Source organism: Protopterus annectens, chromosome 1.part2 (genome assembly GCF_019279795.1).
Source record: "Protopterus annectens isolate FY-2018-M chromosome 1.part2, PAN1.0, whole genome shotgun sequence".
Classification (NCBI taxonomy): Eukaryota; Metazoa; Chordata; order Ceratodontiformes; family Protopteridae; genus Protopterus; species Protopterus annectens.
In genome coordinates, this window is record NC_056727.1 from 1,226,806,763 (window position 1) to 1,226,878,851 (window position 72,089).

Below are 72,089 nucleotides of genomic sequence, written 5' to 3' on the forward strand. Positions count from 1 at the left end.
ATCGCCATAAGCGCAACCCTTTAGGGATAATATTAAGTCTGATGCACTCTTTCAGATATGCACTTTCAAGTTGAAATTTCCTACATTTCATTAATTTAATATCAAAGTCATTTAATTTATGATCAATATCATTATTAGCATTATTACCTCCTTTAGATTGTCCAGAAAAGCCAAATGATGATTCCAACCACTCATTTAGCATTGGAACAGATTTTCTCTGTCCATCTCTGTGCATAAGTCCAAAGTTACTCGACTGCATTCCTTGATTAACAGAAACATCTTTCTCTTTTTCACCATTGTCCAAACCTGTGGCTTCCTTCCTGCCCATCTGGTTATTAAAACAAACTGGAGTGATGTTAAAATCAAAACTAGTCTGTGAAGGTTGCATTGGTGCTTCTTTTCCACGCCTATTCATACGACCATCGTCATTTGTTTAGTTTCTCATACAAAATATCCACACGCTGCGTTAATTTCAAAATCAAAGCTGTTAAATTCCCAATCGACCCTTCGGTACCTTCGATGGAGTCATCTCTAGCTGTACGGCTGCTTCGTCTAAGCAAACTGTAGACATGATAAGCAATGACCAAACTAATAAACAAATATAGACGAAAAGCCACCAGCTAGACGATAAATATTGTTTAATAACAAACAAAACTTGTACAGCTAAAACGTACTTCGAACAAACTTGCGACAAACTTAAAACGTCAAATAGAAACACCTAAAAAACAAGAATAGAATTCAATGTGAGCACTTTCGTTTAAATATTTTAAACTTCCTCAGACAAAAGACATCTATTACATCACTTCCTTTTATAACCTTAACAGAAAATTGCGCCAAAATCAAATTCAAATTGGAGCATGCTCAGTAGCTATAAAATGGGAAATAGAATTTCTAAATACAATTCAAGGAATGCTTAAACAACAGCAATTGAATACTAAAAAGGCAATAATAATACATTATATTATATAAAAATTTAAAAACTACTAATTTAGATCATTCTTTTTATATAAATCATGAAATCACAACTTCTCCAACCCTTAACATTTATAAATAATTAAATATTTTGAATATTAAATAATAAAATGTCACAACTAATATATTCCATATAATAAATTATCATATAACATATATTATTATTAAGAATCCAAAAAATACGAAGCCAAACTCAGAACCACAAGAACAAGCCGTGAACGACTCCAGGCAGTCAAAAAAAGGTTTATTTAAGCGCTTTTCGTCAGTTTAATAAGCTGACTTCTTCAGAACATAAAACCTTATTATTACATAGCTTCCTCCATATACACTCAAAATTATAAAAATGCTTAAAATCAAATATTAAATTAATCTTGAATTGTATTACGAGTCAATGCTTTTAATTTTAAAATTGGCCCTATAGAACTTCTTTCATTTAAGCCTGGCATACAATCAGCTTGTAATTTAATTTGCCAGGTAAGTTCTCTTTCTTCTAAAATTAAGTTCCACGGGGTTCTTTCTTCTATTTCCACTTGATCTATTACCATATAATTAAAATTATGAGTATTACATTCATTTATATGTTTTGCTAGCGCGTTGTTTAATTTTTTATGGCATATTCATGCTCATAAATTCTCTGAGTGAATGTTCTCTCAGTTTTTCCTACGTAAAAGGAGAAACAAGAATTACAACTTGCAAGGTAAACAACTGCTTTAGATTTACAGTTAAACTTCTTTTTAATATAATACTTCTTATCACGTATAGTGAAACTATCTCCTTCTTGAATTTTAAAGCACCATTTACATGCTCCACATCTATAGTTTCCACTCTTCACTTTTTTACACATTCCTATATTATTATTAGATTTTAATAAATCTTTAAAACATTTCCCTTTCCTATAAACTATTTTTGGAGATTGACCTATATGGTTTTTATATTGGGCATCTCCAAATCTGTTTCAGTTATTATGAAAGACTTCTTTTAATATTTGATAATCTTGTGAAAAAGTGATAACTAAGGCTTTTGAAAATTCTTCTACTATATATATATATATATATATATATATATATATATATATATATTTTTTTTTTTAAAACATTTTAGATTAATCTCCATAACTGAGATTAGCCACAAAATTTCTGGACATCCACTACTGTCAGGTATGGCCATGCCTGTTACTTTGACTGAAACACTTTTATTTCATGAATACTGTAAAATGCTTCAGGTGTTTTATGGTTAGATACATTTTAATTATGCATGGGGATTTAACTGCAGTTCATTTTTGTACTTTATCTGAATTTGTAGCTCATTCTCAATCCCACATCTAATGGATGAGCTTAAACTGACAATATTTTGGTTTCCAACTAGCCTGTGGAGAGGGCTTGGAACGCATATGTCTTTTAGTCCAAGTAAATGTAAAACAGTGTTCTGGATTTTTACTTTGTCTGGATTTACAGTCCACTTTGTAGTTTTCCGTTTGTATATTCACGTACAGTCTAGTGCTCAGTTGTATAAACACAGTCCGTAGACTATGTTTAGTACTCCCCTTCTCAGCACCTGGATCACAGACATAGAACACACTACTATCGTGCAGAGTACAAAAGAATCCCCCTCCCCCATTAATGACACTCACAGCACATGTGGTTTAGTCCAGTGCTAAAGACATTTCATTGTGTTGTAAATGAAGTTCAACCCAGTGCACCAGGGAACAGCTAGCCGGTAATCCTGTTCCTCCCCAAAAAAGAACTCTTGTTTATTTTATTTTTTTTTTCTTAATAAACAGCAACTGCAAATGAAGATAATGCAGGTGATATCAGGATAGGGTTACACAAACAGCTCTCCATCTTATTAGGGAATATTACATAAAGAAAATCAAGGTGAGTACAAATGTATGAACTAAGGTAAGTGTTGCTGCACCTACTGAGACAACTGCAAAGGTACCTGGTCATACCTATGCTCTTCTTACACAAAGTAAATCCAAGCAACTATACTTCAAAATCTTTGTGGCCTATCAAAATGAGCCACAAACCTAACAGTTCACTTCAGTAATCCTAGAATCATGCCTGTAGTGGGTACATGACAAAACACCAAGACCCATGTAAACAAGCTGCACTATAGTGAATGCAGAACACTAAAAACCAAATAATTACAAAACTGAATAAGCCAAAATCACTGCAGTCCAAGTCTGTAAACCAAACAAAAGTAATGACTTGAACTAACATGTCCAACTTACCTCTTAGATTCAGCTGATTCATCACTCCCTACAGAGTATTTCAATGAACTCAGTAAACTAACCCTGCAACTCTAAACTTTGTACCAACAAACCCTATTACTCTCAATATATATATATATATATATATATATATATATATATATATATATATATTTAATACATTTCATGTCACACAGAGAGAGAGAGAGAGTAAATAAAATAAGAAGACTAACTAGTCAATCAAGGACCACTCAAAATTAACAGACTTTGTCTTTGGTTCATCAGACTATATAAGGAGTGTATCAGGAACACCCTTCTTTGTCTTATTTATAACTTATGCATTATACAAAGTTGCAGTCCTAACATATAGAAAAGCAGAAGTAATCCACTCTCTCAAAACAGGAAAAAAAACCTTTACCAAGTACAACCCAGTTGTTACTGAAAGTTGAAATATTCCTGAATACAGACAAAGAACATCTAACAAGAGCTGTTGTTAATGACCTGCTCAACCATTTACAGCTTAAAACAGCACTAAATAAATGAAAAACAGTAGCATGCATCCAGGTTAAAATTCAGGGTTACATACTATAACTGATAAAGAAGATTAACACAATATAAACACAACATTACAAGGATAGTTGTCTGATGATGATATGCCAAAAATAAGTATTTACTAGATAAGTTGAGGGGGTTGCAGAATGTGACTTGGCTCACATAGTCTGGTTTAATACATGAAGGCATACAGAGTGTGTTAACTTTCTGTTGGTAGGGAAACAACAGAATAAGTATCATTACCACTTGGGCATCTGAGTTATAGACAGAGACATGAGAAAACAGGGAACGGTAGACAAAATGTTTGGGGGAAGGAAAGCTATGGTTTGGAGATGGCAGAAAGTAGGTTATTGAGAAGTCAGTGAGATGAATGGAAAAAATAAGTATTTAGTGGAAATTTTGATTCATGGCATGAGTTAGTAAATAGTGTTTACACTGCAATAGCTGTTGGCTAACATAATTTTTTTCAAGTGCTTAAGTGATCCCAGAGTTTTAAGACACTGACAGGTAAAAAGAAGCTGTAGGAATCCTTCAATGGAAAGAATGAATACACATACTAGTCAAGGCTACAAATCTTGGGACTCATCCCCCAGTCCATAACAGCTCTCAAGGATTTTACACAATATTTTTGCTTACACTAGAACTTTGATTGCTCTACTACTGATAAAAAAATTGGTTCACCCATTCTGGAAATACAACAGCTGGGCACTCAAGGGCTGGGCAAGACCCTATATTTTATGTCTGTCCATCAGAAAGTCCTAAGCAGTTCTCTGTTCCCTGGAAAAAGTTGGATGGTAGGGAGTTGACCAGCTTGCTCTTCCTGGGAGTTGGCCTACCTAATCTTCACTGGAACAACCTTCCCCCAGTGGTTCTGCTAAGGCTCCTACAGCAATACCCAAGGAGAAGCAAGTCTCCCATTCCAGATTCTCCTTAGCTTATTGGTGCTAAACAGCATGACTGAGCAGGCCTGTCTGTCTTGATTGGTACTGGGTAACACCTAATAGAAGCACTACATGTCATCTTATGTGGTAAGGCAAGACAACACCCTCCCGAAGGATGGGCAGATTGGCAATGGTTGCCCACTCCTATCCTCTGTAGCCAGCTTCAACAACTGCCTTCCCACAAATCAAAGCTGGGTTGCCTGCTCTTAGCCAAAGTTTTATCAGTCTGTGCCACACAGCTAGCTGACGTTACAGCCTCAAAGATCAAGACAAACGCTGTTTCTTCCATTCTATTCACACCTTGTTTAGTCATTCTTTTCTTAGGATCTATTATCCCATTCCAAATCTTCTACTGTTACACTGATAATACCTTCTCATTCACCCAGTTTAACAGCACACACATTTCTTTCTGAATAAATCTGCTCAGTTAATCTCTCCTCTGACACAGCAGCCCACTTTTTTTCTGTGTCACGTACATAAGTTAGGAACAGTTAGCACCTTAAAATCTAGTATAAATAATATTCTACATTCATTCAGTTTGCAATTTCTAGATAACCTTTTTGACAGCAACAGTAATTCTGTATGTAGTCAAGTAATATGTAACTTCTCTAGATATTTTACTGTATGTGTTTTTCTATGTAGCAACAGAGTATGAAACATGTACAGTCAGTCATCTTGCTACTTTACCATATATCCATTTGGGCCATGCACCTGTGCTGTGAATGAAACGTGTTCACAATGAAAAAGTGCACAACCCCTGCCAAAGTACAACCAAAAACAAAACAAGAAAGTTATTGGTATTCTGCCAATCATAATTCATCTACCCATCTTGCATTGCATTCAGCCTGTTGGTAGAAAAACAATTCATCCACGAGCTCCACTTTATGGATCTTAACAAGGCAATCAAAATAGTCATCAAGTAAGTGACAGTAGAAGGGACTGCGGTTCATGAAAATAGAAGTTATGTCCTTACCATAAAGTTCCATGTGGAGTGTTCATCTCGCCTTTGTTCTTACACATGGGTTCGGAGCCGATCCTCGGCTCCGTGCCGGCCTCTTGCAAGCTCTGCATCGAGAAGAAGCTCGAGACAATCTAATACCCACAATCCCCCTCTGCCTTTACCTCAGATCTAGTTTGCAAGCAAACCAATCTATATAAAAGCACATTCATGCTTACACACATAACATATCTAAACAGACACATATAAACATATATGTGCATACCAACTATGTACACAGAATAACAGCAGTAGCAAAAAATGCTTCTGGCCAGGCATCAAGAACGTTCTTCCTAAGGGTGGGAGGGTGGGACTGTAAGAACAAAGGCGAGATGAACACTCCACATGGAACGTTATGGTAAGGACATAACTTCTATATGTGATAGTGTTCAATCTCGCCGTTTGTTCTTACACATGGGTAGCGTCCCTAGCTCCTTGATCCTGAGGAACTCACGGGAGGACGTTCTTGAGCACAGTGGAACCAAAGGTTGCCCTGTCCCTAGAAACCTTGTCTACTTTATAATGAGAAATAAATGTATGTGGCTTAGACCAGGTAGCAGCCGCAAATAGCATCCAGAGGTAGGCGAGCTGCATGAGCCAAAGGCGTAGATATCGATCTTGTGGAATGTCCTTTGGGTTTGTGTAAAGGGGTTGATCTGCAGAATCGTAGACATAGATTATACAATCCGTTAACCATTTAGAAAGAGTTCTTTTGGTAACTGCAAGTCCTTTCCTGCTATCAGCAAAAGCCACAAAGAGTTGATCTGTTTTCCTGTGATCTTTTGTTCTATCCAAATAAAACCTTAGCTGTCTGTGAACATCTAATTTGTGTAACATATACTCCATTTTGTTGGAGTGGTTTTTGAAGAAAGTGGGTAATTCAATGGACTGATTAATATTGTTAATGGAACATACTTTAGGGAGGAAGGATGAATTGGTTCGAAGAGAAACTCTGTCAGAGTGAAAGATCAAATAAGGGTGCTTGATGGAGAGAGCCTGAAGTTCAGACACTCGTCTAGCAGAAGTAATGGCTACCAGAAAGAGAGTTTTCCAGGACAAAATTTTAATGGGCAAGAAGAGGCAGGTTCAAAAGGGGGCAACATTTATTTTGATAGCCACAAGGTTAGACCCCCAGGTGGCGTTGGGGATCCGACCGGGGGGCTAATATGAAAAACCCCCTTTTAAAAGGCTTTACAAAGTCTGTGAGCCATAACAGGAGCTCCACATTCTTCCACATGGAAATTCAAATGGCAGCCAATTGAACTTTTAGAGTAGCAGGAGAAGCACCCTGATGAAATAAGTCTGTTAAGAACTCTAATATCTTATTCAAAGGAGCTATAAAGGGATCCACATGGTGTTTGCCCAAAATACAAACCGTTCCATTTACTAGTATATGTTTTCGTAGTGGAAGCTTTATGAAGCCACTAATATATCCTGGACTGCTGGTGACAAAAGATCAGACCTGGCTAAGTTGGGAATTGGGCAGCCAAGCTGCTAGATGGAGTGACAGGAGCGGGGTGGGGAACCCCTGACGAGTGAGTCAATAGATCTGGCTCTGGGTCCAGAATCCAGGGTCCCCGAATGCAGTGTATTTTCAGGAAGGAAACCAAATTTGACGAGGCCAGAATGGAGCAATGAGGATTATCGTCCTGTGTAGGTTCCTGGCTTTCTGGAGAAACTTGATATCAGAGGAAATGGAAATCGTAAAAGGAGTCCCGGGGCCAATCGTAAACCAGTGCGTCCCTGGGGACTTCCCTGGAGGGTAATAGGGCAAAGTAGCTCCTGCATTTGGCATTCATTGGAGGCATAAACAGATCGCAGGAAGGCCCCATAAAATTTTTTGCCCTTACTTTTTAAACCATGCTAAAAATTTTTTCCCTTTAGTTTTCGGTATGGTTATACCCGGATGTTTTCTATTAGAAAGGGGGGATCCCCCATTGGGAAACCAAAAGGTCTTCATATTTATAATTTTTCCCCCTTTTTTTTATGTTTCCGAATAAATGTTTTTTAACTTTAATATCCTAGAGAAAAAAAATTTTTAACGCTGAAAATTTCCCAAAATCTGACATTTTCAGATTTTCTCCTTTTGGCCATTCCCCGGATTCGTCCCCAAAAATTCCCCCCTATCAGGGAAGCGTCCTGTTACGAACTGTCTTTTCACAATGGCCCTTTAAAGGTTTTTTCGTTGAAGCCCCGGGTTTAATGGCAAATCGATGAATCTGTGGTTTAAAATAGAAAAACCCCCGTCAAACAATAACTTGTAGGACTTCATTCCCCCCAATGCAATTGGAACTCCCCCCTTTCCCCAAACCTTCGTACATTTTGCAATTTCCTTCCCAAATAACTAATCTGGTGATAAAATTTCCCCCCCAAAATAAATTAATTACCCCTTTTTAAATCTGCCCCTATCAACAACCTACTTTTAGCAAGCTTGGCTACTCATGTTCCCAGCTACCTACCACATTGTACTAACTTATTGTAGCAACAACGCTAATGGCTATTATGTACCTCAAAAACAGATTGTATCAATTGCTCACTGATGAATCTCAACTACATTTGTAACCATGTTTAGTATATGTCACCATATTTTAAAATTGTACTATGTTCTACAGCTGTTTTACATCTATGTTTTATTCTTGTCTTACGTCCTCAGCTGGACTAATGTCTATATTTTAAATGCTATATTTTTTAACTGTATAATGTAAGTAATACTTAATGTGGAGCTTTTCTCTCCTGGCCTCTGCTGAAAACGGACCTGTGTCCAGTCGGACTCTCCCGGTCAACAAATGCAAATAAATAAATAAAATAAATAAAATCTTTGACTCTGGTAGCTAACTTTTAATGTAATGTCTTTAGCACGAGCAAGACAGTATGTACAGCTAACCTATATTACACTGTTAAGGCTGTACCATTCACAGTCACTTTTAAATAGGTGGGTTAGGCCTTATTGGTCCCAGCCTTTTACTCATAACGTTGTGTTTTTCTCAAAAACAGCCTGCTCTTATGGTTTGCAAACAGACAGACACACACACACACACACACACACATATATATATATATATATATATATATATATATATTTTTTTTTTAAAACATTTTAGATTAATCTCCATAACTGAGATTAGCCACAAAATTTCTGGACATCCACTACTGTCAGGTATGGCCATGCCTGTTACTTTGACTGAAACACTTTTATTTCATGAATACTGTACAATGATTCTGGTGTTTTATGGTTAGATACATTTTAATTATGCATGGGGATTTAACTGCAGTTCATTTTTGTATTTTATCTGAATTTGTAGCTCATTCTCAATCCCACATCTAATGGATGAGCTTAAACTGACAATATTTTGGTTTCCAACTAGCCTGTGGAGAGGGCTTGGAACGCATATGTCTTTTAGTCCAAGTAAATGTAAAACAGTGTTCTGGATTTTTACTTTGTCTGGATTTACAGTCCACTTTGTAGTTTTCCGTTTGTATATTCACGTACAGTCTAGTGCTCTGTTGTATAAACACAGTCCGTAGACTATGTTTAGTACTCCCCTTCTCAGCACCTGGATCACAGACATGGAACACACTACTATCGTGCAGAGTACAAAAGAACCCCCCCCCCCCCCATTAATGACAGTCACAGCACATGTGGTTTAGTCCAGTGCTAAAGACATTTCATTGTGTTGTAAATGAAGTTCAACCCAGTGCACCAGGGAACAGCTAGCCGGTAATCCTGTTCCTCCCCAAAAAAGAACTCTTGTTTATTTTATTTTTTTTTCTTAATAAACAGCAACTGCAAATGAAGATAATGCAGGTGATATCAGGATAGGGTTACACAAACAGCTCTCCATCTTATTAGGGAATACTACATAAAGAAAATCAAGGTGAGTACAAATGTATGAACTAAGGTAAGTGTTGCTGCACCTACTGAGACAACTGCAAAGGTACCTGGTCATACCTATGCTCTTCTTACACAAATAAATCCAAGCAATTATACTTCAAAATCTTTGTGGCCTATCAAAATGAGCCACAAACCTAACAGTTCCCTTCAGTAATCCTAGATCATGCCTGTAGTGGGTACATGACAAAACACCAAGACCCATGTAAACAAGCTGCACTATACTGAATACAGAACACTAAAAACCAAATAATTACAAAACTGAATAAGCCAAAATCACTACAGTCCAAGTCTGTAAACCAAACAAAAGTAATGACTTGAACTAACATGTCCAACTTACCTCTTAGATTCAGCTGATTCATCACTCCCTACAGAGTATTTCAATGAACTCAGTAAACTAACCCTGCAACTCTAAACTTTGTACCAACAAACCCTATTACTCTCTCTCTCTAATATATATATATATATATATATATATATATAAAATATATATATATATATATATATATATATATTTAATACATTTCATGTCACACAGAGAGAGAGTAAATAAAATAAGAAGACTAACTAGTCAATCAAGGACCACACAAAATTAACAGACTTTGTCTTTGGTTCATCAGACTATATAAGGAGTGTATCAGAACACCCTTCTTTGTCTTATTTATAACTTATGCATTATACAAAGTTGCAGTCCTGACATATAGAAAAGCAGAAGTAATCCACTCTCTCAAAACAGGAAAAAAAACCTTTACCAAGTACAACCCAGTTGTTACTGAAAGTTGAAATATTCCTGAACACAGACAAAGAACATCTAACAAGAGCTGTTGTTAATGACCTGCTCAACCATTTACAGCTTAAAACAGCACTAAATAAATGAAAAACAGTAGCATGCATCCAGGTTAAAATTCAGGGTTACATACTATAACTGATAAAGAAGATTAACACAATATAAACACAACATTACAAGGATAGTTGTCTGATGATGATATGCCAAAAATAAGTATTTACTAGATATGTTGAGGGGTTGCAGAATGTGACTTGGCTCAATATAGTCTGGTTTAATACATGAAGGCATACAGAGTGTGTTAACTTTCTGTTGGTAGGGAAACAACAGAATAAGTATCATTACCACTTGGGCATCTGAGTTATAGACAGAGACATGAGAAAACAGGGAACGGTAGACAAAATGTTTTGGGGGAAGGAAAGCTATGGTTTGGAGATGGCAGAAAGTAGGTTATTGAGAAGTCAGTGAGATGAATGGAAAAAATAAGTATTTAGTGGAAATTTTGATTCATGGCATGAGTTAGTAAATAGTGTTTACACTGCAATAGCTGTTGGCTAACATAATTTTTTTCAAGTGCTTAAGTGATCCCAGAGTTTTAAGACACTGACAGGTAAAAAGAAGCTGTAGGAATCCTTCAGTGGAAAGAATGAATACACATACTAGTCAAGGCTACAAATCTTGGGACTCATCCCCCAATCCAAAACAGCTCTCACGGATTTTACACAATTTTTTTGCTTACACTAGAACTTTGATTGCTCTACTACTGATAAAAAAATTGGTTCACCCATTCTGGAAATACAACAGCTGGGCACTCAAGGGCTGGGCAAGACCCTATATTTTATGTCTGTCCATCAGAAAGTCCTGAGCAGTTCTCTGTTCCCTGGAAAAAGTTGGATGGTAGGGAGTTGACCAGCTTGCTCTTCCTGGGAGTTGGTCTACCTAATCTTCACTGGAACAACCTTCCCCCAGTGGTTCTGCTAAGGCTCCTACAGCAATACCCAAGGAGAAGCAAGTCTCCCATTCCAGATTCTCCTTAGCTTATTGGTGCTAAACAGCATGACTGAGCAGGCCTGTCTGTCTTGATTGGTACTGGGTAACACCTAATAGAAGCAATACGTGTCATCTTATGGGGTAAGGCAAGACAACACCCTCCTGAAGGATGGGCAGATTGGCAATGGTTGCCCACTCCTATCCTCTGTAGCCAGCTTCAACAACTGCCTTCCCACAAATCAAAGCTGGGTTGCCTGCTCTTAGCCAAAGTTTTATCAGTCTGTGCCACACAGCTAGCTGACCTTACAGCCTCAAAGATCAAGACAAACGCTGTTTCTTCCATTCTATTCACACCTTGTTTAGTCATTCTTTTCTTAGGATCTATTATCCCATTCCAAATCTTCTACTGTTACACTGATAATACCTTCTCATTCACCCAGTTTAACAGCACACACATTTCTTTCTGAATAAATCTGCTCAGTTAATCTCTCCTCTGACACAGCAGCCCACTTTTTTTCTGTGTCACGTACATAAGTTAGGAACAGTTAGCACCTTAAAATCTAGTATAAATAATATTCTACATTCATTCAGTTTGCAATTTCTAGATAACCTTTTTGACAGCAACAGTAATTCTGTATGTAGTCAAGTAATATGTAACTTCTCTAGATATTTTACTGTATGTGTTTTTCTATGTAGCAACAGAGTATGAAACATGTACAGTCATCTTGCTACTTTACCATATATCCATTTGGGCCATGCACCTGTGCTGTTAATGAAACGTGTTCACAATGAAAAAGTGCACAACCCCTGCCAAAGTACAACCAAAAACAAAACAAGAAAGTTATTGGTATTCTGCCAATCATAATTCATCTACCCATCTTGCATTGCATTCAGCCTGTTGGTAGAAAAACAATTCATCCACAAGCTCCACTTTATGGATCTTAACAAGGCAATCAAAATAGTCAGCAAGTAAGTGACAGTAGAAGGGACTGCGGTTCATGAAAATACCATCCACAGTTTCCACATGAGCGAATCAATCTTGTGAGCTTACTAGTAGCTTTTCCGCGACTAAGCCTAAGTATATGTAGATGTATATATGTGTGTATATACATATATGTGTGTGTACATTATAAATGCAGACAAGTATTACTGTACATGCCAGCCTTGCAGTACTGTTACTGTACAAGAAGATGTTGTTTGCTACATGAAAAACATTCTCAGATAAATAGACCAGTGTACATGCTTCTGCTTAGGTACAAACATGTCATAAGAATTACAAACTGGTCTGCAGTGTTATCCAAGGTCTTACTGCCTTTTAAACTTGAACTCCATTTATTTATCCATGCCAGTGTTCTGTATTACAAAAGCATCATGTCTGACTATGCTCACATGCTGTTTCATTGTACTGAGTAAGTGGCCCTGTACAGCAGACACACAATAATCTCAGGACTGGAGGCTGTCATTCTATTTCTTTGCCACACAATGTAACAAGTAACTCTGTCTTTCACTGCACATGAATAATTCATGTTGTATATACATGCATTTATTTTTGGTCTGGTAACATTTTTTTCTGCCAGCTGTGTTACACTGCTTATGAATTTACACATTGATGCTGCTTCTTCACCATGACAAACCAAAGCAGGGCTTAGTCGTCACTTTACAAGTTTAGCAATGTTTTTTGTTCACTCCACCTTCTCTGCAAAGTTTGAATAATCTCTGTCTGTGTGAGATGGGGGTAGGGTTCTTCCGACTTTGCTAAGATAAGCAGGTAGGTGAAATGGTGATGTTTTAAACCACTCCTAGGCTCAGTGTGTGTGTCTGTCTTTATACATGAATTACGTAAGGTATTGTTGAGACCACGTTTCATCACACGCATATAATCACAAAAATACATCAAGATTCCATTCCATCAAAACTATAAAAAGAAATGTATTTTTGAGAGAGCAAGCCCTCTGCACCCCCCACTCCTGCAACTTAATAAAAAAACTACCTCAATGATTGTACAACAGTGGATAAAAAGGAGAAACTTCTTTAATACCAATGTCTGCCAATCGCAAGCTGTACCACCCCAGTAGTATTACTTTACGAAACACAGATTGATGTAAAATACAATGACTATTTCAGTGATGCAACCACTCACCAGTACCACCTGAATCCATATAGAATGTTCACACACACACACACACACACACACACACACACACACACACACACACACACACACACACACACACACACACACACACACAGACAATCCCTAATAGACTGGCACACCATCTAAGACTGGATCCTGCCCTGCGTCTGTTGCTTTGCCATGACAGGCTCTGACTACCTGTAATCCTGAAATGGATAATGTAAGTGTTGAATATGGTTGTATTGATTTTGTTTCTTAAAACTTAAATGTATGTTACCTAGAAGGCTGTTTTTAAATTTGGAGGCGCAGACCATTAAACATACCAGGAAAATTTTTGAAAAAAGACATGTACTTCAAATGTCGTGTTCTGGTATATTTCATGTGGATGTTTTGTACTACCACTGCTATTATACATTTAGACTTCAATGTTTCAGTCATGTGGGTCTCTGTACATTATTGTGTACCTGCTGATAATATTCAGCTAACTGATTTTAACTTACCTAAACTAGTTACTATTTAAGTCTGGACCCCAATACAAATTTTCAGAAGGACTTCTAGTAATGTCTCTCAAAAGATGCATCTATCTTCTAATTGTGGGTGTCAGATTCTCCAAAGGGTTGCAACAGTGGAGAAAACTACATACAAGGCTTGCCATATGTACAGTGATGTACATGTGTACTAATATGTTCCTGCAAGAGGTAAGTAAAGGATCCATGAACTCTATGACTCAGGCCATTTATTATTATTTACAGTCTAACTTATGTTGTACAAATGCACAACAAACTGGCAACAAGGCCATTGTTGTACACATGCATAATAAATTTGGATCAAGGCCAGTGCATTTGTCTGAGAGCCATCTCTATCTGGTGAAATCAGTAGAATATTGTCACGAAAGTGGAAAAAGTCAATAATAGTCCATCAGGTCAGGAGAAAATAGTGTTCTTACTGAAATGGTAGGCTAGATAAAGGCAAATATCTATCTATATCTACTTATATCTATATCCATGCACATGTATGTATGTATATATATATATATATATATATATATATATATATATATATATATATACACATTTAACATGTTAACTTGACAAGCTGAGTGGACACAAGCTCTTTTACAGGGGTGACCTTTGAACAGAGTCTACCTGAATTATTTTCTCAGGGTCAAACAGTAGGGATATGGAGGATAATGGAGTCAAACTATGGACTATGTGAAAACTCATTAACAGCTCATAGCCTTAGTCCTCAAGACAAAAAGAGTGGTACAATTGACTGTACCTAACGGAACAACTTTCAAAATCATTTATGTGCACAAAAATGAGTAATGCAGAGTGAAATACTTTGGAGAACAAGCAAATAGTCTTAAAGGACAATGCAGTACAATTTTCTGGTAACTGTTATGTACAAGCTTTTTGAAAGGAACATTTAAAAATCTACGTATCAGGTAAGCTCAAAGGTCAAATAATGCAATGTTCATCATACATTAAAGTGTAAAAAGCAGGTGAATATACCAACGGAGGCAAACACGGCTGCAAATCAATAAGTCCAGAAATAAAGCCAGTCGATGCAGTAGCAATAAAAATCCACAGTTTATTACGAGAACACAGACAGGTAAGCGCTTTCGCATAGGAGCTTCATCAGACCAGTAATGACCATACACCTAACTGACATTTATATAAAACGAACCTGCTGAAAATCAATTAAATAATCAGTCAATCAACTATTAAAGCCACAGTATACAACACTAAAATAAAATAAAATAAAACAAAATACCATGTGGCAAAAAAACAAACACTCTTGAAAAACTCAAATAAAATAACAACATCACATAACACACAAGCCAGGGCATATACACAAACATCCATACCAAAATACATTAGAGGAAGAAGCGCAAATAAATGGGCTTTATTTACACAATCTCCTTTTCTTTAAAATAGGTTTAATGGAGGCCCTCTCATTCAGGCCCCTCCCTCGGTCCTCCCTCCCCCTTATTAACTTTGTACTACGGAGGATTCACCTTGTGGGTGCTGGCAGCCTTTATCATTATACATTAAAGTGTGTTAAGTATTCAAAAATATGCACACTGATTGGACAGTATAATCACTGTCCCATTTTAAATCGAGAATATCCCAAAATAAAGAAGTCCAGCCACTAAAGTCTTGTTAAGTGGCCAGGCTTTTTATTGGAATATGCTTCATCAGTACAGCAACAAAATCGCAGTGGTCCAGTGGTGAGCATTGTCGCCTCACAGTAAGAGGTTCTCCTATTCAATTCTCGGCTAGAGTGCCTTCTGTGTGGAGTCTGCATGCCCTCCCCATGGTCGACAGGGACAGGGATGAACTTTGTTTTATGTGGATGTATTCCACAGCAGTGGTATCATCTGCAAGATATGCCTTTCCCGCCAAACCATTCTGTTGATATTGCAAAAGAGGTTTACATCCCTAGACCAAGTATTCTTGGTGCCAACTGACTTGCTGATGTGCAGCAAATCCATCAGTAATGGGTCAGAGGATGCCTTGCATACCAGACACAGGTCACCTCTTAGCAGTCTGTAAGAAACTGACTACCACCACTGTTCATCACTAAAAAGCCTAAATTAGTTAGAACTGCCTCATCAACTAACATAAACACAGCTTCTTATCACCTATAAAATTATCCAGCATCCATCTGCCTGTCCAGCATTAAAGCCATTCTACACAACTATGTTTTCAGTCGGTCATTGCGATCTAGTGAGCAAAAACACTTGTCTATTACAATCTAGTGACCAAAAACTCCTATCTACAAACTTAGCAAATTTGCTGGGCATTATCTGTACTCATACAAGGTTGCTAAGGCCTAGAACTCCTGACCTATATCCATCAGGTCAACACCTTCTCTCAAATCTTTTAAAACCAGTCTGAAAGACTTCCTACCTAAAATCTAGTTCTGTTCTTGCTCAAAACCAGGATAAACTATATCCCTAAATGTGAACAAATACCTTTTCATTCCTTATACCTCCTTACTCTCCCTTCTTCACTTACTTCCTTACTTCTATAAAATTATCTTCCCTCACTTTCTCCCTAAATACACCATAAACCTGTTTTACCTCACTTCATATTGCAATTCCTGTTTGGATTAGACAAACTTACCTTTAATTTCGCTACAAACTGTCTACAATTTCTCTAAATATTAAATGACTGACATATAACTTGTATCGATTCTTAACCAATGTTTTTACATTATGTCTAAATTGATATAATTAAACTGCAGACTTTTTGCTTTTATTTTTGAATACTGTAAAATTATTTTTCTTAAAATGTTTTGTAATAATTTGGAGCTTTTCTCCCCGGGCCTCCACTGAAAATGGGCTTCTACCCAGTCGGACTTTCATAGAAATTAAATATTAATAAATAAAAATAGTCAGAGGGCTTTGAGTCAATCCATGTAGGACATGTTATTTAGGTCTTGTATCCTTTTAACAAGGTATCTCTTTGGCTGTTATTCTTTGTATAATCCAGTGTGTTACCCTACATGTGGTTAAATGCAAACCAGATGAGGTTTAAACTCTTTGAATTAAATTTCTCAATGATGAACTCACAATCACATTTCCTATAAGTGTTGTTTCTATTGGTGTACCAGCAGTAATTCAACGCGTGTCCTTTTCTGCGCAGCTGTGCAATCATGTCGTTATAAGTAAGGAGGGATGCAGTGTTCAGTGTCCCACACATGGTACAGGGGAGAATGCATTCTGTTAATTATTTTTTTTTTCTTTTGAGGTTACATCAGCTTGAAACCATCACTGTTTCATTATACCCAGGTGACGTTTCAAGGACTTTTGACTTGCCAATATGGAAGGATAGCATATCGAGTAAGTGTGTGTGTGTGTGTGTGTGTGTGTGTGTGTGTGTTATCAAAACATCTTACAGACTTTAAGGTTTTCTCCCTAGGCTTCCATTGTTAATTGGTTCAATAAACAATAATCAAATGCATAAATTGCAGCAAAAAGAAAAAGACTGAAAGGTTTGGAAACATAAACCACAAAGATTTACTACCAAAGAAGTCATTATAACAAGGGATCACCCAATATCAGCAGTTAAGACAGAAGCAAGGAAGCAGGATACTGTAGTTGAACAGACAAAAAACAAAAGCAGCACTGATTAGAGTGTGCTACATCCCATGACTATAGCATCTTATGAGCTGAAAGACAAAATTACAACACATCAAGACACGGAAACAAAAACTAGAACAATATGAAATAAGGATTGCCAAGACAGCCCCAGTGGCAGCAGGGACAAGTGGTCTAATAAGGAATAATTTCCCATCATACTTTAAGATGCTGCCAATATGTTTAACCCCATACTAACTAAAAGAAAAGAGGCAATTCAGGGTACATTGTGGATGCTATGAACAACACTCTTGGCAAACATAAAAGATTGAAGCAAAACTGATTTCATGAGCTTTAATTATGCCCTGGCTTAAGAAGGGGGGTCCATTCCTGTCACAGTATTCTTCTTCTTCTTTTGGCTTTTCCCAGTTAGGGGTCACCACAGTGGATCACCTGTCCACTCATGATTGGCAGTGGGGTTTTACAGTGTCGAGTTGCCATCCCGGCGCCCAACATTCCACAGAAGGCACACATATGCACACACTCACACCTAGGGCCAATTTAGAGTGCCCAATCCACCTACAGCATGTCTTTGGGATGTGGGAGGAAACCGGAGCACCCGGAGGAAACCCACATGACCACAGAGAGGACACGCAGACTCCGCACAGAAGGCACCCCAGCCAAGGATCGAACCAGAGAACCTCTTGCTGTGAGGTGGCAACACTAACCGCTGCACCACCGTGGCTGCCCCCTGTCACAGTATTAAAAAAAATTAAACATATGGATAAATTAAAGCCTCTGCACATGTAAATGACAAACAAAATATATGCAAAATGGTGGATGCTGGAAGTCAAACAAAACAGAATAAAATTTGGAAGTCATTAAAATTGTATAATCTGACACAGAGACTTTATGTATCACTCCAGAACTGTCAAGAATAAAATGTAAGAATAAGCTGATTGTGGAACTGTTTTTTTTTTTTAATTCGCTCCCTGCAGGACCTTGTCTGATGGCAACTGTACCTGCAACCAATCCACCCATTAATTCTGGGGGAACAGGAGTGGGCATTCCCAAGCTAGGCGAGAGTCTAAATGAGGCCATTTGCTTCTGCTTGGGAATCTGCATCAGTCCTCTGTTCCACGGCAACAGTCAGGTTAGTAAGGAGTAGGCTAGCATGCTGGCCATTTGGGGTGGTCTAGGGGAGTAACTCTTCCCTCTGAGCAGCTCTTTTGAGCTTTAATACTGATATCTTCTGAAGAGAAAAATGCCATTGTGCAAGTTGCCTTCAGACTAAAGTACAATACAGTCAGAGAGAGTGCAAGCTTAGTAGGCTAGGTGTCCACAGAATTTAACAACTAGTTCTATATGTGTCACTTGAGCGGTGGCTAGAACTGCCTCCCTCCCCCATAGGATGTGCTGGCTCACAGCGGCTGTTCACACTCATCCTTCCCAGCGGCACAGTCAGGATTTTATCCCCCCAGATCACAAAGATGGTGCAATATAGGAGCTGTTTTTTTAGATTTATTTGCAGTAGTATAATCACTTTTTTCACACACATCATAGACAAAAAAGAACCGTTAACAAAGGCCTAAAGTCAAGGCAGAATGCATCTACAATAAGTCTATGCCTACACACATAGTGGCACATAGTGATAAGAATCTGAACTAACTCTTGTGAATGCTCTGTTGTCCTGCGGTTCTAATCCAGCGATTGCTGTGTTTGAATACAATAATGTTTAACAAATATATGTTTGTGTTGAAATGGCACCAATCTGAGTAAATATTAGAGCAATACATAGCCTTTCAGGTGGGAGGTTGGCATAATGGTTAAGGTGTTTACCTTATAGACACAAGGTGCAGGGTTTGATATTCACATGGGGTAATTGGCTAGGCTTAAAATATCCCACAAGGGCAGTTAGCCTAGTACTAACCTGTTAACATATAAAGACAACACAAAAATTATGTTTGTGTGTGTGATAAAGAAGACCAGCTATACCTGGTAGAGAGAGAAAAAGAAACATTAAACTGAGATAGTACTCTGCCAAGAAGCTGCAGTTGTAACCAGGGAGAGTAACAAATCTGCCATGGATAAGAAGTTGTGACAATTACTACCATATGCAAAATAAGTCCTTTCTAAGGAAATAAGAGCACTGAAGGGTGTGCACACAAAGAAGGGATCAAATCCTAGTCCAGCATTTATGGCTAGGAGGTAAGTACCTTCTGCTTTTACAACTAAGATAAAAATGGAAATAAACAAGTTGGAAAATACTGGGATCTTGTGCAGAGAGATGCCAAGTGAATGGGTTCAACCCACAGTACTGGTGTTTAAGAAAGGTGAAGCAAGTGATGTCTATATCAGTAGGCAGGCATCATTAAATCTGTGTTAAGGCATCCTGGAATGAAAGAAAGATATTTTTGCATCCCTCACATTTTCGGGAGGGGGATTTGTGACTTTAAAAACTGATACTGTCAAGGCATACTAATGAATTAAAATGGAAACAAGAATGGTGGCGACATGTGCTCTTGCTATTTAGCAACTAGCAGCAGATTCAGCATTTCAAGGAATTCTTAACATACGTTACCAAGAAGATATACCATTGACAAGGAAAATAACAAAGAACACTTTGAGAAACTCTGGAAAAAACTAAACAGAGAGACAGACCACTGGTCTTCAGAGATGAATGTGAATTTTTCAAGAATGAAATTTTCTACTATGGGCATGTTTGCCAAGAATGAACTTCACAAGTCACAAGACATGATGAAGACTGCAGCTACAGGCATCCAAGCCTCAGAATATGGAGCAAATTAAGTCATACTTTGCGTGTTACAAAAAAAAAAAAAAAAAAAAAAGACAAAAGCTTCTGCCAAACCTCTAGGTGGTATTACATTCACTGATACAGACTGGAGAATATTGCAATTATTTAAGTCTCAGCCACAAATATTTCTCAAGTACCACCAGTGTTTCCTGTGGTTTAATGCTTTTCATTATGGGTGGGAAATGTCTTACCCCTTAAGGCTAGAAACCTATTGCACCTCAATACAAGAATCTATTTTTATGCACCTTATCTGATACTAATATGTGTGACTCATTAGGCCAGAAGAAAACAGCTTTGATTACATCTACACTGGCAACATCTGTTATCTTCACAAGTTATGGACAACCTAAATAAAGTCAGCACAGATTACATAAAAGTCTTATTGATAATGAAACAAATCTTTCCTAATCTTACTTCATGGTGTATCCAAAAATGAATAACATACAACAGCTTCTCTTAGATTATTACCCCACAGCAGACTTATTTGTACATGTATATCTAATATATTTTTTGTAGGTATTTAGAGGACATAGGTAGGGTTAATTGGCAAGATTTCAGTTTAAGGGTAGTAGGAAATGAGGTAAGCAGAGGTTCTCCGGTTCGATCCTCGACTGGGGTGCCGTCTGTGTGGAGTCTGCATGTCCTCCCTGTGGTCACGTGGGTTTCCTCCAGGTTCTCCGGTTTCCTCCCACATCCCAAAGACATGCTGTAGGTGGATTGGACACTCTAAATTGGCCCTAGGTGTGAGTGTGTGCATGTGTGTGCCTTCTGTGGAAGGTTGGGCGTCAGGCTGGCACCTCGACACCGTAAAACTCCACTGCCAATCTTGAGCGGACAGGTGATCCGCTGTGGCGACCCCTAACTGGGAAACAGCTGAAAGAAGAAGAAGAAGAGGAGGAAATGAGGTAAGGAGGAAAGGGTGTGTCTGTAATGGGTTGGGGAGTACATATGGTTAAGAAGGAGAAGGGGATGGCCCTTTTGGTGTGGGTGTTTGGAAGACATCTTCCTTTTGTATATGCCCAGATATCAGTCTGCAGTGTATTCTATAGTAATGAGGTAAGCAGGGACTTGTTTTGAATATGGGGTAGGTATCTTCACTCATCATAACACTTGTGGGCAAGCCTTATTATTCGTGGTCAAAAGAATAAAGATAACAGCTGTGGGTAAGCTTTTATTACTTAATGTCAAATTAATAAATAAGTTTAATATACTTTGATAGCTGCACATGATTTGGGTTAGTTGTTATAGCCATTACTGCTCTTGTCATTTGCGTGTATAGTTTGCATGATTAGCAACTTCACTGTTTAAGTTTGCAGGAAGAAACAGCTCTAAATAGTGGCAAAGGTTTATATTTTGGGAACGTGATGCTAATTCTTTACTTCCTTAGGAAGCTCTGTTTGTGCTTGACGTTAAACGTGATAGATATGGACCATGTGGCTTGGTTTGGCTGTTGGGGCTCTTGCTGCGGTTGACATTCATACTTTGGTTATATATTTTGGTTACTGATTGTGTATTTAGCTTGTGCAGCAGAGATGGTGGCCTTCAATTTTTGCTGTTATGTAAGCCAGAGAGTATTTAGCTAAAACATCAGCACTGCAAGGGGCTCCTTCTGCTTCTGGAATGCTACAGCAGGTAACATTTTACTGGAGTCAGTCATCTCAGTTGTTCCTGTTAGAGGTTGCGTGCAGTCAAGTGTTGATGTTGTGATATATTGTCAGGGTTTTAAGAGCCAGCCATTACTAAGAGAATATGGCAGGCACATGGTAAGTTGTGTGTGCAGTTACTGCAACAAGTTCTCATGGCAGAGCCAGCCTTCTTTTTCCCTTAAAAGCCTGCTGTGGCTTGGTGTCAGGGGAGAGAGAAGGCTAACAATACAGAATTGCATTGGGATAAATGCTACTCATTTTCATGAAGGCAAGTGAAAGTTCATCGCAGTTTTCCAGTTTGATGCTAATATTAGGGATATGAACACCATGATTTAAAGGTTTGGGCAATATCTTTTAAGTGTCTCCTCGATTTATTAAATCTGGAATTTTTATGTATTTATTTATTTATTGGCATTTGTTAACCGGTTAGTCCAGCTGGGCCAGGGATCCTTTTTCAGTGGAGACCCGAGGAGAAAAGCGTCAGTTACAGACAGTTTAAGTATACATAACAGTTTAGTTTACAATTAAAAAACAATTACTATTAGCAGTACAATTTAAAGCAATTCACATTGATATGTTGAGACATAACGGTAAGATCAGTAACACAAAAAGTACAAATAAGTACTGTACTTATATATATATATATATATTTTTTTTTTTTACACATAACTGATGTGGTAAGGTGTATAGCAAGTTGTATTATTTTAGGAATAGTACAAATTATGAGGTGTGAGAGATGAGAGTACATGAATGGGGTGGAAGGGATATCTAGTGGTGTAATGTCACATTAGAGAAAAATATGTGGGAAGTAATATGCTGAGAAGATTGTATGAGATTGTGGTAAAAAGGAATAGTATTGGAGTGGGAAAAATATGCTGAAAAGTTGTATGAGACTGTGGAATACAGAACAGTATTGGAGTTAGGTAGGGTCATGACAAGTACAAGTTTTGTTTCTTATAAAGTGTAGTCTGAGTTCTTTCTTAAATTGTATAGGGTGTGTAATGGAGCATAAGTGGGATGGGAGGTTATTCCAGGCTTGGGAAAGAGTGGATTTATATAGTAGTCTGCCGATAGTTTTTTTGGTTTGGTAGATGTCAAGGAGTTGTTGGTTAGAAGTACGAAGTGTGCGAGCTGGAGTGTAGATAGATACTAAGGAGGAGAGGAGAGGACAGGGCAGGAGGATGGTTTATAAAGTACAGAGTGAATACTTTGTAACTGAGATAGAAGGAGTTGTTGAGGGAGTTCTAGCTATTGTAGTGAGTTGAGTGCGATCATTTTAATGATATTCAAACGATCCGACAGCTGCCCACAGGTAATCACAGTACCACAGAGGTCATAGGGTCTGAGGAGGTAGGTGGGGAATTAGATGATAGATTGTCAAGAATTTTACAAGATTTGATTGAAGGAGAGGCTCCATGAATTGTTTGTGGAAGGGAATGTGTGACAGACAGAACAATGGGTAACAGAGCACAAGACCAATGGAGACAGGGCTGCAGATGGAGCAGTTAAGCACAGTAAAACGACCTTTCGGTTCTAATCTTACCACGTCCCTCAATAGAGATGGGGTACAATCATTATTGACTAAGGAGCCAGTTTTAGTGCTACAGATTCCAATCACAGTGAAACAAAAGATTACGTGAGAGGAATATGTGGACTGTTTTGAATTGATCAATGTGGATAGTGTACAATGGCAGGCTGAGGCAGAAGCCCCAGGGGCTAAGGACTTGGCAGCGGTGTTAGATGCCAGAGGGAAGTATAGGGCCAAGACTTAGGACAACTGGGTCCTTGGTTTTGTTTACTTTATGGAGGTTATACTAGAGAAGGATACTTCTCAAAGCTTACTGCCCTTGGCTTATTTTTGATGATTTGGAAAGCTCAGCAATTAAGGGGGGGGGGTGCAATATCTGTTTATGGTATGATCAGCGCTTTTAGAAAAGTTAAGGCAGTTAATAAAACACTGTGTATTTTTTATTTTATTTATCCCGTGTTGACTAAGTACTCCCACTAGGACAGTAGTCTCTTTTCAGGGGAGACCCCAAGGTGGTATTTATGCTATTAGGTGAAATTTGGTCAGTGCATCAGGGAATTTTCCCTAGTCTGCTTTAATAGGTGTCATGGGATCTTTTACATCCACATGAGCTGCCACCAACTCAAGCACATGGGGCCTTGGTTTAGTGCCTCATCTGAAAGAAGGCATACTCAAGAGTGCTGCACTGCGGTGTCAGTAATATATCTACCTGGTGTAGGAATAGAACCCACAGTCTTCTGCACTAAAGGTGAATATGCTACCTGCTGTGCCCATTGACACTTAAGTGGAATTGAAGGCTTGCTGATAGCTGGCTTCGCATAATGGTGGGTAAAACAGGGTGGCAGGTGCGAGTTGGTTTGTTTGATAATTATTATAAAGTTGGCACTTGTTTGGATTGCAATGTTTCAAAATGTATGTAGCTCAGCGGTCATTTTAGTCATTCATGTTCAGTTTGTGGAGAATCTCAATGAGATATGTCATGCTGGCGGAAAGGCAGTACACAGGTGCTGCAGCTCAGGAAGATACTGGTAGGTCAGCAATGCCACATGTAGGTACCATGAGACGATGGGGGAATTTTTGGGGTGAAAGTGGTCAATTACCTTTTTCAGGGCAACTTGGGATGCCAGGGTACACATTCTCAAATTAATGAAGTGGCCCTTTCTACAATGTTAGCAAATTACCCGATTCATCATTTACCCTTTCCAGAAGGGGGATCTGTGAATGATGCTACCGACCATGGGGATGCAAAAGTGCAGTACGCATCATTGGATGATGCGGCCAGCATCATCAATAGTTTTGTTGATCCATGGTTTGTTAAGTTAGACTTTGAAGCAGCTTTTTGTTACCAGTCAAGAAGCTGATCAGTCATGGCTAGGCATGTGTTTACAGGGTAAATTATATTTTGATAAGGTGATACCAAAGTGGTGTGAGGTAGCCTGTGGTACTCTGCAGTGGATTTAGTGATGACAGTCCCCTAGGCACACAATAGTTCATTATTTAGATGATTTTTTTTGTTAGCTGGAGAAAACGGGCAGGAAGTGAATGATACTAAGTGAGCATTTACTGCTTTGTGTAAGCAGCAAGGGGTGCCCTTCACAGGACAAAGTGGGAGGTCTCAGTAAAAGCTTGAAGTTTTTGGTCTGGAAGTTGATGCTGAGAGGGGACTGTTTTGTTTCACTGCTGGGACAAAGCCCGACTCACAGCCCAACAGAATATAACTAAAAAAAAAAGAAGGGAGTGGCAATAGTACTGGTGAAACATTTATTAGAAAACAGTAAGTGCTTTCGCGTGGAGCTTCCATGCTTCCTCAGACATACAATAATAAACGTTTCACATGTACTATGGTACTATTCAACAGATCAGTGGCTAATATACTGACTGGGGCTGTGTCTAACATCACTAGGTGCACGCTATGAGAATGGTTAAGCAGACAACTGGCATATGGGTAAGGTTTTTGAGTGACTAACAGGGTATCCTTTAGGCATGAGGACTGGATTTCATTGCAGAAGTACAGGAATGGCAGCAATCTTTAAGGATCCAAGGTTTGTAGTGGCACAGCCCGAAGACTGGCCTTTGCAGTGGGAAAAAAGACACTGCATTTTTAGAAGTGATGTTGGTTTGGGAAGCTGTGGTAGTGTGGCAGGAAAATTTGAGGAATAAGAAAATAATATTTCATTTGGACAATGAGGTGGTGGTTCAAGTTTTTGTCAGTAAATAAGCCTGGTCAGTTTTTGGTTCAGTTGTTGTTGTGGAAATTAGTGCTGTTTAGATTAAGGATTAATATGTCATTTCAGCCGAGAAGAAGACAAGTAAATTAAATACTTTAGCTGATAAGCAAAGAAATACATTCATGTATCTGGGTAAACGCTCTGTCTTCACCTCAAAGCTTCAGCAACACAGAAAAAACAAAGAGAGCAAACTGACCATGACTGAATAATGTAGAAAAGAACTTTTAATGCATAAAAGTAAGCGCGTTCACGATCCCAACAACTGATCGCTTCATCAGACTAGTTTGCAACAAGCAGCAGTTGCAAACTAGTCTGATGAAGTGATCAGTTATTGGGATCGTGAAAGCACTTACTTTTATGCATTAAAAGTTATTTTCTACATTATTCAGTCGTGGTCAGTTCGCTCTCTCTATTTTTTTCTGTGTTACTTTAGCTGATAGCTTTTCTCTCTCTTTCAGTTCAAAAGGTTTCCTCATTTGTTCCCATAAAGAGATTTACAGCCAGTGACAGTGCCAGCCGTGCTGGTAGTTGGCAGGATTTAGCAGGCTGGCTAATGTTAACATTGTGGTCTAAGGCTATGAGAGTATCTTATGGCTCTACAGTCCCCGCTTTCTTAGCATTTAGGCAACATCTCCCTATTGCTCGGAGGCAATAGTCAGTGAGTTTGTTTTTGCAGTAATTGGTTTCCAGGTAGAGTATGGGGGAAGTAGTGCTGATGGTCAGGGAACATATTTTGGCTCTTAGTGCTATGGTAATATTACTGAGCTTCTCAGATGTCACTAAGCATTGGGGAGTGTTGTGTCTGTTGAAAGGTTGGGGAGGATCAAAGAAGCTGGTTTTAACAAAAGGCTTCCAACAGGTAAGTTGTGGTTAAGGGTGGTGCTGCCTGGATTTAAGCTGGTTGTTGCTAACTGGAGAGGTTGTATAACATGGTTGATGTTAGCAGTTTATATGTATGTTGGGGCCTTTAGAATCAGTGAGTTATTAGATAACTTGTATTGAAGCGATATTTGCATTATAACTTTGGCAGTTGTCACCTGGTTGCATACGTCAAAGGCAGATCAGAAGGCTTTGGGTCAGCAGGTGGTGTTGCGAGCAATGAGGTATAGTTAGTTGTGTCTGGTGAGTTGAACAACTTTGTGGATCAGAGTGAACAGTTCAGATTTGGACCTAATGTTTTTTCAGGATATTAATGGCAAAGTGATGACTCCATGCCAATTTGTTTGGATTGTTAGGACAGCTTTTCTAAGTCAGGGTGTTAAGGTGGATAGTTTTTTGACACATTCCTTTTCGGACAGGGAGGGCATCAGATTTGGCATTAGAAGGCAATCCAATTAAGTTTACAAAAAGAGCTGTAAGATGGATTTCAAATATATTATTAACTTATCTTAGATACGTTTGGTCAGTTTGTTTTGTGAGTTTGTAATTGTTTTGCAGACTGCAGCAAGATTGTAATTGTTGGACATAACTTTGCTTATTGGGTGGCCAAATGGCCGGCAATGCGACCTCAGGGAAACATGCTAGGACCTGATCCACTGAAATGTTAGGTACAGTGGTGTGGTTATTGAGGTATGCAGTGCGATCAGATGGGTGAAATTAATAGTTTACCATGGTTTCATTTCTCCAACTCCTGTGGGTTTCTAATACCACAACAGGAATGAAACCCATTCCTAAGTTCATGAAATTAGTATTGTTTCAGTCTTTGATGTTAGCCAAAAGTACTCTTTGTAGCAGTGCCCAGAACTATCTCATTCTGCAATTCATATGGAGTTACATATATTGGTAGCATATCTAAATAAGTCTGTAGATTCTTTTTTATGAGACCCATTGCTCCTACTACAGTTGAAACTGTCTGGGTATCTTTCTTCCACACTGATCTCATTTCTGCTTGCAAATCATGATATTTTATCGCTTTGTGTCTCTCTGTACATGAGACACTGTAATCGCAATGTGTAGCGATTTCAAAGATCAATGCTATTTTTGTCTTTTTTTTCTCATGGACTACAATATCTGTTTTTCTTGCATCTATTTTTTGAATTGTTGGTAATGATGATCCCCCATGTGATGTACACCATCATGTTCTATAATGCTTTTTGGTTAATATTTCCAGTGCTTCTCTTCTTGCAGCACCATTGTGCCTTCCAATGTATACATTATTTGCCATGAGTGTATCACACCCACCAACAAGATGTACAACTGTTTCCAATTATTTTTTAAATAACCTGCTTTTGTCTGTTTATCCCACATGTCCAATGGACTTTGTAAACCAATGTATACATAGTCCACTATCCTGGGCTGCCATTATCAACCTTTCATCCTTTGGTTTCAACTCACCTCATCAACATAAGGTTCTTCCAGGAGATCTTTATATTTCCCACTATATTTTTGGCTTTTCCACATTATTTTCCTTGTCACCTGATTCTTCTCCTTATATTCTTTCTTTTGTTTTTTGTCACATTTAGTTCCTGTCTGATTTTTGTCTACTTCTGGTTTGTTTTCCGTTCCTGCTTTAGGTGACTGGAAATCAAAGCAGATAGCCCGGAATAGTCAACTACATACACAGTGGTTTACAAACTACATTGGACATGTGGGAGAAACAGACAAATTTACGATTAGAAAAGGGTAATGTTACATTACTGGTTATTCATCTAGGTGGCAATGATTTGGCAGTTGTACCCACAAAGAGATTATTGGCTTGCACAATAAGAGATTTAATGACTTTTGAACACAGATTTTCATGGATTATGTTCGCTTGGTCTGAGATAATACCTAGATTTTTTTGGAGGCAGGCTCATTCATTTAAAGGCTTTGAAATGGCCAGACATTTTGTTAATAACTGAGTATCCCAGACAGATATTAAGGTGATACCTTATTGAGAGCTAGCAGATATAGATCCTTCATGATGTTGAATGGATGGGGTTTATTTAAGTGATACTAGTTTAGATCTACTTAATGTGAATATTGTATTATTGAAGGATACTCTGTGGGCATGGTAGTTGTGAAAGGGGAAGAGCCTGAAGGGATTGACTGATGGATGGTGTTAGAGGGGTCTTGGTAGTACCACTTTAATTCTCCCCTTCTTGGTGAAGTTTGTTTAAGGTATAACTGGAATGAGAGGTGACACACTACTCAGGCAGTCAGTTTGGTACAGTGGGTGGATGGTTTAATGCTGCTGTTTGAAGTAGAGGTGAGTGGTTTATGCTACCTGTATGGTGAAATGCACATACTGTTACTTGTGTATTATGAAGTTTACTGTAAATTGTACTGTCATTTATATACTGAAAGCACTGGCTATTTGGTTTCATTTACTGAGTCTAGAGCAGGTGTATGTGTTCTAGTGTAGTACGTCACAGCAGACTTATTTGTACATATTATGCCTGCTGTTTCATTTGTAGGTAGTTAGAGGGCATAGGTAGTGTTAATTAGCAGGATTTCAGGTTAAGGGTAGGAGGAAATGAGGTAAAAAGGAAGGGATATATTTGGAATGGTGGGGGAAGCCATCAGCCTCTACTGCTGTGTGACTCTGAGCAATTCACTTAATCTGACACCGTGTTCTGGTAGAGTCTGAAAAAGACCCATGAGATAAGTGTTCTACCCTGGAAAACAAATACAAATAAAAATAAAATAAATTAGATTAAAGGAGTAGAGGTGGTCTTTTTAGATGAGGGCATTAGGAAGATGCCTAGTCCTCTCTTCCATAATTATTTGATATCTGGATATCAAGGCAGGTCACCAGCACAGGCAGGGACAGTGTTAGATGAGTTTTGGTAGGATCCCTCCAATTCTCCCTTTCTTTGTGAAGTTTGTTTAAGGTACAATTAGAACGGGAGGTGGCATGTTACTCAGTCGGTCAGTTGGTACAACGGACGGATGTTTTAATGCTGCAGTTTGAAGCAGAGGTAAAAGGTTCCTTTGCTGGTTTACTCCAGTAAATTCCAGCCCCCTTCCTGCCACTTGCAGTCATCCCTGTGGGCAAAATATTCTTTCTCCATTCATACACTGGCTTAGTTCTTAGAATATTTTCTGCAACTTTAAGAATATTCTGCATGGTGGTTATCTTCCTTAAGTACCCTGAACCCCCCCCCCCCACTTCATTATAATCTCTTTTCCCCTTGAATTGAAACCTTCTGCTCTTGTTATATTTGTGCAATGACTTCTTAAACATACTCTGCAACAGTTTACTAAATATTTTCACCAGGACTTTTTTTTTGAGTAAATATATTTATGAAACTTTTCAGAAACATATACTGCACTTAGCAGCTCTTTTTCCATCTCAGCAAATATTTTGTGACCTTTATTAAAGGCTCTTGACTTCTTGGCAACTAATTTATCTTTCTGTGCAATCACTACCACTTCCATCATAGCCCATTCACTTGCAATGTAACTGGATCCTTATCAAAGTATTTCAGTGTGGGCAATTTTTACATCATTTGAACAGCTCAAAACCCTTTTCTTGTTCTTGTCTCCTACACTGTTCTGAAATCTGTTTCAATAATTTACCTAAGGGTGCACTTACTTCTTACATATTGGGAATAAAGTGCAAAACATAAAACTTATTGTATCATGTCAAGAAACTATTTCTGCCATAGTGGGAATAAAGTGCAAAACTTATTGCATCATACCAAAACAATCTCATAAATGCATATGTATTCTTTTTTGACTGCATTTGTACTCTTCTCTTTCTTAATATTGTTTCAGGCTTTCTGAATTGAAAACAAAACCCACATCTCATCTTCAACTCTGATTTTACACTTTGCTTGGGCTATCTGCTTATTCAGTAACGTAACTGGTGTCTTGTTATGCTCTTCTCTTGTTACAATCCATAACAGTACATCATCAGTAATATTAACACCTTCAAGTGCCTCAATTACCTGCTCAACCGTTCTCTCAAATACTTTCATTGCTGATAAAATACCAAATCAAAGTCTGAGATATCTGTCTTTACATAGGAATATTAAATGTTGACAACATGGAATCTCTTTATCAAGCTTAATTTGTCCCACTTCTTTGTTAGCACTGTATATACAAAAATCCTTTGCAACTGGCATTGCATATACCATGCCTTCAAATGTATGAAACAGACAATGTCACCTTTTAGCACTGATGCACATGCAAATATTTAACAGGGTTCTTGACAGTAATCATGTTCTTCATCCAGATATTATGCTTAATCTGTTTCTTTATCACAGCTGGGCACTTCATTCTGCTGAATGCCTGCTTCAGTTTTACTCCTTACAACTACTGACACTTTCCTTAGAATGTGCACAATTGGCAACACTACAGTATCCATCTGAATACGATGAAATTCTGGGAAACAGAAAAGACAAGTAAATACATTTCCATGCTCACAATGCAAAAATAATCACTGTGTGTGTGAGAATTAAGAATCCTTTTCAACATAGCAAGCTTCTGACAAGGCAACAACAAAAAAGAAGCTTCTTTTTCATAATACCAAGCTTCTAACAAGTCAAACGATCCAATAATGAAGGAACTTTATTGTACTCCTGATTCTCATCATCACAATTACATGCTTTTGACCCAACACTTTCTCATGATGACAATAACAACACACTAGTTCACAAAAAAAAAAATAAAAATTCTGTAGCAAGCTACAATCTTATGCTTTTTGGGCATTGTGTGTGTAAACAGGAACAAAATTAACTTCTGGATCAACAATTCTTGTTTCTCAGTTATGTTGCCTTACACAGAAGTGTGCTGAATGCTGTAGTTGCATCCTTCTTTAACAAAAGAGGAAATAACTTAATTACACTTTCTTTTGATATAATGCAGTATTTAGTGTTTGTAATTATGAAATATGAGGTAAGAGAGTGCCATCATTTTACATTGAGAGGACACAACAGAGTACAACAAACTAAGCCACATAACATAAATATGGAGCTCTGAATACTGCCAAATATTTAAAGGCATAAGTACAAATTGTGATGAAAGGAAGTCCAGTCAGCACTGCTAGTTGGAATTTCATAAATAATTATATGTCATTTGTGAATATATCAAACTGATTCATACAAGATGCTGGTGTTACAAATGATTCAGAACTGTATGTCATGTATATATCAAACTGATCTTTACAGACATTTGTATTGAAAAGGGATTGGTAAACTGCTTGTATTTGAAATGTATGCACAGTCTGCCTTACTGGAGAGAACAGAAATAAACATACACATTTAATTACAATAGTGCATGTACAACAGAGGAAACTGGAAGGTTAACCTCAGTCCAGCAAACTTTAAAAAAAATATCTTGAAATTAAATCATTTTATAGGCTAGGCCATAAAGATGCTATCTCACAGGTTTCAAGCCTGCCAGAGACACAAAGTCTGTCCTAGGAAGCTTTCTGTATTGTCTTTGGGGTGAACTAATTACTAGTCTTGAACTATGGAGAAATGCAATTGTTTTATGACTTCCAGCACCAGCCAAAGAGCTGAGCAAAAGCCCTTGTATGTGTATATTTATAGGTAGGTACTAAGTCCAGCCAGCTTCCAGCAATGGGAATTATGCATGTGGACTAGAAGTTAGATGATCAGAAATGATGTCATTCTGCAAGTCATCCCAGCAGTAATATTTTAGATATTATTTTGAGAAGACTCTTAGTGAGAGACAGCATTCTGTATTCTGTCTTGGGCCTGACAACAAGAAAAAAACATTCACGACATCATCTGTCTTGCTCAATGAAGTAAGTTATTAGGGTATAGTAATTCTCTTAGACTCAGTCAGGAATATAATGACGCTTAGTTTAGATATTTTGTTTCTTTATTTTTAAAGGTTTCCTGTGACTTGAACTTTGATGTCACTGTGAATATATATTTAGTATTGTGTTGTTATTTTATTATTTATTATTAAATATATTTAAATATTTCATTGTGGCTGATCTTTGTAAAATATTTAAGTTTTGAGAGCACTTGCATGTTTATTTGGTGACACTGTGTAGACTACTCCTAATAGCCCTGCTCTTGGTCAAACTACCATTTGTATTAATATTAATATTACACAGTAAAATTGGACACCCTTTCTTAAGGACCTTAAAGTAAATAGCAAGTGATTCTGGTAGCGGTGGTAGCTACCTTATAGTCTGGCAGAAGGGTGCATAGCTAGTAAACCTGTGCCAGCTTTTCCCAGGTGTGTGTATGTGTGTGTAAAACAAATCTCCAAGATTGTGTGTGTCAGCTACTTGGGCAGGGACACAAAGCACTGGTTGGACAGGCAGAGAGTGTTGGAGGACTTGGCGTGGAACTGTGGCTAAGTACTCAACTCTATAGCTGTGTCAGTGGGGAGTCTTATTAGGGATCTGGAAAAAGAGTGAGAAACCAGCCCCGGACTGACTGTGGTCTCTGTGTGCTCTTAAGGGAAACCACACTTGATGCAGAGGGCTGCATCTGGAAATACTGTATGTGTACCTGTTATCCTCCCAGTGAACCTTCTGCACAGCTGCCAGTGGTGAGGATTGAGGCTCCTTGATTACTGGTCCAGTGGTGGGTCGTCACATATAATGTTTAATCCAAAGATGAAGCATGTGACACAAAGCAAATAGCACTCACAAAGACAAACATTATGTAAGGGTGTATAATTGGGAAAATAGAGTCTTGAAATACTGAAACCAGCATGTGTGTATGTATATGGCAATGGCTGGGCTGCATGTAGTATAATTTCTAGATTTCAAGAAGCTGTGAACAAAAGGGAAAATTAAGAAAGTATACAACAGAGATAACAGGGGCAACAGTATGTAGAAAGTGTACAAAGGCTATAGCATGAACTCACTGGAAGAAAAAAGTACAAGTAGGAATTCACTAATAGGACCCATCACCAGCATGCACGTAAGAGGTAGAGCTGAATATGAAGTGATATGACGACACGAGTAATGGTTGGAAGAAGACCATTTAAACAAGACAGTCTATAGGAAATATTATTTTATAAAGACAGAAAGAGGTTGAGCTCCAGAATGCACTACCAAAGAGTGTTACAAGAATGCAGATCAATAGAAAGGTAGAACAATTGTGCCCGATAAAAAAGAGATGAGCATGTATGAGGGACTGCCAGTGTGGACCGGCAAAACTGTAGGGCTTTCAATGCCTCGTCTGTTTCTCTCTCGTCATTATTCCTTTACTCCTTAACTACTCATTTTCCAAAGGAAAGGCTATTTTTGCTGTTTGCATATAAAAGTCTGCTCTCTCCAAAACGGATCAACATTTTTATGAAACTTTCAAGGAATGCTACTGGCAAGCTTATCTGCAAATTATTCCCAAAATTCAGCTCTTACTCTCAAAGGCAAATGAACAGTTGTATCTTGAATTTATTTTAATGAAGTTAAACATCAGTTTTTAATGTCACAGTTTATTCTTCAACATGTGAAAACAATAAAAATATCAGATTTATACAGAAGCTCATACTATCTCTTTTTATGTCTAAAATCTGATCATATTTTTGTTCTGGATGGCTTTCCTCACGTGAATTTTACCCAAACTTCAAACAACTATATCACCCAATATCTTCAACATATCCTTATGAAGTTTTCAGGACAACTCCCCTGAATAGTTCTGCTTTTATTGTGTTTTGCATAACCTAATAACTTTAAGAAAAATCATGAAACAAAATTCCAAATATATACACACTTGTGAGAATAAGTGCAATATACCAGTTTTACTATAGAATATAAAATGACAGAAAATAACACTTTTTTTCTGAGAGGAGAGTAATATTTTTCATTTTCATTTCATAAGAAGCCACTAATGCTATTATGAGTTTGTCACACTTGAAAAATGAAATGCACAACATATATGTCTTTTGGGAGCTGAGTGGCAAAAAAAAAAACACTCAAATGGCAAGACTACTGCTACTTAGCAATAAAGTATCATCTCTCTGCAACCACTAAAATATTACAGCCAATTTCACCAAATTATATATCATGATTGTTGGCTACAAATCCCAGCTAACTGGTGAACTAAGCTATAAAGATCTCTGCACAACTTTATCTTTAAGTAATCTACTTTTACTGCATACAGCTTTATAATGGGAGAGGAGTCAAATATCAAACACTTTAGTATCCCAGGAGAAATAAACAGGATTTTTACTAATGATGTAGTGGCAATTCTGTGAAGAAGTATTCTAGGTCATAACTGTGCTCAACATACTGAGGGGAAGCCTGGCAAAATATACACAACAGGGTTGGAATATAATGTGAAATGTCAGATTATCTCTAATTTCACGAAGAAACAATGAAGGAACCACAGCATATTCAGCTACAAACTAATCTGAGACAGCTATTTTGCCCTCAGAGGTTTCAGGGCACCACCATATGTGACCAGTGTTTGTATTACTTTAGCATCTCAAATTTATAGTATGCTACTCACCGAATGTGGCAAATGAAAACAAAAATCTTATTAAAATATGCAGGATTTTTTACTTGCAATGTAATGACAACTCAGTAAAGAAGTACGGTAGACCATTACTGTTAACTATCATTCTGATCAGAAGTTCAGTACATCAACCACAAAGGAAACGGATTATAACACAAAACACCAGGCTAAAGCACTTGAAAACCTGTGAAACAATCTGCTGGCTGTATATAAAAGGCAATGTCTTACTCCCCTTTGAGGTTTTATTACAATAATATTCAGGCAGTAGCCACTCAAGTTCAACTACAAAAAGTACTTAAAGGGCTTTGTTTCTCACTTTATGGGTTTCAGTGCACTGCTATGCTGAATTTGACCATACTACCTTAACTGCTCTAATCTACAACATACCATCTATGGCATTAGGCAAATGAAAAAACTTTTTTTTTTTTTTTTGGCAAACACAAGATCTTTACTTTAGATATGTTACAAGATAGTTGCACACTGAACAGCAGTTCGACTGGAGCTTTCCCACACCGAAAATTGAGAAACAGTTTAAAACGTCAGTAAAAATTGGTTACTGTTTAGTAATTATACTGCCTGGATGGCAGCAAAGAAGAAATTTGGAGAAACTAAGTAAATAATAATTCAAAAAGAGAAGAAAAGTCTCTGGATGGAAATAAACTTGCAGAAAATAACTCAAATGCACCCAGAGGTGTTTAAAATAATTGAGGCAGTGAAGGAATATGTAAAGTCAAATGACACACTACTGGAAGAAATAAAAACTTTAAAAATTCAGATGAAATTATAAAACTGTAGAAGTCAGAGGCAGAAATTAAGGAAAGACTGGCTGAATATGTGGCTTCTCAAGATGAATTATTTCAACAATTAGTAGAATTAAAAGATTTGGCACACACACAAAAAAAGTGAACTAGTCTTTCAACACCAGACATACTGGAGGGAACAGACTGCATTCATTTTTAAGTACATATAAGTAAGTATACGGGTGTCTGACACCAATTTACATCCATAGTTCCTCATGGCATCCAGACCTTTTTTGGAGTCTGGCTTCTTTAACTAAGCAACTTACCAGCTAATAATAGGTGGTATTAGAAAGTGCAATGAGTTATTGACAAAATGGCACTAAGATTGTTAACATAAGATGTGCTGCAGTAGAGAAAATAATCACTATTTGTTACTTATTATTCATATTTTCGTAATTGAGAGCCCTACATGTTGTTGAGAGGTATGGGGAGATACGCAATGTGGGAGACAGGGAAATTCATTTTCTAAGTCCACTTATATCATACTATACCTGAGATATTGCTAGTTGTTTTTAGTACTTATGAAAATAAACAATATTTCCATACTTACTTAACCCTTCAAAAAAATCAAGTGAGTTACAAAACTGTTGCATGACCTTAGGTGAAACCTTAGATATTCATGAAGAAAACAGTCTTTCATATTTGCATTATAAGTTGCACATCTTAGTTATATTCAGTGTTGTTTATATTGTTAATTATTCAATTAATTATATATTTTATCGTTATACAACTATCTCAACAAACATGCACTCAAAGGAATTTCCTGCTGTCACATGAAAACTTAAGTCTGGTTAACAAGTGTTCTAACAATATATGTCTAGATTATTCAGTTTCCAAGATATGAGAATCTGTTTGCCAAAGTTTAGCAAAAAATATAATGTGGGGTCCATATACAGTATAATATATTATAGTATTTATGGAAAGTACTATTATCACTGTAAAGATTAATTACCAATAACATTAGTATTTGTGCAGTTTTAATAGCTTTTATGTTCACAAAATGTTTACATTTTTCTATCTTATGTTTTTTCAGAAAATGCTCATGAATGAAAGATGTGTGTAGGCTGCTAGAAGTGTGACATTCCACATGACATAGGTGTTAATTCATTAATTGAGAGGGTACATTGTAAAAACCAAGACCTATATTCGTAGAGATGCTAGCAGAAATAGATGCTCCTGATAAAACTCTGGAAGAAGGGAAAAGTAGTGAAAATGTGAGACAACAGAGGATTCATTAACAATTACTATTCACTGTACTCTATGAAGATGAGAAGCAAGTTTTTCTCAGAAATTAGAGGATTTTGAGAAGCAGATGTGAGATTCGAGTCACTATATCCAGCTAGCTTCAGAATAATTTTTCCTGAAGAATCATATACATTTTTGGATGTAGAACAGAGTAAGGAGAAAATAAGGTTTAGCTAACAGAGTGCGAGTCACCAAAGGTTAGAGAGACTCTGCTTCTCTGTTTTCTGATAATAACAAAAGCCACAGATGGGCTTTGACAGTGAAAACAGTGAACCCATTTGCATTGTTCTGAAGAACAATGCTTGCATAACAGAAAAAGTCTAGGAGCTGGATAGAAGAACAAAACAAATGTTGCCTTGTCAGTTAAAATACAAATCATATTTTACTACTGATGTAATGGTAACAAGGATGCATTCTGCTACTTCGAGAGGTTTTATCCTATGAAATGGAAACTGAGTATAACTCAGCTTGACAGCTTAGTACATTCTAAGTTCTACTTGAGGAGACTATCAATACAGGTTTGTAACTCTGAAACATTTTTAACTTATTCTAGCAAAATGTACACCAAATCTGGATATTCAGTTATAAGCCATCATTAGGCTGTGCTTTTAGGTGAAATGGCAAAAAAAAAAAAAAAGCTGAACGCTGCCTGGCTCCACGCTGCACAGGATGGTGCCTTGAGTGTCTCACAGACAGCCTGGGTTCAGTTAGAGGTGTTGGCACTGGAGGAACCCGGTGAGAAGGGAAAAGATTTAAGAAGCATGGCCCATTTGCCTTGTCTTAGGGAGGGTGAGGGGGTCTACATGCACTCAGGGGGCACACAGTGCATTGTGATCTTCTTGGAGGAGACCAGAGAGGCCATCATTTGTGTCCCAATGGAGGGGCAGAGTTGATTGATGAAAACATCCCCTGTGGATGTTAGGGAGACTAATTATATGAACAATGCACTGCATACTGCCTCACTGCTGCCTTGCCAAGTATGCAGGTAGTTATGAACAATATACAATGGAAAAAATGCAAAGTACCCCTTATGCTGCATACTGGAAATCTTTGTGTTAAGTCACAATTACAAGTAATACATTTTTTCTGTAGTAGCATTTCAAATATTAGAAAAATCCCTTTTAGGAATATTTACACAGTGTTTTTTTTTACTTAATTTAATATTGTACAAGCAAAATATATTTACAGTTTTATCCATTTGTTTCATGAGAAAAAGTAAAAATGTTTGTTAGCTATAAAATGAATCTAAATATATCTGCATAGGGCAGCTAGGAAATTATAATAAAAAGTATCAACTTTAAAGGCAAAGCATGAGTTTCGTCTTCACTGTGTTTCTAAAAACATTACCTACAACTTCTTCTCATTTCTATAAACATACTGCTCCCATGTGGAGTATGCTCCTTCTGAGAAAGTACAACACCTCAGTTTCTTAAGTTATCACATAAATATAATGGTCACAATGCTCTGAGAAATGCACTGTCCCCACACAAGCCATATCAATAATCTTTCACCACTGATCCTGTAAAAGTCCTTTGGTATCATACAGAGGTTGCCCCTCCCCCAAAATAAAAAATAAAAAGGCAGTGCACACTGTTGATCTTTCATTAAGAAGAAAACAAAGAACATAATGGCCACAGAGACTCGCTTCATCTTGCTGCTAGACAGACAGAGCCCAACGAATCACATTCTGGCATGCACTATCTCTTTAATTTGACAACAGTCATGCAGCTCTCCTATCTCTACATAAATAGCTACCTCCCATGTACATCTCTGATTGTCAAAAAAGAAAAAGAAACTAATGACTAGAGTAATGTATTTCAACTAGTTGCTCCTGGACACACAATACACTACCACCTAAACAAACTGATTCAATGATTATTGTACCTGGATCTTGTAACTGCCCTTCTGCTTTTGCACACAGCCTGCCACCCAAAAATATGGCAGCCACTTTCTGTACACATTTCTGTTATACAACTGTAAAGATAACCGACTTAAATAATTGTCTTAGTTTCTGGTGTCATTCTAAGGGGGTGCAATATCTGTCAGCAGATGGTAAACAGACCACGCTGCTTTGCCCAGGATGATCTGCACCTCTCCCCTCTAAGCTTTCAAATATTACCTAAAACACTGTCTTCTTCCATAGTGCCTTTCTTAGGCAATGCCAAAATGAAAGTACTTCCAACATAGCAAATCAAAGCCAAGAAAATCTAAAGGTGTTACTGCTCAGTGCAAGGAGTTTAAACAAAACAACTCCACTCCCTAGAAGCTCTCTTCACCCTAGAGAATGCTGACATCTGTGTGGTCACTGAGACATGGTTTAAAGCCATGGAGAGCACACCAGAAATGCAAGGTTATAATGCCTTCCACACATTTAAACCCGCTACTGTATACACAGGGACTAAAGGTGGAGGTATCTCGATTTACATCAAAAATAACTATATCTCAAGCTCAAGGCTGGTCAAACAAGACAATTCACTGGAGTTTCTCCATGTTCAAATCACCATAAGCAAAATCCAATACCACTTCCTTGCAAGCTATAGGTCCCTCTCTATGACTCAGGAAACCCATACTGTTTATTTAAACTTATTGGAAACACTCACCATCCAACCCAATACCATATTCATGGGCAACTTCAATTACCTCAGTATTAACTGGGAATTCTATACAACACCAAACATGCAGTTATCGAGATTCCTGGATTTTGTACAAACAAACTCTCTGGATCAGACTGTCAATACGCAGCCAGGGGTGTAACCATACTGGATCTGGTTGTCACAAATATGGGAGAGTACTGCATACCCCATACTGTAATGTCATCATCCCTGGTAAGGTCTGACCACAAAATGTTCTCCTTTGAAAATAAAACCTGACCCCCCCCCCCCCAGCTAAGCTTGGAATATTCAGGAACTACTGTAAGACTAAATTCCTGCTATTAAATGATAACCTGGCAAAACTTCAAGACCCAAATAAACCCTGAGAACACTGCTGCCTATGCTGAACTATTCACAGAAACTCTGTACAAGCATGTTAATAGTTGCACAGAGGCAGCTGTACCTGCCAGAAAGAAGTACAGAACTAACTCAAAAAACAAGGTACCCTGGTGGAATCACAAAATCAACAGGCTGTAAAACAGAAGGAAGACAATCATGACAAAAATTAGAACGTGGGGCACCTAGCAGGATAAAAGCACTCTCATCAAACTAAACAAACAACTCAGAGGACAAATAAAGTCTATCAAAGCCAAATTTGAGGTAAATTTGGCCTCCAGGCCAAGGACAACGACAAGGCATTATTTAGCAATGTCTGCAGCCTCAAAGGCAATACACAATTGTGTGCAGAGCTCACTGTAAATGGAGCCACCTATACTGACCCAGAAGATATAGCAAACCTATTGGCCAACAAAATTCAGCTCCAACTTTACTTAACTCTCTCCCCCCCTCAACCTTCTCTCAGGAAATACCATCAAATATAACTCCCCCTGCTATCACTAGGGTCTCTCTAAGGCCAAAACACTGCTGCAGTGGGCCCAGACAATATCTCAGGATGCCTTCTAAATAGCATGAAACATGACCTATCAGGGTCTCTGCAATTGCTATTTAATTATAGCTTCCAAACAGGCTTTGTGCCTCATGAATGGAGAACATCAACAGTCATCCCTCTGCACAAAGGTGGGCCATCTACAGACCTTGGAAAGTACGGACCCACAAGTCTCACTAGTCTTCTTATATGTAAAGCTATGGAAAGAATTATCATGGAAATGATCAACAGTGATACAGTAAACCTTCAGACACTGGACCCAACCATGTTTGGTTCTGCCAAAGGCGGGTCCATGCCTATTCAACCTGGTGGACTTCTTTGTGAAGGTCACCAAAGCAATGGATGAGGGCAAAATGGTTCACACTGCCTACCTTGACCTAGCCAAGACATTTGACACAATACCCTAATTGGGCACTGTTGCAAACTCAAGAGGTTATGTACAAACCCGTATGTTATACCCAATGGATAGCCAACTGGCTCAAAGACAGGACCCAAGAAGTTAGAATTGGGGAGTCCACCTCTACAAAGAGGCCAGTCACAAGTGGAGACCCTCAGGGATTGGTCCTTGGGCTGCTACTTTTTGGCATTTACTTTTCTGAAGTCAAGGCCAATGTCAATGGTCTCTTGCTGACTAAATCTACAGATGATTGCAAATTAGGAGTTGTCACATCCCACACTGACACAACTATTCTCCAGGAAGGGGTGACACAGACAAACAACTGGTGTCTGAGCCATGGACTAAAACTAAATGTCAAGAAATGCATAATAGTATCCTTCAGGAAGTCATCAACCCCTGGTAACTATCATATTGACAAAGCACTCCATAGAGTTGACCCAGCAGAAAGGGACTTAGGGACACACATAGACAGTAATCTAGCCTTTGACCATCATGTGTCTACGGTAGTAATGAAATTATTCTATGTTGTGCAACCTATAAACAAAGGTATGCCATCTAAGTCCAAGGAAGCCATTATTCCACTGTATTTGGAATTCATCAGACCTATCGAGTACAATGCCCCTTTGGTATGTACCTAACCAGGCATATCCAACAACTGGAATGTCCACAGGGGTTCCTCACTAAAAGAATACAAGTCATAAGTAAAATGACCTATCCAAACTGCCTCAAGGCCCTATTCCTATATGCTGTCTCCTACAGGCTTTTGAGGGAAGATCTATGCCTGGCATAGAGGGCATTGTCAGACCCCATTCTGACAGACCTCCTGCACATCCACAAAACAAACAGTACCCAAAGTATCTATTCTAAAGACTTAAATCTTGCCTGTGATATAAATAGGATCTGCTAGAGACAGAGCTATGTATCCCAGAGACTACCCCATCTTTGGAACAGGCACCCATCCATGTGAAGTAGAGTTCCTCCCTAACCCAATTCAAGTGCAACTTAGACACTTGGATGGGAAGCAGGAAATTCATCCCTGGTTTGGCACCTTTGTCTCTAATGGACAAAGGCAACCTGTAAATGGTTCATCTCCCAGGGCTCTGCTTGTAAAATGTTTCATCTTCCAAGCCCCTGCTTAAACTTATCAAGTTACCAGAACTTGTCAGAGATTTGGGATGCACGGCTAGGTTAAAAAGGCCCTTGAGGTCATTAGCCTAGTAAACACCTATGAACCTATGAAGAAAAGTGAAAAGCACAGCAACCTCAGTGTCCATAGTCATATGCACTATCCCAAAACATGCCACACCATGTAAATGTCCTGTGATTTCACATAAAACCTGCCTCCCAATCCCCAAAAGGAAGCTACCTTCTGGGTACCCTTCCGATATTTGATTCTGATGAAAGTAAAATAATAAATAGTCACAGTTTGATTGTATGCCCAGACACAGGACAAAGGCAAATATGTACATGGCATAGAAAATGAGTCAGTCTTGTTATATTATACACTGCTTCCCTGTCAAACAAGCCACAGGAATGATTAGTTCCAAACAACTACCCTTTGCTTTCTTCCATTAACTGTTAGTCCACAAACAAATAGCCCAGTTCTGGAAATTAAGCAAGATATGTGACTGTCACAATTGGGGAAAAAATATTGTCCCTTGACCATCCTTTCTCATGAGTACTAACACTGATGCTGCCCCAACACTACACATTGCTTCATCTTGGCAAAAACCCTTTAACTAACAGTTGTACTACACAAGACATTTACACTGTTCACATACACTATTACACCATGTTAGACCTCTCACCTTACCTAGCCCTTACTGTGACCGCCACATGGAAACACTTATGCATGCACTCCAAAACCTTCATACAAACATGCAAGTAAATCTATCCTCTTTCCTAGCCCTTATACTAACTTGCAAACATTTAAATGTACACCCCCATCACTAATGCTAAAATGTTCAGTATATCTAAAAATTTTATCATTTCAAAATCCCTTACCATAAGACCAAGCATATCCCCTCACACCAAAGGAATAGTCGACAATCCCACATTTAAAATCTGCAATAGACAAGCAGGGATTTTAATGAAACAGACTGCAATGAACTCTGTCAAAAAATCATGCATTTGACAGTATATTCCAACCATCATGTTATTATGTTTCAGGGCTGCAGGGGAAAAGCCATTATGAATGTATTGTATGACTTATCCTGCTCATGATCTGTTTTCCATTCATTTTAATAAGAAACAGCACAGCAATTACAGGACAACTTTTTTTTTTTTTAATTTTAAAACCAGTTTTGTACCAATTTTAAAGTAAAACAAGGATATGCTAAAACCAAGTTAATCTCAGCAACTGCGATTTTAGTCAGTTTATCTTGGCGACAAGAAAACTTGGAACACAATATTATAGGGTTAATTAAAAACCCAAACAGCAGAGTGTCTCAGTGCATTTATGAAAGACAATTTCTTAAAAAGGCATGTAACAGACTGAGTGGTTGCATGCCTTTAAGTTGCCCCTTGAAGTGTAGCACAATACATTATACTCAGAACAGAAAAAATAAAAATATAAATCAGGGTTGAATGGCTGTGCAAAAAGATACATAGGAACTTCTTGGTTTATATGTTAGGGAGAATTCTGAGAGAGAAAGAGCACAGAAACAAAGCAAAACTGAAAATATTAAGAAAGATGGGAATTTCTGTTCATTAAATGAAACAAAGTCACAGTGCTATGGTTCTTCAAAAAAGTGAAAGCTAAAAATAATCTCATTACATTGTTCCCTGGCTAAAACCGATGAGATGAGGTTGCTTCCTAATGCATTGATTTAAGTGGTAGCAGCAGTGATCCGAACAGACCTATTGGCCATGACCCAGGCAAAAAGCAAATGTGTACATGGCATACAAAAGGCGACACATTTGTTAAGGTCGAATTCAAATGTACCATTCGAATATGATAAGACTGCATACAGAGAATTATGGATAACTGTATTTGCACAGCATAATAGTTTTGGTCAGCATGCTGATTAAAAAAAAAAAACAATAAAGTGTATGGACAGTCAGATTACTGAAGCTGTATTGAATTATTAAGTCCTTGTGTAAAATGCTTTTGCATGTGGCCAGACTGTTTGTGCCTGTGTGTTTTACATTTTAAATAAAGCCTTGTCAAACTTCATACTGGAATGTTATGATAACCTACTTGGCGACATCACTGGGCAGAAACATGTCTTTTTTGCATCAAGGATACACAGTAAGATATAAAATGACAGGAGGTGGGATCTTTAGAAAAGGATATTAGTAAAGTACATAGAAAAAAATGGAAATTGTGGGAACAATACATGGAGAAAAATATTTTGCAGGAGAAATCCAGTTTAAGAGAAGGCAAGAACTGAGTATCTTATGTAATGTTGCCTAAATTATAGGAGCTATAACAAATTATGTAATGCATAATGTTTGTAATGTGAACATGTTAAGATGGTTTGATTATTTTATTTTGGCGTTCTTAAGATATCAGTTGTCCGTATTTAGTCAGGAACGTCTTATTTCGAGTGCCCCCCCATGGAGTTAATCTAAGTATACTAATGGTATTATTTCCCCTCCAGCTATTTACTATATGTGATTTAATGCACCGAGTGTTTCTTTCTTTATTTTTAGCTTCTCGGCTTTCAAACTACGCCATACACTTGGCTCCTTTGCTTTAATGGTACCAGTCTAAAGCATGTAAGGCTGGTCTTTAATGCCCTAGTAAACAGATATATAAACTGGCTTAAGATTGAGTTAATTATATAGTACACTCAAATAACTGCAGTCTATGTATGTACTATACCTTTTTTGCATTTAATGTATGTACTATAACTTAAAGTCAACATATGGACAGCTGTCCTAACAGTGCCTTTGCTACTTTACAACTCTTACAGTACTATTGCTTTATAATTGAGTTCTACAACCTCTCTCTGAAATAAGTGAATGCATAGAAGTTATTTTTATTAATTATGTCCTTTTGTAAGTTAATTATTTGTGTATTGCCGTTATTGAGTAACATGTGCTAACCTTTTTTCTCCTCTACATTTATCTTCTCTTTCTATCCAAAGTACCCTGTGTTCCTCTGTGCTGTTCCTGAGTTAGTCTCTAACTGCCTACCTACCTGGTGACTAAGGACCCTATCCAATTATGCGGCCTCATCTAAACTGCCTTTTTTTTGCCCTGCACCCTCTCTCAAGGAAGCAAGGAAGTACGTGGTTGACTAAGTCCTGTTTTTACAACTGACTACTGTCTACTAATTGCTTCAGGGGTCATAAAGTAAGCTACGAGCCTGAACAGCCAGCAGCCCCTACTATCCCCTTCTATCCACCCTGAATCTAACTAACCTCCTCTACTTCATGTACACCCCCCTCTGACCTGCTATTCACTCCATCCCTGGTTCTCAACCAGCCAGCTCCCTACATATCTACCTGCTATACTGGATCTGCCCACTAGGTGGCACCCTCTTTCCCTATAATTATCTCAAGCTTTAATCATTCTGTAGATTTTCCTCTACTTCACACAAAATACCCCTTAGGTCATAGACCTGCTACTATTTTTTCCCTTACCCCTTACTTCAACTGCATACTCTTACCTGTTCCTTCTCTAATCTCACAGACTACTGATATACCTCTGATCTTTCCCACACCTGACTCACCTTCAGTTATCAGTATTGCTGATAGTTTATTCTCCTTCACTTGTCTCTTCCCGCTCCGTTCGCCCTGCGGGCTCACTCCGCTCCCTACCCCCAATTCTCACCCACCTCAGGGGTCCTACTCTTATACAAGCTAACCACACCCTCTCCCTCTCATACTAATTATATCCCCTCCCATTGCTAATTACCACCTTTCTTCCTTACTTTCAGTTACCTCTACCTATTTCTCCTACTACACTCTACACCAATTTTCCTTCCACACTTAGCATACCTCCAAACCAATAACTACAACCTAACAACTTACCCTCCCAGATGCATTTAGCACCCTACTCAACCCTCTTACAGAGGCTACTCATACTCTTATTTCTACCATCCCTAACTATAGCTTACCTGCTAACCTCCTATGAACACCCAATATATCCACAAACTCTCCACCCCAACACACTTTCTACTTCTCCTACTCTACCTACTCTCAATAACCATATTAACATAACACCCATTCCCAGTTATCTACCAGCAAAATTCCATAGGATTACTCACATTAGATATGACTCTCCCAAGCCAAGAAAATCTTTCACTCTATATACGAAATTTCCAGATCTCAAAATTCAATCTCTACAACTCTTATTGAAAGATGGAGACATTCATCCTAACCCAGGCCCTATTACTACTACTACTACTCAACTCCATAACCTCAACCTCTATCCTATCCACTCCCTTACTACACCACTTAACTCACTGCTACTAGCTCACCTCAACATACGTAATCTTAATAACAAAGTTACACAACTCCACGCTCTTCTAGATGTCTACTCCTTCGACATTCTTTGTTTAACAGAAACTTGGTTAAAACCGTCAACTAAAGACAATGAAATCATTCCTCCTGGTTATAACATTTTGCGACTTGACCGTACAACCAAAAAGGGTGGCGGTGTAGCAATCCTTTTTAAATCCAACCTACAGATTACTACCTATAACTTATTACCACCTCAAGTCTCCAACTCTGAAATTCTTATTACCAAGCTCCAACTTAACAAATTCAAATCCATTTTTATTATCTGTACCTATCTCCCTCCTGGTAATAGTATTGAAACAATAGAAAATATCCTCTGTTGCCTATCTCATAATTTACCTCAAGAAACCATCATCCTAGGTGATTTTAACATTGATTGGAAATGTTTTAGCAGTCTAAACCCTACAAGCCATATAAACCTTTTTGTTTTTTTTACAAACCATTACCACCATGACCAGGATACACAAGCCTAATAATAAAGAAAGTATCTTAGACTGGATACTCACAAATAGTCATCTCCAGACATATGAATCTGGTACCCTCCCAGATGATGTAAGTGACCACTCACTAACCTACATCATCAGGCATAAAACCAACCTACCCAACCCAACCATATCTAGAACAGTTAGAACCAAGAAAAACTTTAACCCTGATCTCTTCCAAAGTGAACTAAGAACATGCAACTGGTCTCCCTTAAAATACCTCCCACTGGAGGAAGCTGTCAATTACTTTGACTCTAACTACTTATCCATTCTTGACCACCATGCCCCAACTCGCTCTATAAGAATGAGAACTAAATCTGCTCCATGGCTTTCAAAAGGAACCAGGCAAAAAATCAAGCTCAGAAATAAATGCTGGAACAAATCAAGATCAACTAAAAACCCAGCAGATCAACAAAACTTCAGACAACTAAGAAATGAAACTAAAAAAGCAGTGCAGACTGACAAAAGAAAAGTACAGTTTTGTACCTACCATAAATGTAGATGTTCGAAGATCCACATTGCTGCAGTCCTTACATATGGGTAGTCCGCTGTCCTCGGTCGGCCCGAATACCAAAGTATTAGGCTGACGTCGGTCAAGGCGCTTAAAACTGACATCAGGACGTCAGGGTACAAAAGCGCATGACCGACGTCATTTCCTCAGTCTTTTCTTGCCCCAGATGTCAGAAGGCCCTAACAAAAAAGGCCAAAGCCAAAAACCAGCAAAAACTAACCAACCACCCGTGCACTAACCATATTTACAATATGTACAACACAAACCACACCACCACCTTCAACAACAGAGGGGAAGGAGGGAGGGTAAATTGGACTGCAGCAATGTGGATCTTCGAACATCTACATTTATGGTAGGTACAAAACTGTACTATGTTCTTCATTTCACATTGCTGCAGTCCTTACATATGGGTAGAATCCCAAAGCAGAGGTAAGGGAGGATGGCAAAACTATAAAGCATTAGGAGCTGCCAAAATGCCCTGTAAAATAGCAGTGGCAAATCCAGCCCTAGATTTAGAATAAAGTGGAAGGTGGTAATGCTTAGAGAAAGTATGCACTAAACTCCAAGTAGCTGCTTCCAAAATATCCTTAGTAGCCACCCCCCTTAAAAAAGCTGTAGAAGTGGCAGTAGCCCTAGTGGAATGAGGCCTAATCCCAGCTGGAATCTCCTTACCATGATGGGAATAACAGAAAGTAATACAAAAACCAATCCACTTAGAAATAGTCTGTTTTGAAACAGGTTTGCCCTGAGACCCCAAAGCAAAAGAAACAAACAACTGCTGAGACTGCCTGAACCCTTTAGTCCTGCTCAAATAATATCGCAACTGTCTGTGTATATCCAAAGTGTGCAAAATCCTTTCCCCTTTATTTTGGGGGTTTGCATAAAAAGTAGGCAAATGAATAGTTTGGTTTAAAGCCACACTAGAAACCACTTTAGGCATAAAAGAAGGGTTAGTACGCAAAGACACCCTATCCTTGTGGAAAATTAAGAAAGGCTCAACTGCCATAAGGGCCTGTAATTCAGAAACCCTTCTCGCAGAAGTAATGGCCAACAAAAAAGCAGTCTTCCATGATAAATATTTCAACTCTGCAGATGCTGCAGGCTCAAAAGGTTGTAGAGTAAGTTTCTCCAACACAAAATTGAGATCCCAAGCAGGAATAGGAGCTCTACGTGAGGGTCTTATATTCTTTGCCCCTCTAAGGAATTGCTTAAACAAAGGCTGAGTAAATAAAGGTGGGTCACAGTCATAGTGAGCAGAAATTGCTGCAGCATGAACCTTTATAGAGGAGAAGGACAGACCTTTGTCCAATAACTCAGTAAGGTATTGAAGCGCAACACTTAAATTGGGTTTAGAAACATCAAAGTTCTTTGCTGTACTCCAAAATAAAAATCTCCTCCATTTATCTGCGTAAACTTTCCTTGTACTAGGCCTTCTGGCCTCCAAAATAACATTCAAAACTTGTTGTGGAAGCTGAGACCCTCCAGGGTTTAAAACAGAATATGCCAGGCTGTCAGATGTAGAGAATGAAGTTTGACATTGAGTAAATGACTGTTCTCCTGAGACAGCAGGTGAGGAATCGAAGGCAAAGGCCATGGAGGCTCCCATACCAGACTTCTCAGTAATGGGTACCAGTGCTGTCGAGGCCAATCTGGAGCTATTAAAATCATGTTTGGCTTGTCCTGTCTGACCTTCAGAAGTACCTTTGGGAGGAGAGGCAGAGGTGGAAAGGCATACACGTGAAGATTGCTCCAATTGAATGAGAGAGCATCCACTTTCCAAGCTGTGGGATGAAACCTTTTTGTGCAAAACTTTGGCAGCTGGTAATTTAGTGGAGAAGCGAACAGATCTATGTCTGGAGTTCCCCATAACACTGTCAATCTCTGAAATACAAGAGGATCCAATTTCCACTCGTGGGGATCCATAATTTGTCTGCTCAACACATCTGCTAAGGAGTTCTGTGCTCCTGGCAGAAACCTTGCCTGAAGATGTAGCTGTAAACTGAGAGCAGTCTCCCACAAAATCATTGCTTGCCTGCATAGAGGATAAGAATGCGTCCCCCCTTGCTTGTTGATGTACCACATGACAGTTGTGTTGTCTGTTTGAATCAACACCTGCCCTGGAAGAAGTAAATCCTTGAAAGCTATCAATGCAAATTGGACTGCTAACATCTCCTTCAAGTTGATATGTAGATGTTGAAGTCTGGCAGGCCACGTGTCTTGTACCCATTTTCCATTTAGATGAGCTCCCCAAGCTTTGTCTGAGGCATCTGTCGTTAAAATCTGACTCGCCTCTGGCCGGGTCACAGAGAGTCCCTTGTTTAGGTGACATTCCTGAGCCCACCACGAAAACTCCTTTTGGATGCAAGGTATTATCTGAATGACAGTGTCCAAATCTTGGCAGTGCTGTGTCCATACATTCTTGAGATACCATTGTAGCTTCCTCATATGCAGTTTGGCATTGGGAAGTACCAGAATACAAGATGCCATGAACCCCAAGGCTTGAAGGACTGTCCTTGCAGTCAGCCTGGACTGACGAGACAATTGGTGGAAGTAAAGAGAAAGATTCTTTTGTTTGTCCGGGGTCAAAAGGCCATCTGGGATGCTGTATTCAGTCTCACACCCAGAAAGCACATGTCCTGTGAGGGTACTAGACTGGACTTTATTTCGTTCACAGAATACCCCAGGCATCTTAACACTGCCATCACATACTGTAAATGATGAAGAAGTTCGTCCTTTTCTTGTGCCAGAATCAGGCAATCGTCCAAATAAGGATAGATTTGTATTCCTCTTAGCCTGAAGAAAGCTACCACTGGAGCCAGAACCTTTGTGAACACTCTGGGCGCAGTAGATAAGCCAAAGGGCAATGCAGAGAACTGATAATGTGAAGTCCCAGCCCGAAAACGCAGATACTTCCTGCAACTGGGCCTGATAGGAACATGCAGGTAAGCCTCCTTGAGATCCAGAGTCACCATCCAGTGATCTTTGCCCAGCAGAGGTAAAAGCTGTTGTAACGTCAACATTTTGAACTTGGGAATGTCCAGATATGTGTTGAGGATAGATAAATCCAAAATTGGTCTCCACGTGTTTCCTTTCTTTGGTACTAGAAACAGGCGAGAATAAAATCCTAGGCCCACTTCTGGCAGAGGGACCGGTTGTATGGCCCCTATTTGAAGAAGTAGAGAAATTTGCTTGTGAGCCTCTAGTCTTTGCTGAGGAGGGACGTCCGGCATGCCTTTGAAAGGAGGCAAGGTATGGAAATAAAACTTGTAACCCTGGTGTATGATATCCAATACCCATTTGTCCTGGGTAATCAACATCCAATTTTCCTTGAAGAGTGCTAACCTTCCTCCCAAAGGTGCTGCCATGCAAGAAGGATCTGGCAGCTGAAAAAGTAGGTCATTGGGCCTGTTTACGAAAGGACTGGCCCCTGCCCTCACCCGAAGATTGTGCAGGTGAACTCCCTGTTCTAGGCCTGAAAGAACTCTGAGCTCTGCCCCTACCACGTCTAGATCTACCTCTAGACTGAGAATCATAAGAAGGATATGTCCACCCCTTAGCAGGCCAATTCCTACTAAACTTCGGAGGCTGAACTTGCAAAAAATCTTTAACAGCCTGCATAGACTTAGCCTTGTCTTCCATTTTCTTTAAGACTGATTCCACAGGTGAACCAAACAACACATCAGACTGCAAAGGAGCATCCAAAATCCTAGTCTTAACATGGTCAGATAAATTCTGATCCTTCAGCCAGGCGTGCCTGCGAAGAACTGAGCCAGTGGCAGCCACCCTAGACGAGGCCTGCACAGCATCAAAACCACACTGTAATGAATGCTTACCCACCTGTTCAGAAACAAGCACCAAATCTTGTAATTCTTTACACTCAATGCCTTCCGCCAGAGCATCCACCTTAGACTTCAATTGTGAAAGAAGAAAGTTTTGATATTTCAACATATGAAACTGGCAATTCAAAGCCCTCATAGCTAAGGTAGAAGATGTATAGACCTTTTTTCCCCATCTATCCAAAGCTCTGGCTTCTTTATCTAGAGGAACCGGATTTTTTACAACAGAGGCCTTGACACCCTTAGGTCCCTGACTAACAGTTTCTGGGTCCGCCCTAGGACTCTTATAAAGATATTTATGAGCCTCAGGCACCCTGTAATACCTATCCGGCTTAACAGGAGCAGGAGGCAGAGAATCAGGATTAAGTGAAGCCTCTGCAAACACATCTTCCACAACATCCAGAACAGGGGTATAGCCAAGGGCCTATGCTGGGGTAACAGCAAAAATTCCCTAAGCCTTTTCCGAGAATCAGAGAAGTCTTGACCTTCCCACTTAAAATGTTCCCTCATAGAATGAAGTGTCTCTGAAAAAGAAAAATCCTCTGGAGGAGAAGCAGAAGGAGTGGAATCATCTGCCTCAGAATCAGAATAAGGAGAGTACTCCTGCAAGTCTTCAGCTGAAGACTCTGAAACATCCGAAGCCTGCTCAAAACTTCCCAACTCTGGCTCCACCCTAGGCCTCTTATCAGGAGGGGGCAAAGAACCTCTAATCAGAGTAATCAAATCTTCTGCCATTTTAAGCATGTGCTTCTTAGGCACAGACCCTGCTGAACTAGGAGTGACACCAACAGAAGCTAAAGCTGGCCTGCCTCTGGGAGAAGCCTTGGAAACAGAAGGAGAAGGCCTAACAGCCCTAGGAAGGGAGGGGAGTACAGTAACTTGAGAAGCCCCTTCAGCCTGACCTGCCTCCTGAGACACCACCTCCTGCAAAATCAAAGTCTCCCCCTGAGACTCCAGAGAAGTCTCCGTCAGAACCACCGGTTCCACTGAAGCCTCTAAAGAACCGGCGTCCGGAACGGACGACTCATCTTGCCTGGGTTTAACTGCTTTGTCTTTGCGCTTCTTCGCAGAAGCGGGCGCCGGGGAATCCGACGGCATATTATAATTGCACCGCTTCCCAAAGACCAGCCTAGCACAATCTAACCTTCGCTTAATAGTGCGTTTACTGAACCTAGCACAAAAGCGACACCCAACAACGTCGTGCTCAGGCCCCAAACAAGGAATACACAAAGAATGATAATCCCTATGAGGTATCTGTTTCCCACAAGAAATACAGTTATTCACTTTTTCTGACATCCGGTAAAACACTGAGGCAAGAAAAACAAAATATTCTAACGGGTACTTAGCCAACTTGGATTCGGTCTGAAACTCCGAATTCGAAAAATCTCAGAACGCCGAACGGCACTTACAACGCTGCTTCTGCATCGGACCATGCGGCAAAAAAGACTGAGGAAATGACGTCGGTCATGCGCTTTTGTACCCTGACGTCCTGATGTCAGTTTTAAGCGCCTTGACCGACGTCAGCCTAATACTTTGGTATTCGGGCCGACCGAGGACAGCGGACTACCCATATGTAAGGACTGCAGCAATGTGAGATGAAGAACATCTACTACTTACAATTCCAACAGACCCACCATAATCAACCGCAAAAGTTCTGGGTAAGTATTAATCAATTATTACACCCAGGTCAATCCATCACACCACACCCACAAGACACAGACCAAGAGAATCCGAAACAGACTGCTAATACCTTTAATACCTATTTCACTGAGGCCATACAAAATCTTACTAATCAGCTATCTACTCAGGACTTACCTATATACAACCATAACACTAACCCATCCCCTCCTTTTCTCTTCCAACCAGTACCAACTACATACATTCTAGCCCTCATCCAAAAGCTCAAAACATGCACTCCTTCAGCTGACAAGATTCCCTCTGAATACTTACAAAAGGCAGCCAAATATATAGCATACCCCATTTCCATTCTTATTAATAGAACTATCACTGAAGGACACATCCCAAGCATATGGAAGGTCTCCCATATTATTCCCCTTCATAAGGGAGGTAACTCCACTGAACTCTCCAACTACCGTCCCATTGCCCTTCTGTCTCCCCTAGCTAAAATCATGGAAAAATGCATCCATAAACAATTGCTACACCACCTAATCCAATATAACTTACTTTTCAACTCACAACATGGTTTCAGACCCTCACACAGCACTACTACTGCCCTTCTTTCCTTCACTCACTGTATCAACAAAAAACGTAATCTTAATAGGCTTTCCTCTGCACTGTTTATAGATCTATCCAAGGAATTCGATATGGTAAATCACCAAATACTTATAAATATCCTCAAATCTCTGTCACTAGATGCATCTGCTATAAAATGGTTCCAATCCTATCTAGAAAAAGTACAGTTTTGTACCTACCATAAATGTAGATGTTCGAGGATTCCCTTGCTGCAGTCCTGACTATTGGGTATAGTCCGCGTCCCAGTCGGCCCGAATACCAGAGGGTCATGGCTAGACAGACGCCAGTACGTCAGGGTACTAATGCGCATGACCGACGCCATTTCCTCAGTCTTTTCTTGCCCCAGATGTCAGAAGACCCAAAAAGACAAGTCCCAAAAACAACCTGCACCAATAAACATGTACAATATATACAGCAATATATATACAAAAATATAAGCATGTAAACTCACCTACACAACCACCCTGAAACACAGAGGGAAGGAGGGAGGGTGGACTGCAGCAAGGGAATCCTCGAACATCTACATTTATGGTAGGTACAAAACTGTACTATGTTCTTCGCCTTCCCTTGCTGCAGTCCTGACTATTGGGTAGAATCCCAAAGCAGAGGTAAGGGAGGCTGGCAAATTATAAAGTAGCAGGAGCTGACAACATGCCTTGTAAAACAGCTGTGGCAAAACCAGCTCTAGTCTTAGAGTATATAGGCAGGTGATAATGCCTAGAGAAAGTATGCACTGAACTCCAAGTAGCTGCTTCCAGAATATCCTTAGTTGCCACCCCTTAGAAATGCTGTTGAAGTGGCAGTAGCCCTAGTGGAATGAGGCCTAATCCCAGCTGGAACCTCTTGCCATGATGGGAATAACAAAATGCAATGCAAAAGCCAATCCACCTAGAAATAGTTTGTTTTGACACAGGCTTGCCCTGTGAACTCAAAGCAAAAGAAACAAGTAACTGCTGAGACTGCCTAAAATCTTTAGTCCTGCTCAAATAATAACGCAATTGCCTGTGTACATCTAAAGTATGCAAAATCTTTTCCCTTTATTTTGAGGATCTGCAAAAACGTAGGCAAATGAATAGTTTGGTTTAAAGCCACACTAGAAACCACCTTAGGCATAAAGGAAGGATTAGTACGTAATGATACCCTGTCCTTATGGAAAATCAAAAGGGCTCTACTGCCATAAGGGCCTGCAACTCAGACACCCTTCTTGCAGAAGTAATAGCCAACAGAAAAGCAGTCTTCCATGACAAATATTTCAATTCAGCAGTAGCTGCAGGCTCAAAAGGTTGTAGAGTAAGTTTTTCCAACACAAAATTGAGATCCCAAGCAGGAGTAGGAGCTCTACGTGGGGTCTTATATTCTTTGCCCTCTAAGAAACTGCTTGAACAAAGGATGCAAACAAAGGTGGGTCACAATCATAGTGAGCTGAAATTGCTGCAGCATGAATCTTTATGGAAGAGAAGGACAAACCTTTGTCCAATAATTCAGTAAGATATTGAAGAGCCACACTCAAATTAGGCTCTGAAATCTCCAAATTCTTTGCTGTACTCCAAAATAAAAATCTCTTCTATTTTTCTGCGTACACTCTCCTAGTACTAGGCCTTCTAGCTTCCATAATCACATTTAAAACTTGTTGAGGAAGCTGAGACCTACTGCTTCAACACAGAATATGCCAAGCTGTGAGATGAAGAGATTGAAGCTTGACATTGAGCAGATGACCGTCCTTCTGAGATAACAGATGAGGAATCAGAGGTAAAGGCCATGGAGGCTTCTTTACAAGACTCCTTAGAAGTGGGTACCAGTGTTGCCGAGGCCAATCTGGAGCTATCAAAATCATCCTTGGCCTGTCTTGTCTGACCTTTAGTAATACCTTTGGAAGAAGAGGTAGAGGTGGAAAGGCATAGACATGAAGGTTTTTCCAACTGAAAGACAGAGCATCCACTTTCCAAGCTGTGTGATGAAACCCCTTTGTGCAATACTTTGGCAGCTGGTGGTTTAGTGGAGAAGCGAACAGATCTATGTCTGGAGTTCCCATGACACTGTCAATTTCTGAAATACATGAAGATCCAGTTTCCACTCGTGGGGATCCATGATTTGTCTGCTTAATACATCTGCTAGGAGTTCTGTGCTCCTGGCAGAAACCTTGCCTGAAGAGTCAGTTGCAGGCTTAACGCAGTCTCCCATAAAATCATTGCTTGCCTGCATAGAGGATAAGAATGTGTTCCCCCTTGCTTGTTGATGTACCACATGACAGTTGTGTTGTCTGTCAGAATCAACACCTGCCCTGGAAGAAGTAACTCCTTGAACGCCATCAATGCAAACTGGACTGCTAACATCTCCTTCATGTTGATATGTAGATGCTGTAGTCTGGCAGGCCACTTGTCTTGTATCCACTTTCCATTTAGATGAGCTCCCTAAGCAGTGTCCGAGGCATCTGTCGTTAAAATCTGACTCGCCTCTGGCCGGGTCACAGAGAGTCCCTTGTTTAGGTGACATTCCTGAGCCCACCACAAGAATTCCTTTTGAAGGCAAGGTATTATTTGAATGACAGTGTCCAAATCTTGGCAGTGCTGTGTCCATACATTTTGAGATACCATTGCAGCTTCCTCATATGCAGTTTGGCATTGGGAAGCACCAGAATACAAGATGCCATGAACCCTAATGCTTGTAGGACTGTCCTTGCAGTCAGCACGGACTGATGAGATAGTTGATGGAAGTAAAGTGACAGACTCTTTTGTTTGTCCGGGGTTAAAAGGCCATCTGAGCTGCTGTATTCAGTCTCACACCCAGAAAGCACATGTCTTGAGAGGGTACTAGACTGGACTTTATTTCGCTCACAGAATTCCCTAGGCATCTTCGCACTGCTATGACATATTGCAGATGCTGTAGAAGGTGTTGCTTTTCTTGAGCCAGAATCAGGCAGGCGCCCAAGTAAGGATAGATTTGAATGCCTTGAAGCCTGAAGTAAGCTATCACTGGAGCCAGAACCTTTGTGAATACTCTGGGCAGTAGATAAGCCAAAGGGCAATGCAGAGAACTGATAATGAAAATCTCCAGTTCGAAACCGCAGATATTTTCTGCAACTTAGCCTTATAGGCACATGAAGGTAAGCTTCCTTGAGATCCAAAGTTACCATCCAGTGATCCTTGCCCAGCAGAGGTAACAGTTGCTGTAACGTCAACATCTTGAACTTGGGAATGTCCAGATAAGTGTTGAGGATAGATAAATCCAAAATTGGTCTCCACGTGTTCCCCTTCTTTGGTACTAGGAACAGGCGAGAATAAAATCCGAAGCCCCTTTCTGATACAGGGACTGGCTGAATGGCCCTTATCTGGAGTAACTGAGAAACTTGCTTGTGAGCCTCTTTTCTTTGTGTAGGAGGAACATCTGGCATGCCTTTGAAAGGGGGCATTGTGTGGAAATAAAATCTGTAACCGTGATGAATGATATCCAGCACCCATCTGTCCTGAGTGATTAAATCCCAATTTCCTTTGAACAGAGACAATCTTCCTCCCAAAGGAGCTGCCAGACGAGAGTCCACTGGCAGCTGAAAAGGCAGGTCATTGGTTCTGCTTACGAAAGGACTGACCCCTGCCCTCACCAGAAGTCTGAGCAGGTGAACTGTCTGATCTAGGCCTAAACGAACCTTGAGCCCTGCCCCTACCACGTCTAGACCTACCCCTAGAGTGGGAACCATAAGCAGGATATGTCCACCCCTTAGCAGGCCAATTTCTACTAAACTGGAGGCTGCACCTGCAAAATCTTTAACAGTCTGCATAGACTTAGCTTTGTCCTCCATTTTCTTTAAAACTGCTTCCACAGGCGGTCCAAACAACGCATCAGACTGTAAAGGAGCATCCAAAATCCTGGTCTTAACATGCTCAGCTAAATTCTGATCCTTCAACCAGGCATGTCTGCGAAGAACAGAACTAGTAGCAGCCACCCTCGAGGAGGCCTGAACAGCATCAAAACCACACTGCAAAGAATGCTTACCCACTTGTTCAGACACATGAACCAAATCCAGCAATTCTTTACACTCAATACCTTCCGCCAAAGCATCCACCTTAGATTTCAATTGTGAAAGGAGATAATTCTGATATTTCAGCATATGAAATTGACAATTCAACGCCCTCATGGCTAGAGTGGAAGAAGTGTATACTTTCTTACCCCACCTATCCAAAGCCCTTGCCTCTTTATCAGAGGGTACAGGATTTTTAACCACAGAAGCTTTAACACCTTTAGGCCCCTGAGAAACAGTTTCTGGGTCCGCCCTGGGACTCTTAAACAAATACTTATGAGCTTCGGGCACCCTATAATACCTATCAGGCTTAACAGGAGCAGGAGGCAAGGAGTCAGGGTTCAGAGAGGCCTCAAAACATCCTCCACCACATTCAACACAGGAGGAATAGCTAAGGGCCTATGCTGAGGCAAAACAAGAATTCCCTAAGCCTTTTCTGGAGTCAGAGTAATCTTGGCCTTCCCATTTAAAGTGCTCCCTCATGGAGTGAAGAGTCTCTGAAAATGAAAAATCCTCAGGAGGAGAAGCTGAAGGAGTGGAATCATCCACATCAGAATCAGAATAAGTAGGAAACTCTTGCAAGTCTTCCACAGAAGACTCTGAAGCCTGTGAACACTGTTCAAAACTATCAAACTCCTGTTCCACCCTAGGCCTCTTTTCAGGTGGGGGCATAGAACCTCTAATCAGAGTAATCAAATCTTCTGCCATTTTAAGCATATGTTTCTTAGGCACAGAGCCCGAAATGCTAGGAGAAGCCCCCACAGAAGCTGAACTCGGCCTACCTCTAAAAGAAGCTTTGGCAACAGAAGGAGAGGCCCTAACTACTTTGGGAAGAGAGGGAAGAACAGTTACCTGAGAAGCCCCCTCAGCCTGGCCTACCTCCTGAGAGGGCACATCCTGTAACAGTAAAGTATCTGCCTGAGACTCCATAGAAACTCCTGGCAAAACCACTGGCTCCCCTGAGCCTTCTAAAGGACCGACGTCCGGGACTGCCGGTTCCTCACCCCTAGGCTTCACTGTTTTGTCCTTGCGCTTCTTGGATGAAGCAGGCGTCGGAGCATCCGACGGCATATTGTAATTGCAACGCTTCCCAAACACTAACCTAGCACAATCAAGCCTCCTCTTAATAGTGCGCTTATTAAATCTAGCACAAGAGCGGCAACCAACAACGTCGTGATCAGGCCCTAAACAAGGTATACACAAAGTATGATAATCCCTATGCGGTATCAGCTTCCCACAAGAAATACAATTATTCACTTTTTCTGACATCACGTTAATTACTGAGGCAAGAAAAACCAAAATGTTCCCAACGGGTTACTTAGCCAACTCTGTTTCGGTCTGAAACTCCGGTTTCGGAAAATCTCAGAACGCCAACCTGCACTCGCAAAATTGCTTCTGCATCGGACCATGCGGCAAAAGACTGAGGAAATGGCGTCGGTCATGCGCATTAGTACCCTGACGTACTGACGTCAGTCTAAGGCGCCATGACCGACGTCAGCCTTATACTCTGGTATTCGGGCCGACTGGGACGCGGACTATACCCAATAGTCAGGACTGCAGCAAGGGAAGACGAAGAACATCAGACAACAGGCCGTGCTTTGGCATAATATTCTATCTACCCATCTACCCATTAACATAGGGGTCCCCCAAGGGTCCATATTAGGACCACTCCTATTTTCTATATTTATCAACGACCTTCACCTAGCAATCCCCCAAGCTACATGCATACAATATGCAGATGATTCAACACTTATATGCTCAGCCACATCCATACCTGAGCTTTACTCCCTCACCCAAAAGGTCTTTAACACAGTCAAACTATGGTTTACTCAACGCTGTCTCCTACTTAACCCCAACAAAAACTAAACTCCTTCTTTTCACTCCTACTAGTACGTCTCCCCATTAAACCTCACAGTAACATCCAATAACAATACTCTTATATCCCCAGACTCAACCACCAAACTACTTGGTATCACCATAGATAACAACCTTAACTTTGATACCCATATTAATAATACCTTAAAATCTGTTAACAGAAAACTGGGCTCTCTTTACAGAATCAAACCCTTTCTCTCTCCTGCAGCAAGACCAACTATTGCTCACACTCACCTAATTTCTACTCTCCTCTATGCCTCACCCATATACACTAACCTCTCTAAAATCAACCTTAATAAAATGGAAAGTGCCTACAATAGCATAGCCAGATTTGCCACTGGAAACCCTTTCAGAACCCACCACTGTATTAACCTAAAACAACTAGGATGGCTTGAATTACAAAATCAGCTTAAATTCCACCAACTTACCATTGTCCACAAAACCCTTTACCATCCTACAGATACCCCTATACTATCTACCCTCATTGTCTGCTACAACAATCTTAAGACCTTACGTTCGTCACAAAGACTGCTGGTAAATATTTGTACATCTAACAACAGGGCTGGAGACTCTCTTTTCTGTAATACTGTTGGAAAATCCTGGAACCTTCTTCCTACTGAACTTTCCTCTGTTCCCTCAATATCACTCTTCAAAAACAAACAAACTTTTTCTCAGAACACAGTGGTTATGCCCTTGTACTAAACCTGACTGATATATTACCTTTCTTCCTTGGTCTACCTACGCTCCTCTTTTCTATATTCTTGTTCCTTTTCTTACTAACAACAAACTTATTCCTTTCTAGATCTTTTCTTATTTTCTCCTCAAAACTTCTTCAATTAAACCAGTTTTTAACACATATTCTGAATATTGCAGCTCATACTTTTGTTGCCCTTCTTTATGCCAACCTGCCTACTAATAACTTATCTAACTCAGCTGCTATCCTTTAAATGCTATATTGCAACTACAGCTGTATTATGTTAAGTGTTTTTTACTGAGCACTACACTAAGAACAAACGACCACTGAGATTATACCTGTCTTTTTTCTAGCAATGTTTAACATGAATTTAATCTTGTATATGTTATTATATTCGTGCTTCCTCAGAGCTTATCTCCCTGGAACTCTGAGATTATACCTTGTCTTTAACATGAAATTAATCTTTGTATATGTGATTATATTTTTGTGCTTCCTCTGAGCTTTTCTCCCCAGCCCTCTACTGAAAATGGACATGTATCCAGTTAGACTAGCCCGGTCAACAAATGTACAATAAAATAAATAAATAAATATATAAATGTTAGTTTGCCTTGGTCACAAATGGTACTTCAATAAAGGTGTTTTTAAAAAAATGGAAAGGCAGTAAAGTGAATATATTCAGTTATGGCAATGGTATATTCAAGGTAACAGCAGTCTACAGAACACACGAGTAACTCAGTAAAAACTATTATTTTCTGTATTAACTCATTGCCTAATAATTTATGTGTGTGTGTGTGTGTGTGTGTGTGTGTGTGTGTGTGTATATGTATGTATGTGTATATATATATATATATATATATATGTGTGTGTGTGTGTATATATATATATATATATATATATATATATATATATATATGTGTGTGTGTGTGTGTATATGTGTGTATATATATATATATATATATATATATATATATATATATATATATGTGTGTGTGTGTATATGTGTATATATATATATATATATATATATATATATATATATACACACACACACATATATATATATATATATATATATATATATATATATATATATATTGCAGCTAAATGATTTTAAATAAGATGCAAGCTGTTTATAATTCCATTCTGATTCAAGACTAATACAGGGTTCTTAACAAATTACCATGACTTACATAGAATGTTGGATAAGCTACTAAGAGTAGAATTACAAATTATGTACTTTTTTTTATAAAGCTGCATCAAAATGTTATTAAGTGATGTCTGATAACTATGTTAACCCAGAATTGTTGAACATGCTCCATCTTAGCAAAACGAAATCTACTCGAGCTACACGCTCTAGGGATATAAACCTCAACACAACAATGAATAGAACATGCTGGAGGGACAGATTCCCTTCGCAGAGACTTCCCTTACTATGGAACAGGGTCCCGATCTACATAAGACAGAGCCCCTCACTATCACTCTTCAAGAGGAACCTTGATGAGTGGATGGGTAACAGAAAGTTCACACCGGGGATCACACCAACAGCACTACTAGATAGGGCCAAGGTTACTAGCTGCTAGTACAAGGGTCTAGGGAACTACTAAAGGGGCGGTGAATACCGCACAACGTGGCTGGGTTTAATATATGCCTTCGGGCAGATAGCCCAGTACCAACCTATGTGCAAAAAGCAACAAAATACAGCTGTAGGTATATTTTTTGTTACCATTAGATGGGAAAAGGAAAAAAAAAAACATTCAGTTAAGTGTTTTACTTTCTGAAATTTTCCCAACACACGATTTACATCATGCTTGTTGTAAAATCTGTTACATATATATCTCGAGGAGAATTACTGTAGTACTTGTTTGGGGAAAAATCTGTATTACAGCACGTGGACATTAAAAATGTTTTAGATTTCTCTATGAGATCCAAGAATCAAGTACAGTTGTGTAATATTTTACCATAACAGTAGATGTCCTACTTCTCATTGTTACAGTATTCTTTACTCTTGGGATATCCTGTCAGTGATAGCCAAACGTCCAGCCAACTTACCAAAGGCTTTACATCTACTGGGTGCTGTCAGGAGCAGCCCTACGTCAACTGGTACCCCAGGCAAAAGGGCTCCACGGCGCCCCCCCAACTTATTACCTGGTGCCGCCATCCTGGTCTACCTACACCAAATAAATACTGGAAAAAGTGCCCCTGCTAGACCGGCGCCCTAGGCGGCCGCCTAGTTGGCCTATGTCTAAGGCCAGCCATGGGTGCTGTACATCAGGTGTATGCCCTACATGTCAGGTGTAAGGCACATAAGTAATGTACAAGCACCTAATCCTTAGAAATGAAGTACCCCAGAAGAACCAGAGTAACCCAAGAGGAAACCTATAAAACGTACATCCAGGAAGAAAAGAAGAGGAAAGAAAGAAAGAAAGGCCCCTGGCATGAAGGAGAACAGAAAGAAGAAAGGGGTAGGAAGAAGGCAGCAAATACTGCAACAGTGGGAAGTAGGACATCTACTGCTGTGGTAAGAATATATACAACTGTACTGTCCTTCCTTTTTACTGTTGCAGTATTCTTTAATCTTGGGAGACTACAAAACTTACTTAATGTACGGGAGGAGGAAGCCACAGAAAAGCCCTCCAAAAACCCACGAAGGATGGTCTTGGCAAATCTCACTCTGGCCCTAGTAATGGCAGACAACTTGTAATGTTTGGTGAAAGTGTGAACAGAAGTCCAAGTAGCAGCTTCCAAGAAGGATCTAGTATCCAGACCCTTGAAAAAACTAGCAGAAGAAGCCTATCCTGTATATACTATACAGTTATGTAGTTGAGCTTCCACCCTTTGTTAATGTATTGTACTAACATTTTTTTTTGTTACTAAATTCTCTTGGAGCTTATCTCCCCGGGCATCTACTGAAAATGGACATATATCCAGTTAGACCAGCCCAGTCAACAAATGTAAAATAAATAAAAATAAAATAAAATATCCCTGTGAAAAACCAAACAGATGGAACTGGCATGAGTGCTTGAAGTTCAGAGACCTTCTTGGCAGAAGAAAGAGCCACCACCAATACAGTCTTCCAAGTACAATACTATAAGAAAGAAGAAACTGTGGGCTCAAAAGGGAACTGTGTCAATTTCTCAAAAAATAAAGGTCCCAAGGAGGAGGAATAGGCTTTCTTTGAGGCTCAATATGAAGGATGCCTTTAAAAAATTGTTTGACTTAAAACTACGTGGATTTTCAGGCAGACAAGCAAGAATAGCTGACAAATTTTAGTAGATGAATGTGCCAAGCAAGAACTGAGAAAATTTAAAAAATAAGAAAGGATAGTAGGAATCTCCACAGATAAAGGGTCCAGGTCATGCCTGAGACACAAAATAGAAAATCTCTTCCTTTCAATCATACATGACTTTAAGGTATTGGGTTTTCCGGCCTAATGCTAAACCTGAAGCATGTTCTCATAAAACTGGTACTTGAAAGGAGTCAAAACCCTATCACCAAAATTATCAACTGAAGGGTGGGCAATTAAAGGTGAATGAAACTTCCCTATTCTTGTGTCAAAATATCCATCCCGTGAGGTAACTCATGATAATTGCTCATGGCTAGATGAAATTCAAGGGGTAACTAGTGCTGTCTGGGCTAAAAAGGAGTCGCCAACAAGATTTTGGGACTGTCCCACAGGATTTAGGTACTACAGAAATAGGTGGAATAGGCATATATAAACATTCTCTTCCAAGAAAAACACATGGTGTTTACCTTCCAAGCCAGAGGATGTGGCACACTTGAACAGAACTGGGTAAGTTGCATGTTCAAAGAGAAGGCAAAAAGATCTACATAAGTGTACCCTACCAATGTACAGTGTGCAGAAACATCGCCTTGGAAGCATCCACTCATGTGGATTTATACTGGACCTGCTCAAAAGTCTGCCATTAGACTGTGTTATGAAGGAATGTAGATCGCCTGAAGATGCAAGTGATGGCAGACTGCAAAATCCCAAGCCTGAAGCACCAGCCTGCAAAGAAGGTAGGATTTTGTGCCAGTTACTTGCTGATGTACTACATGACTGTGGTACTGTCTGTAAAAACCTTTACAGGACCTGGAATCCAAAGGGATTGAAAAGCCTGGAAAACTAGAAGTGGTCTACCAGGTAATGGATCAAAGACCCTGGAATTTTAAGATGTTGAAGAAGCTCCCCAACTGTGATCAGAACCATCTATGTACATATCCTGAGTAGGGAGAGGAACCTGAACAGGCAGACTTGGATTCAGGGAAATTTTGTGAATCCACCAGTGGAGCTTCGGCTTAAGACAAGGCATGAGAGGAATCCGATATTCCAAATGGTGGTACTGCTGGAGCCAGACAGTCTTGACATGTTACAGAAATTTCCTCATGTGGAGTTTTGAAAAGAGAACCATGGGAATGGTGGAGGCCATGTACGACAGAGATCTCAAATTTCCTTGCAAGAAGGATAAGAAGAATAAAGAGAGACTCGGAATAAGCAGTCAAAGAGAGGACTTTGGGAGGTGGGAGACGAGCCAAAAGTGGAATGGTCCGAATCATGCAACCCAGAAATACCTGGCCCTGAAAGAGAATCAACACAGACCATGTGAGATTGACCGACTGCGAACCTGACACTATGCAAAAGCACAGTGAAGTAAATCCTGAAGCAGAAACAGCTGGGTGGTGGCTTGAATCAAGAGGTCATACAAATAAGAGAATAACAGAATTCCCTGAAGTCTACAGATGGGTACTACAGAGGCCAGACATTTGGTAAAAAGCATCTGAGCTGTAGAAAGACCAAAAGCCAAAGCAGAGAACTGATAATGAGAGGAAGAAACTGAGAACGTAAAAAATTCTTGAAGACAGGGTGAATAGGAATGTGTAAGTAAGTGTCCTTCAAATCCAGGGATGCTACAAAGGTTTGAGGAAGCAACAGAAGGAAAAGTGTCTGAACAGACATCATCCTTCGGAATGGTGTTGAGAAAAGAAAGGTCTAGACTGGGCCTCCATGACTCCTCCTTCCCGAGAACTAGACAGATCCTGGAATAAAAACCTGTTCCTGCTGAGACAAGGCGGTAGAATGGATGGTTTTCTGAATCACTAGATCTTGCAAAACCAAAGGAAAATGTGGGAGCTAACAAGGAAGCGGCTGAGGAAGGCCTGAGAATGGAGGCAGAGACTTCCAAGCCATGAAATAACCATTTTGAACAATGGACAGAACACAAGCATATCCTGTTATCTGTTGCAAAACAGGAAAAAAATCTGAGGGACAGAGGAATCTGGCCAAAGGGTAGGAGTGAGTAAATGTCAAATAGTAGAAGATTTATCTCAACCTAAGCACTCAAAAAGCATTATACAGTCCCAGCACTTGCTCAGACCTAACAGCAAGCACTAATATACCCAGACACTTGACTACCCAGCAGGGCAAGGGTCTTTATCCACTCCTCACCAACCAAGCGACTAAGCAGCTCACCCTACTATTCAGGCATGACCAAAGGGCAACTTCAGGTGTACTCTCCAGTCCAGCTGATGAATCTAGGTATCCTGAAGTAATGTTACAACTGCTTCATGTACACAGCCAGCCCTCTCCTCCTACCACAAAACACTAACATATGCGAGAGATGCAATTATACAGCCAAACTGGAGACTAAGGTCTCTCCACCCAAGACTGGAACAGACAGTCATGAGGAGAAGCACCTGCACCACACCTCCAGCCTCACATAGACCTACTAAACCAGCACTGGCAAAAAAATACACATAAATACATTAAATCATACTCTGAGGCTCTAAATAAAAACCTGCAAAAGCATCAGAGCTCCAAAGCAGACACCCACATAACCTGCACCTTCCGTCACAAAGCAGACAACACATAAAACACAAAATCAATGTGCCGCACAATCACAGCCCTTAAGGCGAAATAACATACCTAACACACTAGTAATAGGTGACTCAATAGTCAGGCACACTGACACCCCACTCACTAGGCTGGACAAGGATAAGGTTACTGTTAACTGCCTATGGGGAGCCAGAATCCGCCACATAACACAAGCACTCAGGTCACTCCATAACAAGTACAAATATGACTCTGTCATTGTTCATGTTGGTGTGAATGACCTGAGATGTACCTCACAGGACTACATGAAGAGAGACATGGAAGAGCTCTCTGATCATGTAGCCTAGGCGGGTATGACCCTGACCCTGAGTAGCATCCTGCCCTCGCCAAGAATGATACCTCAGTATAAATAAAAAATGATCAATTTCAACAATTGGCTAAGCTTCTGGTGTCATTCAAAGGGGATCCAGTGTCTGTCAGCTTGGGATGACATGCTCGATAAGCCGCTTTGCTTCGCAAGTGATGGCTTGCACCTGTCACCCCTTGTCTTTTGAATACTAGCCAAGGCTCTTGCTGCCCCCATAGTGTCTTTTTTAGGCAAGGAACAAAATTCAAACCCACCAAAATAAACAGCACAAGTAAAAACAATGAGGGTTATGCTACTCAATGCCAGGAGTTTAAATCTCAAAATGCATGCGCTTGAAGCACTAGTATGGAGAACGTCGACATCTGTGCAGTAACTGAAACCTGGTTCAAGGCTCCAGAGAGCACTCCAGCACTACTGGGCTATAACTCATACCACACATTTCGGCCACAGAACATGGACCGAAACACAAAAAGAGGGGATGTATCCATATTCATCAAATATACTCACACCTCCTGGTTAGTGGCGCAGTATGATACCGCTGAGATCATCCATGTGCAACTAACATCGAGCAAATCTGCAATGCAAATTGTGGCCTGCAACAGATCACCCTCCATGACCCAGGACCACCACACTGCCTTTCTGGAAACACTGGAAAACATGAAGGTCCTACCGAACACCCTGATATTGGGTGATTTCAATTACCCTACCATTAACTGGGAAAACTACTTGAGTACAAACTCCTAGGCTCAGCGCTTCCTGGAATTTATCAACTCAAATGCCCTGGATCAGCTGGTAAACTCCCCTACCAGAGGCTACAACATATTGGATCTGGTCATCACCAACATGGGCGACAGGTGTTCCGTACCGGAGGTCAACCCGTCACTGGTTAGATCAGACCATAAACTAATCACCCTGGATATCCACACCCCACCACCACCCCCAACCAAGGAAACCACAGTGAAAAACTTTTCTAAAGCAAACTTCACCTTACTTAAGGCAGAGGTGGTAAGTTTCACAGCCCCCACGCTAAAGGATATCACTGCCCAAGATGCAGAATCCTTTACAACTGCACTCTATGAGCACTTACAAGGATGAAAGGATGGTACCATCCCTAGCAAGACCAAGACTCACTCCCCTAGGAGAAGGAAACCAGTCTGGTGGACCCCGGCCATAAACAGGTTATACAACAGGAGGAGGAAACTAGTTCAGATAAAAAGCAAATCCCAAGAAGGAAAGACATCCCTGAGCAGTATCAGTAAGAAACTATGGTCCCTCATAAAATCATCCAAGGCTAACTTCGAAAGAAAAATAGCCAAGGATTCGAAAGATAACCACAAAGCCTTCTTTAGCTATGTCAAGAATCTAAGTGGCAACTTGCAGATATGCTCTGAGCTTGTGCAAAATAGCACAAAATATACTGAACCTACTGATATTGCCAACATCCTGGCAGATAGATTCAGTGCAAACTTCACCTCCCTCTCACCTTCAAAAGGGCCCACAACAATAGAGGAAAAGTGTAGTGTCCCGGAAATCACAGAAGCACAGGTGAAAACAACCCTTTCAAAAGCCAAAAACACAGCATCAATGGGGCCAGATGGTGTCCCAGGCTGCGTCTTGTATGACCTACAGAACGAACTAACCCCCCACCTAAACACGCTGTTCAACCTCAGCCTCTCCACAGGCTACGTGCCCACAGAATGGCACACAGCAACGGTTATTCTGCTCCACAAAGGAGGGGCCACAACTGACCCTGGTAACTATCGCCCCATAAGCCTGACTAGCCTGGTCTGCAAGGCTATGGAGCGCATCATCATGGAACTCATTAACAGAAATTGGGAACCTCCAAACACTTGACCCGACCCAGTTTGGCTTTGTTAAGATCATGCCTACTAAACCTGGTTAACTTCTTCGAGACAGTCACCAAGGCCATAGACGATGGAAAGGTGGTTCACACAGCCTACCTTGATCGCGCCAAGGCGTTCAACAGCATTCCTCACTCGGATATTATAGAAAAATTCACCAGCCTGAACATAAACCCCTACGACACAAGATGGGTTGCCAACTGGCTTACAGACAGAACTCACACTGTAAGAATAGCGGGCTCCAGGTCCGACTCTAAACCAGTCACAAGTGGTGTCCCGCAAGGCTCTGTTCTAGGACCCCTACTGTTCGGCATATATTTCTCTGAAGTACAGGCAAACACAGGAAGACTGTGGCTAAATAAGTTTGCCGATGACTGCAAACTGGGAGCTATAAATTACTCTCTGGCTGACACGGACATCCTTCAAAAAGGCATTACTGAGACAGACATCTGGTGTCAAAGTCATGGCCTCAAGCTAAATGCCAAAAAATGAACAGTCATCCCATTTGGGAAAAACAAAACACCCACGAATTACCACAAAGGCAGAACCCCCTTAATACAGAAGAGGTAAGAAGAGATCTGGGGACCTAGGTAGACAGTAATCTCTCCTTTGACAATCATATTGCTAAAGTAGTTAGGAAATCCTTCTATGTAGCTCATCTAATTACTAAGGGGTTTGCATCTAGAAATAAAAAGGTTATAGTGCCCCTCTACTCGTCACTCATCAGACCCATCATACAGTACAATGCCCCATTTGGGATGTACCTCACAAGACACTTCCAACAGTTGGAAAGACCACAAAAGCACCTCACCAAGAAGATTACTGGCCTCAGACATATGTCCTATGCAGCCCGACTGAGAAAACTCCGGCTGTACTGAGTGGCATATCGCTTACTCAGAGGTGATCTCTGCCTGACTTACAAAGCCATGTCCAACTCAGAATTGATGGACATGCTCCACCTAAAGAAATTCAAGTCACTGTGAGACACGCACTCTAGTGAGCTAAACCTCGCCACAACAATAAATAGAACATGCTGGAGGGATAGATTCCTGTCACAGAGACTCGCCATGCTTTATAACAAAATTCCTTACATTAGGCAGAGTCCCTCACTAACACTCTTCAAGAGAAGCCTTGATGAGTGAATGGGTAACAGAAAATACACCCCTGGGATCACTTCATTGGCTCTGCTTGACAGAGGCTCAGTTACTTAATCAATGGGGCGGTGAAAGCCGACGCACTCTGGCTAGGCTTAAAAATGCCCTCGGGCAGATAGCCTAGTACCTACTTATGAACCTATCTAGGAAAGAAGACTTTTTACTCTTAACAATCTGGAAAGACTTGATTAAGAACAAGAGAAGGTAGATAATTTCTCTAAAACTTGGGAAAAGGAGAGACAGAAATTTGTTTCAAATCCTCCATAACTGTATCCTTATCCTGAAGGATCTTAAATAATTCAACCAAAGGAATGCCAAAGAGATTCTGGTTGCCTAAGGGAGAATCTAATGATTTGACCTTGATGCCTACAGGGAGACCCTGGAGGCATAACCAAGAACACCTCCTCATAACAGAATCAGATGCAGCTGCCCAAAGGAGGCATCAGCAGCATCATAGCTACATTTGAATGACAAGACCCCTGAGAAACACAGCTCAAAAGGGAAACAGCAGAAGTCTTAACCTCTATGTCTGACAGAATGCCCCCAATTTGGGAAAGAGCCAGGACATACCTAATCATATAGCCCTGAAGGCTAAGGCAGCAGATTTGTATACTTTTTACCACCTGTCAATGGCATGGCTGTCCTTATCAGAAGATAAAAGATTAAAATAAGCCAGTAGCTTGAATGGTTTACCAGAGGCTACAGAAATAACAGCAGGATCAGAGGAAAGGCTTTTATATAAAAACTCTTGAACCTCAGGAACTTTGTAGAACATGTGCAGTTCCTTAGAGGCATTAGGATGAGAGTCAGGGGCCTGAGAAGCTGAAGTGAAAGTATGCAGGAGTACAGCCAGCAATGGAGGGACTGCAGAAGGCTGGGGATAATCTATTTGCAGAGTTCATGCTACCTTTTTTAAACATTAAAAACTTAGTCTTAGTTAAAGTGCTCCATCATAACAGTCACTGTATTCCCAAATGACAACTCCTCTGTTGGAGAATCAGGAGAAAGTGGATCCTCTTTGTCGTACCCCAGGGCAAGGGGAGAGTGGATCTGAGAGGAGCAAGCCAATGACTCCTCATCACAGTCTAACTATTCATCACATGAATCAGTCCCTAGGGCATTTAGAAAGCGTGGAAGAGCAGGGAACAGAAGCAGGAACAGATCATTCTGAGGGGGCGAGGGATTAAGAGCAATAAGAGCATTGAAAAGCCACTTAGTAAAATAATGCCATTATCTGTGGGGATCCTTAGCCACAGGGGCCACATGCTTAGTCTTCTGCTTCTTTTTTAAATGCAATCAGCTTTAACAAATCTAGGAGGTTCAGACCCCTCCCTAGATTCAACAAGGGTACCTGACTAGTATTTGGGGAATCTCTCTAAGCCCCTCCTAAATGAACCATGACCTCACACTGGATTGTGGTAGATAGAGCTAACAGTGGCACCAGACCATTTACAGGTTCTTCATCTGACCCAAAAGAGACATCTGATGGAGACTGATCAGCAGCTGGATCAGTTCACACTTTTTCAGTTTTCTTTTTATGTGGCAGTTGAACATTAGGGCAGGTAGATTTTGCCATGGTAGCCTGAGTCAAAGGCTTCAATTTCTGGTTCTCTAAGTAAATGGGAAGAGACAGAGGACTGTGGAGTGTCTTAGGGACAAACAACTGACAAATCTCACACCAAGGTTGGTCATGGGTTGCACCCCAATAAAAAATAAGGCACTGTTGTTGTCTACCTTTATAGGGACTCTGCCTCCCACAATTCTCTCTTCCTTTCAGGATGACATATAAACTAAGCCAATTGCTACAAAAAAGAGAGGAAGTGACACCAATGAGGCACTTATCTAAAGAAGGCTTGGTGACTGAATCAAATTGGTGAAAGGTATGCACACCAAATTCAAATATAGCATTCTGACTAGCAGCAGAAAAGTTCTGAGGATTAGGTGCTCGTATGTCACAATATTTACTTTATGCCTAGCATGTAGGACATATATCTGATGTATGGCACCTGGAAGATGTAAAGCTTTGGTATGTTGGCCAGACGTTCGTCTGTCCTCAGCAGTATATCCAAAATGTAAAGAATACTACAACACTGATATAAAAAAGACTAACGGGGGGGGGGGGGGGGGCAGAAGTATAATGGAGGACAGTTTCAAAACTGTGGACCTCTAAATGCAGAAGCAATAGTCAACAAATTAATTCAAGTATCAACCCAAACACTATCAGTAGTCCTGGCATGCTGAAAATGCATGGGGAAAAAGGAATTTTGTGGTGTACAAGATGTTTTAGTATTCACCAAAGAGTAACATTACTGGCTTTTTACACTTAACTATTTTTCATGCCTTAATCGTTATACTGACGGATACCAGTCTGCAGACCCTTTGTGTGTGTCAACTCTCTCCTTCAAGAGTTTCAGAGGGTTTGAATGTAGCCAGTTTGTATTAGCATTTCATACTTTCCTTGTAATTACTGGCATTATGGAGGAAGAAAGCATGGAGTGAAATTAAAAGAAGGAAAAGACAGTATTTCATGGATGAATGACGGGACCCCCAGTCTTGAAGAGCTGAGCTGATCAGAAAAGAAGTGCAGCAAAGGACCTTGTATGTTCATAAAAAATAGTCTTGGGAG